This window comes from Halichoerus grypus, chromosome X, assembly GCF_964656455.1.
Source record: "Halichoerus grypus chromosome X, mHalGry1.hap1.1, whole genome shotgun sequence".
NCBI lineage: Eukaryota > Metazoa > Chordata > Mammalia > Carnivora > Phocidae > Halichoerus > Halichoerus grypus.
The window spans coordinates 91,481,071-91,553,159 of record NC_135727.1 but is presented as its reverse complement, the minus strand read 5'-3'; the positions used below and the strand labels follow the sequence as shown (position 1 = coordinate 91,553,159).

General features: G+C 41.6%; 1 protein-coding gene, 1 non-coding gene and 2 pseudogenes across 9 annotated transcripts; all 4 read left to right on the top strand.

The window, feature by feature from the left end:
• The first annotated feature begins 15,641 nt into the window (after nucleotides 1-15,641).
• Nucleotides 15,642-55,533, top strand: ZNF157 (zinc finger protein 157). Of its 8 annotated transcripts, none has more exons than XM_078065403.1 (5): nucleotides 15,642-16,016; nucleotides 17,806-18,012; nucleotides 52,155-52,281; nucleotides 52,488-52,667; nucleotides 53,626-55,532. In XM_078065403.1, exons 2-5 carry the CDS (start codon nucleotides 17,941-17,943, stop codon nucleotides 54,846-54,848), a joined length of 1,602 nt encoding a protein of 533 aa, XP_077921529.1. In that variant the 5' UTR covers nucleotides 15,642-16,016; nucleotides 17,806-17,940; the 3' UTR covers nucleotides 54,849-55,532. The 8 variants fall into 8 exon arrangements, with proteins under 8 accessions (XP_077921529.1, XP_077921527.1, XP_077921526.1 ...); XM_078065404.1 differs by lacking the exon at nucleotides 15,642-16,016 and adding an exon at nucleotides 16,023-16,200 and having other exon boundaries at nucleotides 52,572-52,667; XM_078065402.1 differs by lacking the exon at nucleotides 15,642-16,016 and adding an exon at nucleotides 16,023-16,200.
• Nucleotides 39,249-40,085, top strand: LOC118533903 (large ribosomal subunit protein uL23 pseudogene; annotated as a pseudogene).
• Nucleotides 55,534-61,528: 5,995 nt separating the features above from the next.
• LOC118533905 (U6 spliceosomal RNA) lies at nucleotides 61,529-61,635 on the top strand. Its single transcript, XR_004916419.1, has one exon. It is a non-coding gene; the product is annotated as a U6 spliceosomal RNA (small nuclear RNA).
• Nucleotides 61,636-68,275: 6,640 nt separating this feature from the next.
• Nucleotides 68,276-68,700, top strand: LOC118533904 (large ribosomal subunit protein eL37-like; annotated as a pseudogene).
• The last annotated feature ends 3,389 nt before the right edge of the window (nucleotides 68,701-72,089 follow it).

The window sequence follows — 72,089 nt, the reverse complement described above, 5'->3', positions numbered from 1 at the left end:
TTAGGTTGTTTATTTGAGATTTTTCTTCCTTCTTGAGGTAAGTCTTTATTGCTATAAACTTCACCCTTAGAACTACTTTTGTTGCATCCCAAAGGTTTTGGACAATTGTGTTTTCTTTTTTTTTTTTTAAAGATTTTATTCATTTATTTGCTAGAGAGAGAGAGAGAGACAGAGCACAAGCACGGGGAGCGGCAGGAAGAGGGAGAAGCAGGCTCCCTGCTGAGCAAGGAGCCCGATGTGGGACTCGATCCCAGGACCCTGGAATCATGACCCGAGCCGAAGGCAGCTACTTAACCGACTGAGCCACCTAGGTGTCCCTGGACAACTGTGTTTTCATTTTTGTTTGTTTCCATGTACTTTTTAAATTTCTTCTTTGATTTCTTGGTTGACCCATTCATTGTTTAGTAGTATGTTCCTTAACCTCCATGTATTTGTGGTCTTTCCAGATTTTTTTCTTGTGGTTGATTTCAAGTTTCATAGCTTTGTGGTCAGAAAAGATGCATGATATGACTTTGATCTTTTTGAATTTGCTGAGACTAGTGCTCGCCTTGGCAGCACATACACTAAAATTGAATTTGCTGAGACTTGTTGTGGGCTAATATGTGATCTGTTCTGGAGAATGTTCCATGTGCACTTGAAAGGAATGTGTATTCTGCTGTTTTAGGATGGAATGTTTTGAATATATCTGTGAAATCCATCTGGTCCAGTGTGTCATTCAAAACCATTGTTTCCTTGTCGATTTTGTTTGGATGACCTGTCCATCAATGTAAGTGGTATGTTAAAGTCATTTACTATTGTATTACTATAGATTAGTTTCTTTATGTTTGTTATTAACTATTTTATATATGTGGGTGCTCTCATGTTGGGTGTATAAGTATTTATAATTGTCATATCTTTTTGTTGGAATTTCCCCTTTATTATTATATAGGATCCTTCTTTGTCTCTCTCTCTTTTTTTTTAAAAGATTTTATTTATTTATTTGACAGAGAGAGACACAGCAAGAGAGGGAACACAAGCAGGGGGAGTGGGGGAGGGAGAAGCAGGCTTCCTGTGGAGCAGGGAGCCCAATGTGGGTCTCCATCCCAGGACCCGGGGACCATGACCTGAGCAGAAGGCGACTGAGCCACCCAGGAGCCCCTCCTTCTTTGTCTCTTGTTACAGTCTTTGTTTTTTTTTAACATTCTTTCTCCTGATTCACTTTTATTCTTTTTTTAAAAAGATTTTATTTTATTTATTTATTTATTTATTTATTTATTTATTTATTTATTTTAGAGAGAAGGAGAGACAGACAGAGTGGGTGAGTGTGAGCAGCAGTTGGAGCAGAGAGGGAGGGAGGGGAAAGAATCTTGAGCAGACTCTGCACTGAGCATGGAGCCTGACAAGGGGCTCAGTCTCATGACCCTGAGATCATGACCTGAGCCAAAACCAAGAATCAGATGCTTAACCGACTGAGCTACCCAGGTGCCCCCAGTCTTTGTTTTAAAGTCTATTTTATCTGAAATAAGTATTGCTACTCCAGCTTTCTTTTCACATCCATTTGCAAGATTGCTGTTTCTCCACCCTCTCACTTTCAATCTGCAGGTGTCTTTAGGTCTAAAATGAGTCTCTTGTAGGCAGCATATAGATAGATCTTTCTTTTTTCATTCATTCTGTGACCCAATTTTTTTTTAAGTATGCTCCATGCCCCAGAATGGAGCCCAATGCAGGGCTTGAACTCATGACCCTGAGATCAAGACCTGAGCTGAGATCAAGAGTTGGATGCTTGGGGCGCCTGGATGGCTCAGTCGGTTAAGCGTCTATCTTAGGCTCAGGTCATGATTTCAGGGTCCTGGGATCGAGCCCTAAGTTGCGTCAGGCTCCCTGCTCAGCAGGGAGTCTGCTTCTCCCTCTCCCTTTGCCCCTCCCCCTGCTCATGTTCTCTCTCTTTCTCTCAAATAAATAAAATCTTTAGGGAAAAAAAAGAGTTGGATGCTTAACTGACTGAGCCACCCAGGCACCCCACACCCTATGTCTTTTGATTGGAATGTTTAGTCCATTTACATTCAAAGTAATTATTATTATTATTTTTTAAAGATTTTATTTATTTATTTGACAGAGAGAGCACAAGCAGGAGGAGCGGCAGGCAGAGGGAAAGGGATAAGCAGGTTCCCTGCTCAGCCTGATGTGGGGCTCAATCCCAGGACCCTAGGATCATGATCTGAGCCAAAGGCAGACGCTTAACCAACTACGCCACCCAGGGCTCTCAAAGTAATTGTTAGATACGTATTTATTATTATTTTGTTACTTGTTTTGTGGTTGTTTGTCTCTGATACTTTCTTCTCTTTCTGTTTCATGGTTTGCTGGTTTTCTTTAGTAATACACTTGGATGCCTTTCTCTTTTTTCTTTCCATATCTGTTAGTGATTTTTGATATGTGGTTACCATCAGGTTTGTATATAACATATTCTGCGTATAGCAGTCTATATTTAGTTGACGGTTGCTTAAGTTTGAGCTCTATATTTTGAAACCAGTTTAGTAAGTCCTTTACTAAGGAGGTCCTGAAGGGCTGCTCTGGCCTGGGAACCTCGAATCTTCACTCTTTCAGGACAACAGCTGGGGTTATAAGCTTGTAGTTGGGAACTTTCTTACGGAGTTTGTCATATGTTGTTTTGTCAAACAAGATTAGGTTACCGAGCTTGCTCTGAACTTTGCCTTTGGACCATTTTTTTGGGCCCAGATTTGTTCACTGGATCTTTGTCTTTCTTGGCCTACTTTCTGGCATTAAGATCACTTTATGTCTTTCAGTCATAGAGGTTGCTTCAATTAATAATGTCCAATAGCAGGGTATTAAGTATCGTTCCGGTGGAAATTCTCTAGTTCAAGGTCCTAGTAGTAGTCACTGGGTTTTTGCCATAAGGCCCAAACTAAGTTCCATGTGGGTTATTGCATAATTTGTCCCTATCAGCACTTGTCAACTAAGAAAGAATTCACTGAAAATTTAAACAAACAGGCATTTATTTGAGCAATTAGAATTGTAATTTGGGAGACACAGATTCAGGTAGAAACCTAAATTATGTTCTGAGGAAAACAAAGAGAGGGCAGATTTATATAGGCAAAAGCCTACAGTGTAGTTCTCTTTCAGGTCCTCTAGGCAAAACAGGGATTGAAACTAGGTTAACTGGGATTCTTTGGGTTCATATGCACATGAGGGATTGAAACTTGTTAAATCACATTGGCTCCTTTCAAAGTGAAGTTGGGGATGATTGGGGTGTACATGGTGAGGAGAAGTTAAGTCCAGGCTGAGGGCTTGCAGCCCGCTGAAAAGTTCAAACAAAGTTCATGGTTTCTTCAATGAGTATGTGCATAAATTCCTCCTCCCCGATGGCCTCCTGACCCTATTTTTAAAAGAGACTCTTATCTAGGCTGGCTTGCTCTGTTTTGAAATCTTTTACACGCTCCAGCAACTGTTCTGCACTGTGGGCTCAGGCAATCTTACTGATTCTCGTTGAGCATGTCCAATTAACATTGCTTTGCTTTGAAGGGCAGATTTAAGATGCCTTCTGGGTTACCGTGTTGGGCAGGGGAAACATTCCCCAGTCAGATACGGTGTCCATCCCCATAATACAATTAGATAAAAAAAGATGCAACCACTTCACATAAAGCCTCTTCAAACATACCAATTCCTCTAAAAACTCTGACCTTAATTTTATCAACCCTTAGGTAGGGGTGGAAAAGCTTTCCCTTCTTCCCTTCTAGCTTCTTTGGCTGGTCTAATAAGTAAATTAATAGAAGACCAATCAAGAGGAGAAAAACATGAGTTTAATCACATGTATACCTCCCTTCTACATGGAAAAGACCCAGGAAAACTGAGTAACTCCCCCCAAAAGGTCAAAGCCATCCCCTTAAATAACTACCTTCAGCTAAAGACAAAAGAAGCAAAGCACAGTATACCAGGATAGGGTTCTTATGCAGATTTAAGTCACATTGTCTTCATTGATAAGAGTTTCTAGGGATTGAGTCATACCCTCCTCCCGGTACAGGAAGGAAGACGCTTTTGCAAATGGAGATTTCCCTTATACATGCAAATGTCTGTTACCAAATGTAACTTATATTCAATTTTCAGAGCTTCACCCGTGTCTGCTGTTTCTTGAAAATAAGCAGCTTAAAATAATCCTCATGCCAAAGAAGCACATTTTGGGGTGGCAAAGTGTGCTCCCCTTCACTTCCATTTCTAACTGTAGCCTGCATTAAGACTTCATCAACAGGTTTTGGTATTACAGTTCATGGGGCTTCCGTATCAAGGAGTCCTGGAAACTTCTCCACCCCCTGACCATTTTATCTACCCTGGTGCAAAGGCTTTTGGCTCCTCAGAGAGGGATCGAGCCAAGGGACTCTGGCCCTTTTGTTAACTTTTTTTTTTTAAGATGTTATTTTTAAGTAATCTCTATGCCCAACGTAGGGTTTGAACCCCAGATCAAGAGTCGCGGGCTCCAATGACCGAGCCAGCCAGACATTTCCCCCTGGCCCCCAGGGCTTTTGTCAACTTTTAACTTGATTAATCTGCCTAACCATTGATCCATGGGATTGCTGGTCAGGTTTCTTATAGTAATCTCTACCTCCTGACTTTTAAAATTGCTTCCAACTGGGGTAAATAAAGCAGAATTGTTTGGGGCCCTTTAATATTGGGGCACCTGCGGGGGGGGGGGTCCCTTCGACCCACCCAACCTTTGGTAGCGCTGTATTGAAACCTTTGTTTTCACCCCCTCAATGTCTGTTTTATTCATCCCATTTCTTAATAACCATCTAAAGATTTCCACCCTGCTGGGTCAAGTCCCGTGACTCTCCCCTGTTTTGCTCCTAAATTATTTGCTTTATTCACCTTACTTCTAAACAACTGTTAAAAAATTTTCCACCTGGTCGGGGAAGAGTCCTTCGATTCTGCCCTCAGAATCTCCCCATTCACTTGTTAATGAACCTAATGTTTCCATTAGCATCTGTAAGACCCAGGAGGGGAAGCTGGGACTGCAAATTCAATAAGGCTTCCGGAGGTGTTTTTCAGTTTTGCAACAATGAGGTTGTCTGGGGTGCCCTGTGAAAGGGGGCCCCTTAATCACAGCATTTATCTTGACCTGGGTAGTGAGCTGCGAGTCCTTTATCAACCCAAACATGCTCTTCCACTCAGCAACCCTCACAAACCACCGACACAGCTCCTAATTAAATTATTCTCCTAATCCATTTTGGTAAAAGCTTTTCAGGAAACTGATGAGACGATCTACAAAATGAAACAACCCCCTCCCCCCAGTTTCAATTGTTTCCTGGCTTTGCCCTTCCCCCACCTTGATTTTTACCTTGGGGGGTGTTTTGAGGCCCGTGGCTGAAGCTTAGACTCTGAAATCTGAGCTTGGACTAGCATCCAAGTCTGACCTGGCGTTCTCTTTTACTTTTTGTTTAGCTATTACAGATTACAATAACCAAGGGATTGAGTATTTTGCCTTTTTAAATTCACTTTCTTAGTTTCTCATTCTTTCCGTAATGCATTCAGTGAACCAACTGCCCAGGAGTTGGATGCATTTCTAAATTTCATTGGTAATTTTTATCTTGAGTAACTGAGCACCACACAGGGGCTGCTCCAAACCTTAGGTGACCACGTGGCCACCCAGGAATCAAAAGTTCCTCGTCCCCCGCCCTTTTATCCTTCCCTTTCCAAACCACTTGTTTCCATGAGCCAAGGGCCATTCTTAGCAAATCTCACTTATCTGACACTAACTATGTTGGGTTCCTGGACCCAGTTCCAGTGTGCGTGGGGGAGGGGGGCTTCTGACACAACAACAAGCAATTCTGATTCTATTTACCCAGAGACAGCCCCAGACTCTACTGATTAAGGGTTCAGTCCTACAAGACTACCCCCCACCCCGACACACACACACTTCAGAAGGCAGTCACAAGCTCAGATTTCCTGTACTTATGACCACCTGGCTATAAACCAGAGGTTCCCACGACCCCTCCTTAGGCTCCATTAATTTGCTAGAGCAGGTCACATAACTCAGAGGAACACTTTCCTTACAACCGGTGTTAAAAAGAAAACCATCGGCCCCAAATTGTATCCCATAGGGTTAAGGCCCCAAGTCAGTAAACCAAGACTTAATACCTAACCTAACTGCAGTTTCAACCCCCTAGTAATGTAACCTTTAACCAGTCAACATGGGAATTTCCTGGTCAGTAATAGGAAATTTACTGATAGACCCCTTCCATTCCCCTCAGGAGGGTGACCTTGCTTAAAACAATGGATTCTTTGCTAATAATTTCCTTCTTCCCACTCCCTCTCTACCTTTAAAGACTTTTCCCTTTCTGTAGCCCCTTTGGAGCTCCCCTCTACTTGCTAGATGGGATACTGCCCAATTCATGAATCAACTAATAAAGCCAATCAGATCTTTAAAATGTACTCGGTTGAAATTTTTTTTTTATTTTTGCTATGTTTTTTTAAAGATTTTATTTATTTGAGAGAGAAAACGAGCTGGGAGAGGGCAGAGGGAGAGGGAGAAGCATGACCCTGGGATCATGACCTGAGCTGAAGGCAGACGCTTAACCCACAGAGCCACCCAAGCGTCCCCATGCTGTCATTTTTACTGAAAGTTTTTTTTTTTTAATTAAAAAAATTGGGATATAGTTGACATATAACACTTTGTAAGTTTAAGGTGTATCATGTGTTGACTTGATACATTTATATATTGCAGTGTGATTACCACCATAGCATTAGCTAATACCTCCATCCCGTCACACAGTTACCATTTCTTTTTTGTGGTGAGAACATTTAAGATCTACTCTCTTAGCAGTATTCAAGGATATTGATGTGGGGAACAAAGGCAAAAGAAAAAAAAATAAATTTCTTTACTACTTACAGCCCACTGACAAGTCCTTAAGACAGGTAGAGTGACCTTCCTCTAGGAACTCAGCTGCCTCCATGTTAATACTTTAATGAGGGCGAAAGCAACCTTAGCTTAACATTATCCCGACCCCCCAGGATCCTGTAAGTCTCCTTTAACATAAAAATTCCTTTGGAAACTTCCTTTATCTCTACCCCCTAAGATATATCTTAGCAATCATCCTCCAAGCAGATGGCCCACTGATACACATCTGAAGGGTCTCATGACTAAGGTTTTACTAGACAGTAGCAAATGACCTTTTCCTAACAACAGCTAGCCCCTCAAGGTCCTGGTAACCTTGCTTCCAAATTCCTTAGAGACTTATGCTATCCCTAATGCCCTCCCAACCTGAAAGTATATAATCAGCCACCCCTCACAACCCCACTGCAGCTCCTTCTGCCCACGGGTCCTGTCCCTGTGCTTTAATAAAACCACCTTTTTGCACCAAAGACATTTCAAGAATTCTTTCTTGACCATTCGCTCCTGAACCCCCAAATTTTCACATCAGATACGAGATAGTACCCTTAGCTATATTCATCATGCTGTGCATTAGATCTCCAGAACTCATTTATCTACTAGTTGCAAGTTTGTACCCTTAAACAAAATTTCCCCAATTTCCTCACCCAATCTGCTGTCATTTGAATTGGTGTTCCCCTAGAGGTAATGCTTTGTTTCTCTCTGGTTGCTTTCAAGGTATTTTCATTGTCTTTAGTTTTCAAAAGCTTAATTATGATATATCTTGATGTGCATTTTGGGGGGGTTTATCCTGTTGAGATTACCTCAACTGCTTGGATCTGTAGGTTTGTGTCTTTTGACAGATTTGGAACATTTCAGTATTTATTCAAGTACTCTTTTGGCCTTGCTGTCTTTGTCACCCTTCTGGAACTTCTATGATATGAATGCTAGGTCTTTTGTTACTGTCTCTCACTTCAATATATATTTTTAAGATTTTATTTATTTATTTGACAGAGAGAGACACAGCAAGAGAGGGAACACAAGCAGGGGGAGTGGGAGAAGGAGAAGCAGGCTTCCTGCTGAGCAGGGAGACCGATGCGGGGCTTGATCCCAGGACTCTGGGATCATGACCGAGCCGAAGGCGGAAGCTTAACGACTGAGCCAAGCAGGCACCCAGTCAGTTCAATATTCAATCCGTTTTCCTTTTGTTGTTCAGATTGGGTTAATGCTATTGATCAGTTTTCAGATTTATTGATTCTATCTTCTGTCATCTCCACTCTACTATTGAGCCTATGGCGGGGGGGGGGGGAGACAACAGGCCCCAAAATGGAGTCAATTGTGCTAACCTCATATCACCAAATAGAGACTTAATACCTAACCTAATTGCAGTTTCAGTCTCTCCCAGGAACGTAATATAGACCGGTCAGTCTGGAATTTCCTGGTCAGCACTAATGAGGTAATTACTTGTAGACCTCCACCACCCCCCAAAGGAAGGTGACCTTGCCTGAAACAATTCACTCGTTGCTAGTAACTTCCTTGTCCTGCCTCCATGTACCTATAAAAATCTGTTTTGTACAGCTTCTTGGAGCTGCTTTGTATTTGGTAGATGGGATACTGCTAGATTCGTTAATAATTGAATAAAGCCAGTAGAGCTTTAAATGTACTCAGTTGACTTTTGTTTTTCGAAAGCCCATCCAGTGAGGTTTTTATTTCCTTTATTGTATTTCTGAGTTCTATAATTTCCATTGGGTTTAAGACAATAACTTCTATTTCTTTGCTGAGATTTTTCTTGTTTTTCATTTGTTCCACGAGAATTTGTAGAATTTATAACTGTTGAAACGTTTTGATGATGGCCGCTTTAAAATCCTCGTGAGATAATTTGAACATTTGAGTCATCTCTGTGTTGACATCAGGTTTTCTTTTCTCCTTCAAGTTGTGATTTTCTTGATTCTTGGAATGATGGATATGTATCCCAGGCATTTGTCTATGATGTTAGGAGACTCGGGGTCCTATTAAAATCTTTCATTTCAGTGGCCCATTACCCTGGTTAGGTTTAGCGTGTGGGCTTTGACCTAGTTTTTGTGCTGTAGTTCCAATGGAAGGTTTGTTTGTTTTTTTAAAGATTTTTATTTATTTATTTGTCAGAGAGAGAGAGCACAAGCAGGGGGAGTCGCAGGCAGAGGCAGAGGGAGAAGCAGCCTTCCAGCTGAGCACGGAGCCTGATTCGGGGCTCGATGGCAGGACCCTGGGATCATGACCCGAGCCGAAGGCAGACGCTTAATGACTGAGCCACCCAGGCGCCCCCCAATGGAAGTTTACTTTTCAGAAACCTTGTGGTGTTATTTTCATCTGCTTGGTCTATCTGGTGTCTCTGGGGCTCCCCTTTGTCTCTGCTGGTTCTGCCTGAGGGGATGGAAAAGATTCCTACAAGGCAGACCTCTGGGTGTCCCTCAGTGGTAGAGGGATGTGATGGGGCTCCCCTGACCAGTGCCTCGTGGCTGCCCAGGTGTCTCTGTGCAGGGAAGGGGAATCTTAGGCCTGCAAGTTCAAAGTGGGATCCTGGGGGCATGATGCTTGTTGTGGCTGAGCCCCTTTTGCTGCTTCCGCCTGCCTGCCCCAGTACTTCTGGTCACGTGAAAGGGTTTTCCAAGTCTGGGGGCCTGGTTGGGTTCTTCCTGCTGATTTCACCCACTCGCCTTGTGCCTCCTGTTGGGAGAAGGGAATCTCAGGTCTTGGGGGCTTTCAAGGGAAGGGAAGTTTTCCAGGCCCGGTCTCTTGCTGTGGCTGCATCCCTCTTACAGGTCCCCCCTGCCTGGTGCAGTGCTCGTGGGGGAGGGCAGGATCAGGCCCAATGGAGGAAGAGAGAGCTTGCCATGGCCATTTATTGTAAGCAGGCTCCCAATCCATCCCCTTGTGGTTATTGGGCTTGCCTCATGCTGTCAGAGGGACTTCCATTTGATCCAGGGGAGAAATGAACCTCTTTAAGCTGCCTCATATTCCTAGGTTGGGTGTCAGGAAATGCCGGGTCTGAGTTGCCTTCTGTTGGGTTGGGGGGGTGGGCAGAATATAAGATGCCCTGCAGTTGTACTGTTCCTCCAGTCCTGGGATCCTAAATGAATTCACCTTCTTGGGGTGCCTGGGTGGCTCAGTCAATTAAGTGTTTGCCTTCAGCTCAGGCCCTGATCCCAGTGTCCTGGGATCGAGCCCCGCATCGGACTTCCTGCTCAGTGGAGAGCCTGCTTCTCCCTCTGCCTGTGCTCTTTCTCTGACAAATAAATAAAATCTTTAAAAAAAAATGAATTCACCTTCTTTTTACCACCCTTCATAGTTTTCTCTTGATGCTCTCTTGTTGTATTTCTAGGGTTGATAGTTGTGCTTAGCAGGAGGGAACAGGGAGAATTGTTGGGACTAGGAAACTCTATTTTAAACCATCAACATCTCTAAGGGCTGACTTCAATCCCAAGCTTCTGTTAACTCTTCCACCATCTATGCTACTTTGGTCTGCCCTTGAATGTGGGCCTTCTGTCAACAATTCATCACCCTTTCCCATCTCTTATGTATCTGCAACCCTGGCCTCTGTGAACTCTTCTACCTTCCATGCCTACCTGGTCCACAGCTCAAACCCATGCCTCTTTAACTCGACCACCATCAGTGTCATATTGTCTAGAATTATGCCATTTGATATGGCAGACACCAGCCACATGTGGTTACGGAGTACTTGAAATGAAGCTAGTAAGACTGAGAATTGAATTTTAAATCTTGTTTATTTTAATTAACTAAACATTTAAAATAGATACTCAATTCAGTTATTGGCAAACTTTTCAAGTTTGGATGAATTTGTGAATATTAACCTATGTCTTCAAATTTAAATTTTATGAAATCTAAATACAAATCAAGTATTTCCGGTGGAAATTTATTTTATTTATTTATTTTTTTAAAGAATTTTTAAAAAAATTTATTCATTTGAGACAGAGATACAGAGTGAGAGAGAGAGCATAAGCTGAGGAGAGGCAGAGGAAGAGGGAGAAGCAGATTCCCTGCGGAGCAGGGAGCCCCTTGTGGGACTCCATCCCAGGACCCTGGGATCATGACCTGAGCCGAAGGCAGACGCTTAACAATCTGAGTCACCCAGGCGCCCCTCTGGTGGAAATTTAGTATTCAAACCCAGACATATTGTAAGTGTAAAATACACATCTGATTTCGCAGACTTATATACAACAAAAAGAATGCCAAATATCTCATTGGTAATTTAAAAATTGATTACAAGTCGAAATGATGTTTTGGATACGTAGTTTAAACAAAATACATTATGACATTTCGTTTGTTTCTTTTTCTTCCGAATGTGTCACCTGTCTGCAGCCCCTCATGCTAAGTTTCCTCCTCTTCTTCCACTTGAGTTGGACATAGAAGCTGCTGTTTTGCATCAAAGTGATTTAGATTCTCCAGGCAACAGCGAGAGGCTTCATTCTTATCGATATAATTTGGAGCAGCAAAGTTATTTCGGCATAGTAACAGGGATGTTCCCATTTCATTGGCCATGGAAACTAAAGCCTGCCTCCCGCTCGGAGCCATTGGCCAGCTGCATCCTCCGTCCAAAGCAACCTCAGGCCTTGCCCCCACCCACTTCCACTTCCCTCACACAGCATCCGGTATCTATACCCCCTCCGACGATGCCCTACCCCCTTCCCTGCACTGGGCAATAGGGACTTTTGCTGGTTTACAGACCTAGCAGCCTTATTTGAGTGGGGAGGCCAGAGCCTGATTCTTCTGCTCAGCCATTCGATAACTGCACCTTCTGTCTACAGCTTCTCAGGTGCCACTTTGGCGGGCTCATTTCACATGGCATTGGGGGTTACTACATAGTAACGGTTCACCATAAGCTGAAGAGGCTGAAGTCCAACTTCTCCTGCAGTCATTGGCTACCTATTTGTCTGTAGCTACGCAGGTTAGACCCTGCCTCTCCTACTCAGCACATAGCAACAGGGGCTTCACCTTAGTAACAGGCTGCTGCCTCATCTCATTGGCCACCAGGAAGTAGACCCCACCTCTCTTACACAGCCATTGGTCCGCTATACCATTTATCTACAACCCACAGACTTGGTCTAGAGCTCAAATTGCTGGCTTCTGTTAACTCTTCCACCACCAGTGCTCATCGAGCTGGCCCTTGAACTTGGTCATTTGTTATCTAATCCACCATTAATGACTCTCTTGTCAAAATCTAAACTCTGGGCCCCTTTTAACATTTCCACCACCTCTGACCAATCTCTAACCCCGTCGAATATTGTTCTAGTCTGACTTAGAGCTCTGATCACTCTTCTACCATCAGTGCTTTTCTGGCATGGTTTAGTATTCAACCTTCAATTAATCATTCCTCCTCCATCAATGCCCCTTTGATCTGGAGCTTCAACTCAGGTCTGTTAAATTTTCCACCATCAGTGTATACTAGGACTGATCTCAAACGTGACCTCTGTGAACCCTTCCAACATTAATGACCTTGATAAAGCCTACCTGATAAAGACCACCAGGGTCACATCCATAGTCTGACATTAATGGGCTTATTAACTTGCTGCAGCAAGGGAGACCATACACCCTGACTGTGGGGGATCTCACAAAAGTCAAGTTGGGGTGGCCAACTTACTCAAGTTTGTGACTTTCCTGGTTTCAGCAATGATTGTCCCTTGTCCCAGTAAATCCCTCAGTCTTGGGCAAGCAGGGATGGTCGATCACTTTAGTCTTGGCAAACAAAGGAGGAAATGGGATTACTATAGGGTTTTGGGGAAGAGTTGAGTTTAGTTAAAATTTAAATAAGGGTTTGGGGCCTGGGTGGCTCAGTCAGCTAAGCTACTGCCTTTGGCTCAGGTCATGATCCCAGGGTCGTGGGATCGAGCCCTGCATCGGGCTTCCTGCTGGGCGGGGGTCTTGCTTCTCCCGCTCCCTCTGCCACTCACACTGCTTGCGCTCTCCTGCTCTCTCTCTGTCTAAATAAATAAAATCTTTAAATAGAAAATAAATTTAAATGAGGGACGCCTGGGTGTCTCAGTCGGTCAAGTGTCTGCCTTCAGCTCAGGTCATGATCCCAGGGTCCTGGGATCAAGCCCCATGTCAGGCTCTCCGCTCAGCAGGGAGCCTGCTTCTCTCTCCGCCTGCCACTCCCTCTGCTTGTGCGCGCTCTCTCTCTCTCTGACAATTAAATAAATAAAACCTTAAAAAAATAAAATTTAAATGAAGCAGGGTTTTGATTAGCCCAAAGCAAAGCAAGTTGGTATATAAAAGAGTCAATGTTAAGTCTGGACTATAAAGTGGATTCAGGGGCCTTTTTATTTAGAAACACTAAAGTAAAAATGGATGGAACATGTTCACTCCGGATGCCCCTTATCTGAGCCTCCGAACCTGGGCTGGAAATTGAGACTGCTCCTCTATGTCAAAGTGACTTGGATCCTCCAGGCAGAGTAGGATGTTTTATTATTGATATAATTTCAAATAGCAAAGTTTCTGATAGTCTATGATTTTAGAGAAGAAGTTTTCTTAGCAGGGCTGGCACTAGGGTGAGGCACCTCGAAGTGTAAAATTTAAGGGGGCACCAAAAACACGCAGTAATCAAGATAAATAACATTTAGTGTAATAAAAATATTTTATTTTATTTTAAAAAATACTTTATTTATTTATTTGACTGAGAGAGAGAGAGAGAGAGCACAAGCAGGGGGAGCGGCAGGCAGAGGGAGAGGAAGAAGCAGCCTCCCCTCTGAGCAGGACTCAATCCCAGACCCTGGGATCACGACCTGAGTCAAAGGCAGACACTTAACAACTGAGCCAGCCAGGTGCCCCAGGGCAATGTTTTCAAAAGTCAAAATTAATGCCAAAATCCATGATGAACAAAATACCGAAACTTTAAATGCTCGTATTGTTAATCTATTGCTGCACAGCCAATTACTCTTAAACGTAAAGGTTAAAACAACAAACATTTATTATCTCACAGTGTCTGTGGGGTTAAGAACTTGGGAGAGGCTTGGCTTAAAGATTCCGTTTCAGGGTCTCTAACTGATGCTATAGTTAAGTTGTTGCCTGGGGCTGTAGTCAGCTGAGGCTGGAGGTTGGCTCATTCATATGGCTACAGGCTAGAGGCCTCAGTTCCTCATTGGCTATTGGCAGGTGTGCTTGGCAGATGGGCCTCTCCAAAGGCTGCCTGCCTGAGTGTCATTATGACATAGCAGCTGGCTTCTCCCAAAGTGAGTGATATGAGGGATGAAGAGAGACAGAGAGAGAGAGAGAATAAGATGGAAGCCTCTGTCTTTTATAATCTGTTCTTTGAAGTGACAGACCATCACTTCTGACCTGGAACCCTGGGCCCCCATTTACTATTCCATGTCTATATCTTAAGAAAATATGAACTTTTCAACATCATCAATCTCCCTGGTTTGATCTAAAAACATCTGTTAATGATTTTGCCAGAAATCACCATCTTGTTTTACTGACCATAAGCCGAGCCTTGTGAGCAATCTTCTGCCATGAATGAACTTGTACCTTTGATGGTCCTCAGGTCCAGTTCTTGATCTTGGGCCTCTGTTATTCTTCAGACATCATTTCCCCTCTGGTTTGAACTGGAACCCAGTCATCTGCAACATATGTCTGTTTTGGAAGTCTAATCCAAAGGACATTGATGGTAGAAAAGTTAACCATGGTCCAATAGTTGAGATCTAGACCAGAGAGGCCATTGATAGTGGAAAATCAACAAATGCCTACTCTCTCAGTCTATAAAGAAAAGGGTACGTATGGTAAAAGAGTTAGCAGCATCTTGGATTCATGGTTAAAATACAGAGGCACTGATGATGAAATCATTAATAGAGCACATGAATTCAGATCAGAAGAGTGCAACGAAGTGTTGGTAGAGTTAAGAAAGACCCAGGTTTGAGATCAGCCCAAGAGGCATTGATGGTAGAAGTTAGCACAGTCCAGGATTTGAGATGTTGCCCAAAAGTCATGACAAGAATGTTCTGGAAATTTCTGTAGAAGTGTGTGTGCTACAATAGTGTTCTCACATTTGCCACTTTTCCACTCAATTCACAAATACTGAGAGGGTGACACTCTAACTCTCCAGATTGTTGTGCTGAGACCCAGAGAGAGGGTCTGAATGTTCTCAGGGGACCCAGCAATCTATGCCCAAGCTTAGCTAGGGTCTACCTGTTGTGTTTGAAATGCCGTCAGCGGGGAAAAAAGCCCTCTACCTCTTGTCAGAGAAGGCCTGCAGGAGGGATATATGTAGGAGTAGGTTTTGAAGGATGTTTAGGTTAGGAGTTCAGAGGTGAAGAACACCTAGAATTCTCTCTTCTCTCCCAAGAGTACGCAGTAGCTCCTAAATTCCCATAAAAGAGTGGTCAAGTGGCTGCAAACTGGTTGACAGGAGGAGTTAGGGGCGTATCTCGGAGATGTATTTTCAGCGAAAGTATGTTTACAATGTTTTCTAAATATTTTTCTATTGGCAGTTTGCTTAAAAATATTAGTTGTCCATATCAAAGGTTATTATTATTATTGTTTCTAGCCACTATCATTTTAGTGGGGTAATGGAGATTGAGGGGGTTTCAGTTCCCCTCTCTACCAATTCCAGCACATCAAAACAATGTATCACTATGACTCCTCCCCACTCCTCTCTAGTGGTATCACCCAGGAGGGGATCAACAATAACCTGACTTTCCCCACCTCCTCCCAATGGTATCTCCAAAGAGAGGACTGTACCACACTGACTCCTTCCCCCTCTTGCCCAGTGGTATCGGCCAGGAGAGGGACTGTACCATTCTAATTTCTCCTTTCCTCCGAGTGACATCTCGAGGAAACTAATCCTGGTTTTTCCCCTTCTCCCCAGTGGTATCTCCTTTAAAGATCTGGACACATCTCCCCTGCCCCCGGCACCTCTGCTTCTGTAAACTTTGCACAGAGCTATAGAACCCAGTTCCAAAGACCAACTCCTCCCGGAATGCTTGCCCTCAGGTTTCTACCCCTGAACGACGCCCCCCGCCCCCGCCTTCGGTGGAACAGCCCACTGTACGGAACGGGCGCTAAGATGGCGGCCTCCATGGAGGAAAGCCTCGGCACAGCCATGCTCGTCGCCCAACAACGCCACTCATGGACAAAGTCTCTGCAGATCCATAACTGCACCTTGCTCAGAGTGAGTAGACCACAGCATCACAGCCCTTACGATGTGTGCGAGACCAACACCCCCAGAAGGGGCACTGTCGCGGTGAGGACAGGAAACGGAAGTGGTCCTCAGAGGACGTTTAAGTCTTGTTGGCGCGGGGCGGTAAAGCGAGTGCACGCGGTTTTGTGGCGTGACAGTCATCAGTGATTTTGAGGTGATGGCTTTGTTGGCTTTTGGGAATGACGAATTGTCAGTTTGTAAGGTCCATTGGTGGGGAGTTGAAGAATCTGGTGAATGGGAATCTGTGGAGGTCAGGGATGGGGGCTTCTGGGGTAGTCAGTTTTTAGATTCCTTGCTGCGTCTTGTTTTCAAATCTTAATAGAGTGTGTTTAGATTTTTTCCTTATCAGTCTCCCCAGAGGTATGCTAATCTTACTAGTCTTTCCAAAGAACCAACTTTTGGCCTTGTTGATCCTCTCTGATGTACCTTTGTTTTCTATTTCCTTGATTTCTGCTCTTACCTGTACCATTTTCTCTTTAACTTTTTAAATGGGATGTTAATTCATTAATGTTCAGCCTTTCTTCTTTGTTAAAAACCATTTAGAACATAAATTTCTCTTTAAGAATCTCTTTAGCTGCATTCCACAAAATTTTACATACACCATCTTATTATTATTGAGCTTTGTGTTTCTTTTTTTATTATTTATATTACTTTAATGTGATGCTTTTTGGGAGAGTTGACATTTTTATCACATCTTATCCAAGGATATGGTATATCTGTGTGACTATTTTATATTTGTCAATTTTTTAAATTGTAGAAGTCCAACTCCTTAAATATATTTTATGTATTTCTTGCTGTCATTAGTAATGGGTTTTTCCCCGTTTTCATATGATCATTGCTATTATGGAGGAAAAACTATCTGCTCTTATAATTTTATCTGGTATCCAGCCCCTTTTCAAATTGCCCTATGAATGCTAGTAGTGTCTGTTTTTTCTATGTATAAAATCATATCACTGGCAAAGAAAGCCATATTGCCAATTTCCTTGCAATATCCATTCTGATTGTTTCATCTTCCATAGTGTGAGCTAGAGCCAGCAAAACAATTTTGAGTTATATTAGACATCCCTATCTTGTTGGTAATTTTAATGGCAATAGCTTCATCGTTTTACTTTTTAGCATAGTAGTTCAGGGCTATGTTTTGTAAATGATTTTTGTGATATTTAAGTGATTTACATCTTCCCTAATTTTAGTTGGAGTTGTATTTGTAATGTCTCCTGAATTGTGTCAAATGCTTTTCTGGTGTAAGTTAATAGCAGCACCCACCCCCATTTGTTGATTAATAAATATTATTAATGTTGAACCATCTTCTGGAAAGAAGAGGCTAAGAGCTTCCTGTAGAAGAATTCAAGAGGGATTTTTCACCCTAAAATGGCAAAATAATTAAAGAGGGCAGAAGAGATACCTTTCATTCAGATTACCAGGTTTCCAGGTTTCCTGCCTCCACAGTCACCCGGCAGGTCCCCATGGACAGGTCCTTCCTCTGTCCACCCCATAGGGCTTTAGCACCATTCGTTGCCCCAATTCTGCCGTCCCTGCAAACCCAGATCCACCTTGAACCTAGAATTGAGGACTAGGCTGGCTAGGTAAGGTGTGAAGCTCCCTGTGGAGCCACCCCGGAGTAAAACACTCTGAGGTCATTAATTTGACTTCAGATATCATGATTGTTTCCATAATCCACCCTAACACTCAGAGTGGGGGTTGCTGAACTTTGTGGTGTAAATGTGGAATGACACTGATGACATGGATACTGTCCTTTTAGGATTTCTTGGTGTCTCTGTGGAGCTGTTGAGGTTTCTCCTTACTGGAGGCTGTGGGATCTTCCATTCATTCTGACCGCAGCCCATATACCGACTCCCCTCCAGCTTTGGAAGGTGGGCTGAGACCCAGGGTGAACATGCCAGCTAATAGGAAATCACCCCAGAGGTTCCCTGCCCTGGTTCCAGGACAGCCTGGCAGATCATTTGAGGTAAGGAGGAGGAGCCTACTTTAAAAGTTTTTTCTTTTATTTCTTTTATTTATTTATTTATTTATTTTTTAAAAGATTTTATTTATTTATTTGACAGAGAGAGATAGCGAGAGCAGGAACACAAGCAGGGGGAGTGGGAGAGGGAGAAACAGGCCTCCCGCCGAGCAGGGAGCCCGATGCGGGGCTCGATCCCCGGATCCTGGGATCATGACCCGAGCCGAAGGCAGACGCTTAACGACTGAGCCACCCAGGCGCCCCTCTTTTATTTTTTTAAGATAAATTTTAATTTGGAGATAATTGTAGATTCAAATGCAATGTACCATTTACCTAGTTTCCTCCAACGGGAACATCATGCAAAACCTTGGTACAGTATCACAACCAGGATATTGACATAGGGAACATTTCCAACATGACAAGGACCCCTCATCTTGCCTTTTAATGGACGCAACCACTTCCCTCCTCCCCTGCTCCCTCCTTAACTCCTGGCCATCACTAATCTATAATTTTGTCATTTCAAGCATGACATATAAACAGAATAATACAGTGTGTAACCTTTTGGGACTGGCTTTTTTTTACGCAGCATAATTCTCTGGAGATTCATGCAGATTGTTGAGTATATGACTAGCTTGTTCCTTTTTATTGCTGAACAGTATTCCATGGTATCAATGTACCACAGTTTGCTTAACCAGCCTCTTGTTGAAGGACATCTTGGCTGTTTCCAGTTTTTGGCTATTATGAATAAAGATGCTATGATTGTGTAAGGATTTTGTATGAGATGAATGCACATGAATGCAATTGCTGGTTTGTATGTTAAGTGCATTTCAAACATTAATTAATTTTTTTAGTACAGCTTTAGATTTATAGAATAATTGAGAAAATGGTACATATAGTTCCATATACCACTCTATACCCCCCCATAGTTTCCCCATGATTAATGTCTTGCATTAGTGTAGTACATTTGTTACAATTAACCAATACGGATACCCTATTATTAATTATAGTCTACAGTTTATAGTAAGGTTCATTCTTTGTGTTGCACCTTCTTAGGTTTTGACAAATGCATAATGACACCTATCTGCCATTACGGTTTCATACAGAACAGTTTCATCTGTGCCTTGGCTATTCATCCTTTCTCTCCCTATGCTTGAACCTCTGGCAACCACGGTTTTTTTTCAGTTGTCTCTATAGTTTTACCTCTCAAGATGTCATATGGTTGGAATCATAGTCTGTAGCCTTTTCAGATTAGCTTCTTTCACTTAGCAATTTGCATTTCAGCTTCCTCCATGTCTTTTCATGGCTTTATAGCTCATCTGTCTTTATCACTGAATAATATTCCATTGTATGGATGTACCACAATTTGCTTATCCATTCACCTATTGAAGGACATCTTAGTTGTTCCCACTTTTTGGCAATTATGAATAAAGCTGCTGTGAACATTTATATATAGGTTTTTGTGTGGACATATGTTTTCAGTTCACGTGGGTAGATAAGTAGGAGTGCAATTGTGGGTCATGTGGTAAGACTGGCTTTGCAAGAAACCGCCAAACTGTCTTCCACAGTTCTTCACCATTTTGCATTCAAACCAGCAATGAATGGGAACATCCTGTTGCTCCCTATCCTCGTCAGCATTTGGTATTGTCGGGTTTTTGGATTTTAACCATTCTAATAGGTGTATAATGGTATCTCGTTGTTTTGATTTATAATTCCCTAATGAAAAATGATGTTGAACATAGTTGTACATGTTCATTTGCCGTCTGTGTATTTTCTTTGGTCAGCTGTCTATTCAGATCTTTTGTCCTTTTTTTTAAGATTTATTTATTTATTTGAGAGGGGCGTCTGGGTGGCTTAATTGGTTGGGTGTCTGCCTTTGGCTCAGGTCATGATCTCAGGGTTCTGGGATCACGCCCTGTGTCAGGCTCCCTGGTCAGTGGGGAGTCTGCTTCTCCCTCTCCCTCTGCCCCTCCACCCTGCTTATGTGCTCTCTCTCAAATAAATAAATAAATAAAATCTTCAAAAAATAAGATTTTTTCTTTGAGAGAGAGAGTGCGTGCGCGTGTGCATACATGCACGCAAGTGAGCAAGTGGCGGGGGTGGGGAGGAGAGGAACAAGCAGACTCACACTGAGCATGGAGTCTGACTTGGGGCTTGATCTCACGACCCTGAGAATATGACCTGAGCTGAAAGCAAGAGTCAGATACTTAACTGACTGAGCTACCCAGGCGCCCCGGGTGTATTTCCTTTCTGTTTGTTCCACTGATATATTTGTCTATTCTTTCACCAATACCATGCTTTTTTTTTTTTTTTTTTAAGATTTTACTTATTTATTTGTCAGAGAGAGAGCACAAGCAGGGGGAGCCACAGGCGAGGGAGAAGCAGACTCCCTGCCGAGCAGGGAGCCCGATGCGGGACTCCATCCCAGGACCCTGGGATCATGATCTGAGCTGAAGGTAGACGCTTAACGACTGAGCCACCCAGGCGCCCCCTCCATGACTTACTTTATAACTGGAAGTTTGTATCTTTTGACTCCCTTCACCCATTTTGCCTAACTCTTACCCCCACATCTGGCAACCACCAATCTATTCTCTGTACTGTGAGCTTGGTTTTTTGTTGTTGTTGTTGTTGTTGTTGTCGTCGTCGTCATTGTTTTTTATTTATTTATTTATTTTTTAAAGATTTTATTTATTTCTTTGTCAGAGAGAGACACAGCGAGAGAGGGAATACAAGCAGGGGGAATGGGAGAGGGAGAAGCAGGCTTCCCGTGGAGCAGGGAGCCCGATGCAGGGCTCAATCCCAGGACCCTGGGATCATGACCTGAGCTGAAGGCAGATGCTTAATGACTGAGCCACCCAGGCGCCCCGTCGTTGTTGTTTTTAGATCCCACATATAAGTGAGATCATATAGTATTTGTCTTTCTCTGACTTATTTCCCTTAGCATAATGCCTTCAAGGTCCATCCATATTCTTGCAAATAGCAAGATTTCCCCATTCTTTTATGGTTGAAAAATATTCTATTGTGTGTACACACACACACACACACACACACACACACACACCATATTTTCTTTATCCATTCATCTGTTGATGGACACTTAGGTTGTTTCCACATCTTGGCTATTGTAAATAATGTGGCAATGAACATGGGGTGCATATATTTCTTTGTTAGTGTTTTTTTTCCTTTGGATAAATACTCAGAAGTGGAATTGCTGGATGAGATGATAGTTCTATACTTAATTTTTTGAGGAACCTTCATACTGTTTTCCATAGTGCCTGTACCAGTTGCTATTCCCATCAACAGTGCACAAGGGTTCCCTTTTCTTTACATCCTCACTAACTTGTCTTTTTGATACTAGGCATTCTAACAGGTGTGGGGTGATACCTTACTGTGGTTTTGCTTTGCATTTCTCCAATGATTAGGTTAGTGATTTTTTTTTTTAAGTAGGCTCCATGCTCAATGTGGGGCTTGAACTCACAGCCCTGAGATCAAGAGTCGCATGCTCTACTGACTGAGCCAGCCAGGTACCCCTAAATTAGTGATGCTGAGGATCTTTTCATGTACCTGTTGGCCATCTGCATGTCTTCTTTGAAAAGCTGTCTATTCAGATCCTCTGCCCATTTTTTTTAAAAAAGATTTTATTTATTTATTTGAGAGAGCGAGAGAGAGAGCATGAACGGTGGGGAAGGGCAGAGGGAGAGGAAGAAGCAGGCTCCCTACTGAGCAGGGAGCCCAACACGGAACTCAATCCCAGGATCCTGGGATCATGACCTGAGCCAAAGGCAGACGCTTAACCAACTGAGCCACTCAGATTGTTTTTTGCTATTGAGTTATATGGATTTTTTAAAATATATTTTGGATATTAGCCTCTTATCAGATACATGATTTACAAATATTTTCTACCCTTCTGTAGGTTGTCTTTTCATTGATGGTTGATGGTTTCCTTTGCTGTGCAGAAGCTTTTTAGTTTGATGTAGTTCTACTTGTTTATTTTTGCTTTTGTTGCCTTTGCTTTTGGTGTCAAATGCAAAAAATCATCACCAAGACTAATGTCAGAGAGCTTACTGCCTATATTTTCTTGGAGTTTTATGGTTTCAGGTCTTAGGTTCAAGTCTTTAATCCATTTTGAGTTAATTTTCGTGTATGGTGTAAGATAGTGGTCCCCAGTTTCATTTTTCTGCACGTGGCTGTCCAATTTTTCCAACACCATTTATTGAAGAGACTGTCCTTTCTTTATTGAATATTCTTAGGTCCTTTGTCATAAATTAATTGGCCATATATGCATGGGTTTATTTCTGAGCTCTCTGTTTTGTTCCATTGATCTATGTGTCTGTTTTTATGCCAATACCATACTGTTTTGATTACTATAGCTTTGTATGATAGTTTAAAATCAGAGAGCATGATGCCTCCAGCATTGTTCTTTTTTCTCAAGATTGCTCGTGTGTTGTAGTTATTAATTTACAAGTTTTGTACATGTTTTGTTAGATTTATACTTAAGTATTTCATATTTCCAAGTGATTATGAATGATTTTATATTTTTTATTTTGGAATCCACATTTTCATTGCTAACATAGAAATACAGTGGGTTTTTGTATTGGATCTTGTTTTTTTTTTTTTTTTTTAAAGATTTTATTTATTTGACAGAGAGAGACACAGTGAGAGAGGGAACACAAGCAGGGGGAGTGGGAGAGGGAGAAGCAGGCTTCCTGCTGAGCGGGGAGCCCAACGTGGGACTCGATCCCAGGACCCTGGGATCATGACCTGAGCCGAAGGCAGACGCTTAACGACTGAGCCACCCAGGCGCCCCGTGGATCTTGTTTCCCATGACTTTCAATTATTAGTTCTAGGAGGTTTTTCGTTTTTTGGATATTTTTTTGTGATTTTCTCCATAGACAATCAGGTCATCTATAAATAGGGACATTTTTATTTTTTCTTCTTTGTTCTGTATACCTTTCATTTCCATTTCTTGCCTTATTGCACATTATTAGAACTTCTAGCACTATGTTGAATAAAGATTGTGAGAATGGACATTCTTGCCTTGCTGTTAATCTTGTCATTCACCATTAAGTATAATGTCAGCTGTAGTTTTGGTTTAGATGCTTTTTATCAAACTGAAGAAGTTCCTGTCTATTCCTATTTCTATTCATATTTTTTGCAGAATGAGTGTTGAGTTTTGTCAAATTTTTTTTTTTTACATTGGTTGATATGATCATGTGATTTTAAAAATCCTTTTAATGTGGTGAATCACATGGATTGATTTTTTAATATAGAACCTGTCTTGCATTCCTGGAATAAACCCCAGTTGGTCATGGTGTATAATTCTTTTAATATCTTGCTGAATTACATTTGCTAATATTTTGTCAAGAATTTTTGCCTATATATTCATGAGTGATATTGGTGTGTAGTTTTCTGTTTTATACTGTGTTTGTCTGATTTTGTAATCAGGGAATGAATTAGTTTCATGTGGCAGTGGCAACAAATGACCACAAACTTGGTGACTTAAAACAACAGAAATTTATTCTCTCATAGTTCTGGAGTAAGTCCAAAAAGAAGTATCACTGGACCAAAATCAAGGTTTCGGTGGGGCTGTACTCCCTCCAGAGCCTTCAGGGGAGAACCTGTTCCTTGCCTCTTCTAGCTCCTGGGGGCTGCAGTTATTCCTTGGCTTCATCATTCCATTCTTACGGCGAGCATCTTCACATCTGTTCTGTCTTCACGTACTGCCTTCTGAGTGTGTGTGTGTCAAATTTTCTTTTACCTCCCTCTTACTGGGATACATGTGATTGCATTGAGGACCCACCTGGATCATTCAGGATACTCCTCTCATCTCAAGATCCTTAACCCCATCTGCAAAGACCATTTTGTTCTTGCCATATAAAGGTGATATTCACAGGTTGCCAAGATTAGGATGTGGATATCTTTGGGGGGCCCTTTTTAGCCTATCACAGGCAAATACTAGCTTTATAGAATGAATTAGAGTTACCTCCTCTTCTTTTTCCTGTAAGAGGTTTTGTAATTGGTGTTAATTCTTTGAAAGAATTTGGTAAAATTCTGGGGCGCCTGGGTGGCTCAGTCATTAAGTGTCTGCCTTCGCCTCAGGTCATGATCTCAGGGTCCTGGGATTGAGCCCCGCATAGGGCTCCCTGCTCTGCGGGAAGCCTGCTTCTCCCTCTCCCACTCCCCCTGCTTGCTTTCCTGCTCTCGCTGTCTCTCTCTCTGTCAAATGAATAAATAAAATCTTAAAAAAAAAGAAGGATTTGGTAAAATTCTCCAGGAAAACCATCTGGGCCAGAGCTTGATTGATTGATTGATTTCTTTCTTTTTTGGTGAGTTTTAAATTATGTGGTAGTTGGTGTTTTTTTTTTTTTTTTAACGATTTTATTTATTTATTTGACACAGAGAGAGAGAGATCACAAGTAGGCAGACAGGCAAGCAGAGGGAGAGGGAGAAGCAGGCTCCCTGCTGAGCACAGAGCCCGATGTGGGGCTCGATCCCAGGACCCTGGGATCATGACCTGAGCCGAAGGCAGATGCTTAACCATCTGAGCCACCCAGGCGTCCCGTAGTTGGTGTTTTTTTTAAGAATTAGTCTAGGGCTCCTGGGTGGCTCAGTTGGTTGAGTGACTGCCTTTGGCTCAGGTCATGATCCTGGAGTCCTGGGATGGGGTCTGCATCGGGCTCTCTGCTCAGCAGGGAGTCTGCTTCTCCCTCTGACCTCCCCTCTCTCACGCTCTCTTTTTCAAATAAATAAATAAAATCTTAAAAAAAAAAAAGAATTAGTCTATTTCGGGGCACCTGGGTGGCTCAGTCCATTAAGCGTCTGCCTTCAGCTCAGTTCATGATCCCAGGGTCCTGGGATCGAGCCCCGCATCGGGCTCCCTGCTCAGCGGGAAGCCTGCTTCTCCCTCTCCAGCTTCCCCCTCTTGTGCACACTCTCTCTCTGTCAAAAAAAAAAAAATCTTAAAAAAAAAAGAATTAGTCCATTTCATGGGGCGCTTGGGTTAAGCATCTGCCTTCATTCGGGTCATGATCCTGGGGTCCTGGGATCAAGCCCCGAGTCGGGCTCCCTGCTCAGCGGGGAGCCTGCTTCTCCCTCTCCCTCTGCCGTTCCCCCTGTGCTTGTGCTCTCTCACTCTCGCTCTCTCCTAAATAAATAAATAATTAAATAAAATCTTTAAAAAAATTAGTCCATTTCATCTAAGTTATCAAATGGATATATGAAGAATTGTTTATATTTGCTTTAGTATCCTTTTGGTGTCTGCAGGGGCTGTAGTGATATCCTTTGTTTCATTCCTGATATGGGTAATTTGTGTGTTCTCTTTTTTTCAGTCTTGCCAAAAGTTTGTCAATTTTATTGATCTTTTCGAAGAACCACCTCTTTGTTTCTTTGATTTTTATCTATTATTTTTCTGTTTTCAACTTCATTGATTTCTGCTCTTTTCTGTTTCCTTCCTTCTGCTTGCTCTGGGTTTATTTTGGTTCTTTTAAAAATTTAAAATATAGGGGCGCCTGGGTGGCTCAGTCGGTTAAGCGTCTGCCTTCCACTTGGGTCGTGATCCCAGGGTCCCCGGGATCGAGCCCCACGTCCGGCTCCTTGCTCAGTGGGGAGTCTGCTTCTCCCTCTTCCTCTGCCCGTCCCCTTGCTCATGCTTGCTCTCTCTCGTTCTCTCTCTCTCTGTCAAATAAATAAATAAATTCTTTAAAAATATTAAAATATAATTGATATATAACATTGTGCAAGTTTAAGGTGTACACCGTGTTGGTTTGATACCTTTATATATCGCAATATGATTACCACTGTAGTGTTTGCTCACATCTTTATCACATCATATAATTATCATTTCTTTTTTGTGGTCGGAACAGTTTAGGTCTAGTTTATTAACAGCTTTGAAGTTTATAATATTGTATCCCATAATCAACTTGCTGTGCATTAGCTCTCCAGTACTTATTTATCTACTACTTCGAAGTTTGTACCCTTAAATAACATTATCTTCAATATGGTCTTTTTTTCCCTAGGTTTTTGAGGTGGGACCTTAGATTTTTTATTTGAGACCTTCCTCTTCCAAGCGTATGCATTTAGTGCTATATACTTTTCTCTCAGCACTGCTTTAGATGTGTTCCACGAATTGTAAATGTTGTATTTTCATTTTCATTCAGTTCGTTGTATTTTTTTATTTCCTTTGAGACTTCCTCTTTGAACCATAGATTATTAGAAATGTGTTATTTAGTTTCCAAGTGTTTGGAGATTCTCTTATTATTGTTCTGTTATTGATTTCTTTTTTTTTTAAGATCTTATTTATTTATTTGTCAGAGAGAGAGTGCAAGAGAGCACAAGCAGGGGGAGTGGCAGACAGAAGGAGAAGCAGGCTCCCTGCTGAGCAAGGAGCCTGATGTGGGATTCGATTCCAGGACCCTGGGATGACGAGCTGAGCTGAAGGCAGATGCTTAACTGACTGAGCCACCCAGGCGCCCCTTGATTTATTTATTTATTTTAAAGATTTTATTTATTTATTTGACAGAGAGAGACACAGCGAGAGAGGGAACACAAGCAGGGGGAGTGGGAGAGGGAGAAGCAGGCTTCCCACGAAGCAGGGAGCCCGATGCGGGGCTCTATCCCAGGACCCTGGGATCATGACCTAAGCTGAAGGCAGATGCTTAATGACTGAGCCACCCAGGCGCCCCCCCCTTGATTTCTTTTCTTAATAAAGATTTTATTTATTTATTTGAGAGAGAGAGAGTACGAATGGGGAGAGGGGCAGAGGGAGAAGGAGAAGGAAAAGCAGACTCCCCGCTGAGTGCGGAGCCCAATGCAGCTCGATCCCAGAACCCTGAGATCATGACCTGAGCCGAAGTCAGACGGTTAATGGACTGAGTCACCCAGGCACCCCCCTGTTATTGATTTCTAGTTTCATTCCAGGGGGGTCATGGAAAATTGCTCATTTTCTATTTAGTTGTTCTGTGAATTGAAAGAAGGGGCATTGAAGTTTCCAACTATAATTTGCCTTTTTAAAAAAAGATTTATTTAATTTTAGCCAGAGAAAGCGTGTACATGCACCAGTGGGCTGAGGGGCAGAGGGGGAGGGAGAGGGAGAGAAGCAGACTCCCTGCTGAGCACGGAGCCCACCAACAACGTGGGGCTCGATCTCATAACCCTGTAATCATGACCTGAGCCAAAATCAAGAGTCGGTCCCTCAACTCACTGAGCCACCCATGGGCCCCTAATTTGTCTTTTTTTCCCCCCAGTTTTATTAGCTTTTTCTTTTATGTTTGCTGCATACACATTTAGGATTGATTTGTCTTCTTTTTTTTTTTTTTATCATTAGATGTCTTCTCTCTATCTCTGGTAATTTTTTTCTCTGAAGTCTACTTTATCTGATATTAATATAGCTACTTTTGCTTTCTTTTTTTTCCAGCTTTATTGAGGTATAATTAACAACATTTCTGCTTTCTTTTGATGAATGTTTGCATGATCTGTCTTTTTCCATACTTTTACCTTCAACCTGCCTATATTGCTGTATTTGAAGTGACTTCCTTTTAGATACCATACACTTGGGTGATGTTTTTAATTTTTTCTACCAATTTCTGTCTTTTTTTAAAAAAAGATTTTATTTATTTATTTGACTGAAGGACAGCGAGAGAGGGAACACAAGCAGGGGGAGTGGGTGAGGGAGAAGCAGGCTCTCTGCTGAGCAGGGAGCCTCATGCAGGGCTGGATCCCAGGACCCTGGGATCATGACCTGAGCCGAAGGCAGACACTTAATGACTGAGCCACCCAAGCGCCCCTACCAATTTCTGTCTTTTAATTGGTGCAGTTAGACCATTTACATTTATTTTACTTTTTATTTTGTTATTTTTTAAAAGATTTATTTCTCTGAGACAGAGAGAAAGCATGTTCGAGCATGCATGTGCACACAAGCAGGGGAGGGGCAGAGGGAGTGGGAGAGAATCTCAAGCAGACTCCCCACTGAGCACGTAGCCTGATGCAGGGCTCGATCCCACCACCCCGAGATCATGACCTGAGCTGAAACCAAGAGTCGGAGGCTCAACCGACTGAGCCACGCAATCACCCCTAGACCATTTACATTTAATGTAATTAATGATCTATTAGGCCCTATGTCTACATTTTATTTTTTCTTCTCTGTTTGTTCTCTCTTTCATTTTCTGTTTTATTTTTCCCTATCTTCCTGTCAGTCACTTGAACATTTTTTAGAATTACATTTTGATTTACCTATCGTGTTTATGAGTGTATCTCTTTGTATAGCTATTTATTTATTTACATTTTTTTATTAAGTAAGTCTACCCCCAATGTGGGGTCAAACTCACGACCCTGAGATCAAGGGTCGTATGCTCCACTGACTGAGCCAGCCTGGTTACTCTGTATAGTTTTCATATATTATTTTTTTATTTTCTATTTTTAAAAAAATTTTATTTTTAAGTAATCTCCACACCCAACATGGGGCTCAAACTCAGAACCCCGAGATCAAGAATCGTATGCTCCACTGACTGAGCCAGCCAGCTGCCCCCTGTAAAGCTTTTTAAATGGTTGCTCTGGGTATTGCATCATTTTACATAACTTGTATATGTCTGTTACTGTCATCATTTTGCCACTTGGAGTGAAATGTAGAAACCTTGCCACCCTTTAATCCTCTTTGCTGTCCCCTGTTTATAATTGTCTTAAATATTTCTTTTATTTTTTAAAAAAGATTTTATTTATTTATTTGTCAGAGAGAGTGCGCACAAGCAGGGGGTGCAGAGGGGACAGAGGGAGAGGGAGAAGCAGACTCTCCGCCAAGGAGGAAGCCCGACGTGGGGCTCGATCCCAGGACCCTGGGATCATGACCTGAGCGGAAAGCAGACGCTTAACCAACTGAGCCACCCAGGCGCCCCTTGTCTTAACTATTTCATCTACATATATTTAGGACCTCTTCAAATAGTGTTACCATTTTGCTTCAACAGTCAAACAATTTGGAAACCTCAAGAAGAGAAGGAAAGTCTATTGTATTTACCCATATTTTTGTTTCCCGTGTTCTTTCTTCCTTTGTGGTGTTCCAAGATTCCTTCTTTTAGCTTTCATTTTCTGTTTAGGGAACTTCCTTTAGCCATTCTTTAGGGTAGTTTTGCTGGGCACAAATTCTGTTAGTTTTTTTTTTTTTTTTTTCATCTGAGAATGTCTTGATTTCTCCTTCATTCCTGAAGGATATTTTCATTGTTGACAGTTCTTTTCTTTCAGCTGAAAAATGTTGTGCTACCTCCTATGGCCTCTATGGTTTCTTTCTTCCTTTCTTTTTTTTTTAAAGATTTTATTTATTCATTTGAGACACAGAGAGAGAGAAAGCGCATAAGCAGGGAGAGAGGCAGAGGGAGAGGGAGAAGCAGGCTCCTCGCTGAGCAGGGAGCCTGAAGCAGGGCTCGATCCCAGGACTCTGGGATCATGACCTGAGCCGAAGGCAGACCCTTCACCATCTGAGCCACCCAGGCGCCCCGGCCTCTATGGTTTCTGATGTGAAATCTGCTTCACTCAAATTGTTTCTGTAGGTAAGGTGTCATTTCTCTCGCATGGCTTTCCATGTATATATTTTTAATCTTTAGTTTTCAAAAGCTTAACAATACGTGTTGGTGTGGATTTCTTTGGTTTTATCCTGTTTGTGGTTTGTTCTGCTTCTAAAGTCTGTAAATATATTTTTATTTACTTATTATTATTTTTTAAGATTTCATTTTTAAGTAATTTCTACACCCAACATGGGGCTCGAACTCACAACCCCGAGATCAAGAGTTGCATGCTCTTCTGACTAAGCCAGCCAGGTGCCCCTGTAAATTTATGTTTTGCCACATTGGGACATTTTTAGCCATTATTTCTTCATGTACTTTTTTTCCCCCCTCTTTTAAAAAAAATTAAAGTTAGTTAACATATAGTGTATTATTAGGTTCAGGGTAAAGTTAAGTAATTAATCAGTTCCGTATAACACCCAGTGTTCATTTCATCAGTTGCCCTCCTTAATGCCTACTACCTAATTACCCAATCCCCCTACCCACCTCCTCTCCAGCAACCCTCAATTTGTTCCCTCTAGTTAAGAGTCTCTTACAATTTGTCTCTCTCTATATTTTTATCTTACTTTTCTTTTCCTTTCCTTATGTTCATCTGTTTTGTTTCTTAAATTCCACATATGAGTGAAATCATATGGTACTTGTCTTTCGCTGACTTATTTTGCTTAGCATAATACACTCTAGCTCCATCTAGGTCATTGCAAATGGCAAGATTTCATTCTTTTTGATGCCTGAGTAATATTCTATTGTGTGTGTGTGTGTATACACACACACACACACACACACACACACACACACACACACCACATTTTCTTTATCCATTCATCCATCAGTGGATATCTGGGCTCTTTCCATATTTTGGCAATTGTGGATATTGCTGCTATAAACATTGGGGTGCATGTGCCCCTTCAAATCACTATTTTTGTATCCTTTGGATAAATACCTGGTAGTGCAATTGCTGGGTCATAGGATAGTTCTATTTTTAACTTTTTGGGGAGCCTCCATATTGTTTTCCAGAGTGGCTGCACCAGCTTGCATTCCCACCAACAGTGTAAGAGGGTTCCCCTTTCTCCACATCCTCGCCAACATCTGTTGTTTCCTGAGTAGTTAATTTAAGGCCTGTCTATTTCTTTTCTCCTTCCTGTTTTTTTGACGGCATGATATTGGTTCTTTTGTTGTAGATCCTTGAGGCACTCCCCCCTGCCCCCAGGTCAGTTTTGTCTCTGCTGTTTGGATTGAGTAATTTCTCTTCCCTCTGTTCTGTTTTTGGGGCCATCCCTTGAGTTTTTTTAATTTTAGTTATTGCATTTTTCAGGTCTAAAATTTCCATTTGGGTCTTCCTTATGTCTTCTGTTTTCTTCCTGAGACATGCTCATTGAAGCATTTTTGTGATGGCTGATTCAAAGTTTTTGTTGGGTAATTTTGTTATCTCAGTCTTGATACCAATTGACTTTTTTTCATTCAGTTTGAGATTTTTCTGGTTTTTGATATGAGTGATTATCTATTGAAACCTAGACATTTTTTGATACTATGTTAGGAGAATCTTGTTCTTATTTAAAGTGTTGTAGCTGGCTTCCTCTAATTTCAATACAGCTGGAGAAGAAAGGGTATCATCTCATTACTGCCATGTCAGGGAATAAGTCCAGGTTTTGCATTTGGCTTCCCTTGAACCCAAGATGGAGAGCTTGTTACTTCTGGCGGGGGGTGGAGTTCTAACTTTCCGTTGTGTCTTCCCTGAAAGCTTCCTGGGTGGGAGAGTGTTCACCTCCTTAGCAGTGGTGAGAGTCCTGACTCTCCACTAGACCTTCTCTGATACTACTCCAGCAGGATGGAGGAAGGATGCCTCATTACTGCTGAAGTCTAGTCTCCGCATGGTTTCTCCCCTGATAGCACTGAGTGAGGAGGCTCATAACTGCCCAAGAGAGATGAGCCTTAGCTCCCTACTTTGTCTTTTTTGATACCACCCCAGTGTTGTAGGGGGTATAGCACTTTGTTAGAGCCAGACAGAAGTGGAGGTATATGCTCCCCACTTGGCTTTTGCTGGTGGGATGGAGTTGAGACCCACAGGTTTTTGTTTTTTTTGTTTTTTTTGTTTTTCATGATACTTGGCTGGAATAAGGTGGTTATCATTTTTAAGTTTTCTTGCTAGGTTGTCCCTTTTCTGGTCCTTTGACCAGTTAAAGCAGACTTTCTTAGAGCCGTTTTCGTCTGTACCCATTAGCATTTTTGGTTTGCTAGCTTCTCCAGCACCTAGTCTTGGATATATGAGGTAAAGAGAAAACTCAAGGGAATCACTGCTCTGTATGTTTTTAAGTCCCCTGCTGATCTGCCTTATCTCCAAGTGGCACAGTCTTCTCTTCTTCATTTTACTTTATTTTTTAAATTAAATGTATTTTATTATGACCCAGATATGGAGCATCACAGGTAGGAAAGAATATTGTTTTTGACTACTAAAATATATTTTATTTGTTTAACTTTTTAATTTGACTATAGTTGCATACAATGTTACATAAGTTTTAGGTGTACAACATAGTGGTTTGAGAAGCTTACACATTATGTTATGTTCACCACAAGTGTAGCTGCCATTATGCTGTGCCTTTTACTCCCATGACTTACTCATTTCATAACTGGAGGCCTGTATCTCCCACTCCCCTTCACCCATTTTGCCCATCCCCCATCCCCTCCCTTTGGCAACCATCCGTTTGTTTTCTGTATGTGTAAGTGTGATTCTGCTCTCTTTTTTTTATTCACTTGCTTTTGTTTGTTTTGTTTTTTTTTTAGATTCCACATATGAGTGAAATCATACAATATTTGTCTTTCTCAACCTGACTTATTTCACTTAGCCTAATACCTTCTAGGTCCATCCACGTCACAAATGGCACAATATCATCCTTTTTATGACTGTGTAATATTTCATTATGTATATACCACATCTTCTTCATCCATTCATCTATCAGTGATCACTTGGGTTACTTCCATATCTTCGCTAGTGTAAATAATGCTGCAGTAAACATAAGGGTGCATGTATCTTTTCAAATTAGTGTTTTCATTTTCTTCGGGTAAATACCCAGTAGTGGAATTACTGGATCCTATGGCATTTCTATTTCAAAAAATTTTTTTCTAGGGGCGCCTAGGTGGCTCAGTTGGTTAAGCGCCTGCCTTCGGCTCGGGTCATGATCCTGGGGTCCTGGGATCAAGCCCTGCATTGGGCTACCTGCTCAGTGGGGAGCCTGCTTCTCCCTCTCCCACTCCCCCTGCTTGTGTGCTCTCTTCCAAATAAATAAATAAGATCTTTAAAAAAAAATTTTTTTTTTTTCTAATTAGGCTCCATGCTCAATGTGGGGGTTGAACTCATGACCCTGAGGTCAAGAGTTACATGCTTGGGGTGCCTGGGTGGCTCAGTCGGTTAAGTGTCTGCCTTCAGCTCAGGTAATGACCCCGGGGTTTTGGGATCAAGTCCCTCATCGGGCTCCCTGCTCAGTGGGGAGCCTGCTTCTCCCTCTCCCGCTCCCCCTGCTTGTGCTCTCTCTCTCTGTCAAATAAATAAATAAAAAATCTTAAAAAAATACAGAGCTCATTTTCATTTCAGATTAAAATTACAGAACTTTTACTTCTTCGACATTTATTTATGTATCTGTTTTGGTGGAGGGGTCATAATGACATTAACATAATTTATTGGTGTATCCTATAATACGGACAATAATGGGAGGATAAAGTAAAACTTTAATAAGAGTGGTTGCCTTTTCTAAAAAAAAAAAAAAAAGAAACTTTGGGAGTGTTACATAAATATTTTTCCGTGTCCAGAGATAATTTTCTACATAATTTTAATGGTTACATAGCATTTTATCCTTTGAGCGTTTGCAGTAGCAGTAAGTTTTCATTAAAATTGACCCTGTGGTGGTGAAATTCTCAATTTATGTCTTTATGCACATCCATGATTATTTGTTAAAGACATTTTTCTAGAAATGGAATTTTTGTGTCACAGGAGAAGGATCATTAAGTTGTAAGGAATTCAGTGGATGTCAGTGAAATGTCTTCCTCTTGATACTCTACATGCTCATACTATTTGGAGGCTGATGATTTTGGGTCATGCATGGCAACTTTTTCCTTATTAGCACTCCACCCCACCCCAACTCTTCCTTCCCAGATCTCCCAAAGAAGAGTTAGAAATGACCACATCCTCAGTCGGTTTTTATTTGTTCATTTATTTACTTGTTGCTTTTGTTTTCCTGTGGTTTTTAGGAAGCTTCTAAGTATAAGTAGATAAGTATTAGGATAAAGAAGGGAGTAAAAAGAAGAAAATATCAACATAAGTTTTAGAATGTAGGCATGCTGGTAGACAGTACTACACAGCTAGATACTTTGAAGTCCAGATTGATCTCTGATATTTTGGGAAGACATTAACAGAGTAAGAAGTGCAATGAGACACATGAATTACAATATCTCCATAAAGAAATCAATAACTCCTCTATAGTAAAGATTTCCTGATACTTGAGGGTCAAGAAATCTTTTGATAGATCTTCGTATGGATGATGGAAATGATACCTTCAATTACAACCTTGCCATCAATGCTATCACAGTCCTTCTGTAGCTGTTTTTCTTTTTGAAAAAAATTTTCATTCAGTGTTTATGATTAAAAACTACAAGATTTTGCTTGTAGTTGTTGAGTGATAAGAGAAAGGCTAAAACATAGATTATCATCTGATTGGTTAATTAAAATGCATCTGATCCAGAGTCAGGTTACTCAGCAATATACCAGTTACTTTTTTTTTTTAATAAGATTTTATTTATTTGACAGAGAGAGAGACAGCGAGAGAGGGAACACAAGCAGGGGGAGTGGGAGAGGGAGAAGCAGGCTTCCCGCAGAGCAGGGAGCCCGACGCGGGGCTCAATCCCAGGATCACGACCTGAGCCGAAGGCAGACACCCAACGACTGAGCCACCCAAGCACCCCAATATACCAGTTACTTTGTGTGGGCTTAAGAGTTTTAGAAGAAAATACTTCTAAGCAAAACATGCCGTCTAACAGCATACTGATACTGGGTGTATGAAATACTACATAAGAAAGCTGATGGGGGGAACCTGAGTGGCTCAGTCGTTAAGCATCTGCCTTCAGCTCAGGTCATGATCTCAGGGTCCTGGGATCGAGCCCTGCATTGGGCTCCCTGCTCAGCGGGGAGCCTGCTTCTTCCTTTCCCTCTGCAGTTCCCCTTGCTTGTGCTCTCTCACACACTTTCTCTCAAATAAATAAATAAAATGAAATAAAAATTAAAAAAAAAAAAAAGAAAGCTGATGGAAGGGGTGGCTCCTGGGTGGCTCAGTCGGTTAAGTGGCTGCCTTTGGCTCAGGTCATGATCTCAGGGTCCTAGGATCGGTCCCCCTTGTCGAACTCCCTGCTCAGTGGGGAGTCTGCTTCTCCCTTTCCCTCTGCCTCTCCCCGCCCCCCCCCCCCCCCGCCTTATGCGCACTCTCTCTCTCTGTCTTGCTCATTCACTCTCTCTTTCTCAAATAAATAGATAATAAAATCTTAAAAAAAAAGAAAGCTGATGGAAGTTACTTGTGCCAGACCTTTAGACTCTTTAGGCTTCTGACAGTTGGTTACCATATGCAGGGACTTCCCAACCAGTTAGTTATTTATCTTTTGACTTTTCCAAGTTAGAATGTTCCCCCACCCCAGGCGAATATATAGATTATAGGTTATAGATTCTTTTTTTTTAATTAAAGCATAATTAACATACAATGTTATATTATTTTCAGGTGTACAACATATTGATTCAGCAATTCTATATATTACTCAGTGTTCACCACATAAGTGTAGTCGCTACCTGTCACCATATGTTATTACAGTATTATTAACTATGTTCCCTATGCTGTACTTCCCTTTTTTTTTTTAAGATTTATTTATTTATTTGAGAGAGAGTGAGTGTGCATGCGAACAGGGGGAGGGGCAGAGGGAGAGGGACAGAAAGAATCTCAAGCAGACTCCCCGCTGAGTGCAGAGCCCGACACAGGGCTCTATCTCATGACCCTGAGATCATGACCTGAGCTGAAATCAAGAGTCGGACACTTAACCGACTGAACCACCCAGGCGCCCCCCTATGCTATACTTCTCATTTGTGTGACTTACTTATTTTATAATTGGAAGTTTCTACCTCTTAATCCCCTTTATCTATTTTGCTCATTCCCGCATCCACCTACACTCTGGCAACCACCAGTTTGTTCTCTGTGTTTGTGAGTCTGTTTGTTTTGTTTTTTAGATTCCATGTATAAATGAAATCATATGGTACTTGTCTTTCTCTGTCTGACTTATTTCACTTAGCATAATACCTTCTAGGTCCATCTGTGTTGTCATAGATGGAAAGATCTCATTTTTTCTTATGGCCAAGCAATATTCCATTGTGTATATATATCTTCTTTATCCATTCGTCTATGGATGGACGCTTGGGTTGCTTCCATATCTTAGCTAGTGTAAATAATGCTGCAATAAACATAAGGGTGCAGATATCTTTTCAAATTAGTGTTTTCATTTTCTTCGGGTAAATACCCAGTAGCGGAATTACTAGATCATATGGTATTTCTATTTCTAATTTTTTAAAGTATCTCCATACTGTTTTCCACAGTGTGTGGTTGTACCAATTTACATTCCCATTAATGGTGCACTAGGGTTTCTTTTTCCGCATCCTTGCCAACACTTGTTATTTCTTTTCTTTTTGATACTAGCCATTCTCACTGTTGTGAGGTGATATCTCATTGTGGTTTTGATTTGCATTTCCCTGATGATGAGTGATGTTGAGCATCTTTTCATGTGTCTGTTGGCTATTTGTCTGTTTTCTTTGGAAAAATGTCTATTTAGATTCTCTGCCCATTTTTTATTTTTATTTTTTAAAGATTTATTTGAGGGGCGCCTGGGTGACTCAGTTGGTTAGGTGACTGCCTTCAGCTCAGGTCATGATTCTGGAGTCCCAGGATCGAGTCCCGCATCAGGCTCCCTGCTCAGCAGGGAGTCTGCTTCTCCCTCTGACCCTCCCCCCCTCATGCTCTCTCTATCTCATTCTCTCTCTCAAATAAATAAATAAAATCTTTAAAAAAAAAAAAAGATTTATTTGAGAGAGAGAGAGCACAAGAAGGAAGGGAGAGGGAGACGCAGGCTCCCTGCTGAGCAAGGAGCCCAATTGGGGGCTCGATCCCAGGACCCTGGGATCATGACCTGAGCCGAAGGCAGTTGCTTTAACCAACTGAGCCACCCAGGCGCCCCATAACGTCCATATTTCTTCTAACAGTCTCTTCAGGGCAGTCTGGGTTTTTTCTGTCACTTGCCTCAAAATTCTTCTAGCTGCTACACATTAGCCCAAGCCAAAGCCACTTGCACATTTTAGGTATTTATTACAGCAGTACCCGACTTCCCAGTAGGAAAAATTTGTGTTAGTTTCCTTGTTCTGCCATAACTACTGACCATAAACTTGGTGGCTTAAACAACAAAAATTTCTTCTCTCACAGTTCTGGAGGCCAGAAGTCTGAAATCAGGGTGTTGGCAGAGCCATGCTCCCTCTGAAGGCTGTAAGGGAGGACCCTTCCTTGCTTCTTCCACCTTCTTATGGGCATAGGCATTCCTTGGTCTGTGGCTATATCACTATAATCTCTGCTTCTGTCTTTACATGACCCTCTCCTTTGTGTCTGCCTTCTCCTCCTCTGTGTCTTATAAGGATTAAAGGCCCACCTGGGTACTCTGTATCAGTCAGAGTTTTACCCAAGAAATAGAGCCAGTAGGGGATATATATGTGCATGTACTTTATGAGATTTATTGCAAGGAATTGGATTAAGTGATTGTGTGAGTTGGCTAGACAAGTCCAAAATCCATAGAGTAGGCCAGCAGGAAACTGGCAGGAGCTGACATTGCCATCCGCAGGTAGAATTTCTTCCTCAGGGAAACCAGTTTTGCTCTTAAGGCCTTTCAACTGATTGGATAAAACCCACTCCAGATTATCAAGGATTAGTGTTTGATTGAGTAACTGGGAATGATAGCTATAGCCCACTTGACACATAAAACTGACCATCACAGTCCACCCCCTGTCAACTTGGCACCCACACGCATCACCTTAAATCATACTCAGTCCCCAAATAAAGAGAATAACAGGGTTGTCCTTCTGCCCAACGTGATACAACTATCATGTGTATAACCGAAAACAGGCTAATTATTTCCTCAGAAGAAGATACAAAGTCATTGAGTGATGTTTACTCTTCTCCTTGATATACTGTAACTTAAATACTGTGATGTAAAGCTAACCATTATTAATAGATTTTATGTTGGATGATAAGAGAGGGCACAAAGCAAAAATGATTATCTTACACACACATTTATAACAAAATGAGGAAGAAATACTCATAAAAATTATAGTCCTCAGGGCACCTGCGTGGCTCAGTCGGTTAAGCGTCTGCCTTCAGCTCAGGTTGTGATCCCGGTATCCTGGGATCGAGCCCCTGCATCGGGCTCCTTGCTCAGTGGGGAGTCTGCTTCTCCCTCTGCCCTTCACCCAGCTAGTGCTCTCTCTCTCTCACTCTCTCTCTCAAATAAAATTTTTTTTAAGATTTAATTTATTTATTTGACAGAGCACTGGTGTTTATAAATACATTCTACCACCCATTGCATATTCCCTTTGCCCTCAGTAAGCACCTCAGTTGGTCATGGTTCTTTACTTAGTGCAGTGACCCAAACCTTCATTCCTGCAGGGTCCAGTTATTAATAGTCTTGCCTGAATGGGGTTGTATAGTTTTCCATTGACTTTAAGCACAGAGCATGATAGTATGCCTTAAGGGGACCCCCCCCTTTTTTTTTAAAGTCAGCTCCAAGCCCAGGATGGAGCCCAACATGGGGCGTGAACTCACAACTGTGAGATCAAGACCTGAGCTGAGATCAAGGGTCTGACACTTAACCAACTGAGCCACCACCCAGGTGCCCAAGGGGCCTTCTGTACTTCAGGCATATACTTCCTTACCTCCATTGTGTAGCAGCAGCCCAATTTCTCTTTGGTAGTCAGAATCAGTCACCCTAGCCAACACTGCAACTTCCTTCCTTGCCTGTTGTTGATTCAGAGGCACGAGGAGCCCAGAGCTGCTGGGTGGCAGTCTTAGGTTCCAGTGAAAGAGAATCACTGTTGTGTCTCCTGGTGGAAGTATCCATCCCTTTGTAACTAAGAGCTCTATACCAGCTGAGCATAAGGTCACATGGATGAGAAGGGACATTTTCGCTAGTTGATCATTGTGGGTAATAGTGGGTGGAGCCATTCCCATTTCCACCTCTTGAGTTCTGGATCCATGACTCCTGTCTATGGGAGAAACAGTGCCATATATTAGACTGCTGATTCAGAGGCTGTAGAGCCTCCTGGAGGACATTGCCTCAGCTCTGCGAGGTATTACCACCTAGTTGGCACTGCAACTGGGTCCTCAAAAGGCCATTCCACCGTTCTATCAAGCCAGCTGCTTTGGGATGGTGGGGAACCTGGTAAGACAAGTGAATTCCATGAGCGCAGACCCATTGCTGCACTTCGTTTGCTGTGAAGTAAATTTCTTCCTCAGAAACAATGTGGTGTTGAGTACCACAATAGTGCATAAGGCATCATGTAAGTCTATAGATGGTAGTTTTGGGAGAAGCATGGTGTGCAGGAAAGGCAAATCCATATCCAGAGTAACTGTCTGTTCCAGTAACAAGAATGTGCTCCCCTTTCCATGATGGAAGCAGTCCAGTGTAATCAACCTGCCACCAGGTAGCTGGCTGATAACCCCAGAGAATGGTGCCATAACGGAGACTCAGTGTTGATCTCTGTTGCTGGCACCTTGGGCATGCTGCTGTGGTTGTAGCCAGATCAGCCTTGGTGAGTGGAAGTCCATGTTGCTGGGTCTGTACATAACCTCCATCCCTGTCACCATGATCATTTTGCTCATGAGCCTACTGGGCTCCTGTCTTTATTAGTACAAGTTGCAGATGGTTCCAAAATTGTATCCGAGTGTGGATCATAATGGCCAAAGGCATCAAGAGAGCTACAGTTCCCTTTTACAAAGATGGCACTGAAGGCGAGTAAGGAAGCCCCTGCCCCTTCCAAAGCTGAAGCCAAAGCGAAGGCTTTGAAGGCCAAGAAAATAGTGCTGAAAGGCATCCAGTCACAAAAAAAAAAGATCTGCCTGTCACCTACCTTCGGATGGCCCAAGACACTGCATCTCTGAAGGCGGCCTAGATATCCTCAGAAGAGCACCCCCAGGAGAAACAAGCTTGACCACTATGCCATCATCAAGTTCCCCCCGACCACCAAGTCAGCCATGAAGAAAACAGAAGACAACAGCACACGTGTGTTCATTGTGGATATCAAGGCCAATAAGCACCAGATCACACAGGCTGTGAAGAAGCTCTGTGACATTGATGTGGCCAAGATCAACATCCTGATCAGGCCCAATGCAGAGAAGAAGGCATATGTTTGACTGGCTCCTGACTATGATGCTTTGGATGTTGCCAACAAAAACGGGATCATCTAAACTGAGTCCAGCTGGCTAAATCTAAATATAAGTTTTTTCACCATAAAAGAAAAAGAGAGAGCTACTGCTTTTTGCAATTGAGACAGCTTACTTTTTTTCAGGATCTTATTCAAATATGACCATCTTTGGGTAATTTTATAGATAGGAGCTAGCAATATCCACAGATGTGAAACATGCATCCTGCAAAAATCCAAGTAAACTGATCAGGTGCTGTGTTTTTTGCTTAGTACCAGGGGTTGGCAACAATAGTTTGGGTTTGTTTTGTTTTTTTTTAGATGTTCACTTACTTCGGTAATGCTCCATGTACCACGTTATCACCATGGAATGGAAATTTAGGTTAGACAAGAGAATTTCACAAGTGCAGTACCGTATTCTGGAGTATACCGAAGTTAGTGTATATAGTGTGTGACCAAGCCAGCTTGCTCATGAGGCATTCATCATTTCCATTATAGATAATTTGTTAACATTTATGATTCTTACGGGAAAAATAAACATACTTCTTGCATTTAAAAAGTGTTTTTCATTTACCTTTGCATTAGCACTTAAAATACGTATTTCTTTTTTTTTTTTTTTTTTTTTAAGATTTTATTTATTTGCGAGAAAGAGAATGAGAGACAGAGAGCATGAGAGGGAGGAGGGTCAGAGGGAGAAGCAGACTCCCCGCTGAGCAGGGAGCCCGATGTGGGACTCGATCCAGGGACTCCAGGATCATGACCTGAGCCGAAGGCAGTCGCTTAACCAACTGAGCCACCCAGGCGCCCAGTATTTCTTTTTTTATTATGGTCAGTTAGCCACTGTATAGTACATCATTAGTTTTTGATGTAGTGTTCAGTGATTCAGTAGTCACGTATAACACCCGGTGCTCATCACAACACGAGCCCCCCTTAATACCCATCACCCTGTTACCCCCTCCCCTCTGAAACCCTCAGTTTATTTCCCGGGGTCCATAGTCTCTCATGGTTCATCTCCCTCTCTGATTTCTCCCTCTTCAGATTTCCCTCCCTTGCCCTATGGTCCTCCGTGCTATTCCTTATGTCCCACGAATGAGTGAAACCATATGATAATTGTCTTTCTCTGCTTGACTTACTTCACTTAGCGTAATCCCCTCCAGTTCCATCCATGTCGATGCAAATGGTGGGTATTTATCCTTTCTGATGGTTGAATAATATTCCATTGTATATATGGACCACATCTTCTTTATCCATTCATCCGTTGAAGGGCATCTTGGCTCCTTCCACAGTTTGGCTGTTGTGGACATTGCTGCTATGAACATTGGGGTGCATGTGCCCCTTCTTTTCACTACATCTGTATCTTTAGGGTAAATACCTAGTAGTGCAACTGTTGGGTCGTAGGGTAGCTCTATTTTTAACATCTTGAGGACCCTCCATACTGTTTTCCAGAGTGGCTGTACCAGCTTGCATTCCTACCAACAGTGTAAGAGGGTTCCCCTTTCTCCACATCCTCGCCAACATTTGTTGTTTCCTGTTTTGTTAATTTTTGCCATTCTAATTGGTGTAAGGTGGTATCTCATTGTGGTTTTGATTTGTATTTCCCTGATGGCTATTTCTATTTCAAGGTGACATTTAAAAATTATTCTAATATAAGAGCAGCATAAATATAATTCTGCAGGGACGCCTGGGTGGCTGTCAGTTAAGCGTCTGCCTTTGGCTTGGGTCATGATCCTGGGGTCCTGGGATCAAGCCCCACATCGGGCTCCCTGCTCAGCGGAGAGCCTGCTTCTCCCTCTTCTCCCTGCCTGTGCTCTCTCTCACTATCTCTGTTTCTCTCTCTCAAATAAATAGATAAAAAATCTTAAAAAAAAAAAAAAATATATATATATATATATAATTCTGCAGTTACAAAAGAGCTAGACTGGGATCCATAATTGAGTTATTCTCATGTTTGCAGGTATGATCCTGGAATAAATACTACTACTTCTAAGCAGTTCTTTTATCAGCTTTTTAGGTTTGGTTTAAACATACACACACACATTTTCAGTTGTGGGGAGGCTTATAATGTTATATTCCATGCAGTGTTCTGAAAGGATTCTTCAATAGCTAACCAGCCCTAAAAAGTGAAGTACTCAATCAGTCCACAAAACAGGCAGAAAAAAGTTAAATTAACTGGAATAAATAGGATTCCTACATAACATCAAATGCATGTGATTTTCTGCAGCAACTGGAAGTACGTCAGGACTGGAACGTTGTCCCCTTTAGAACTTATTTCATCAGGGGCACCTGGGTGGCTCAGATGGTTAAGCATCTGCCTTCGGCTCAGGTCATGATCCCAGGGTCCTGGGATCGAGCCCCACATTGGGCTCCCGGCTCAGCGGGGAGCCTGCTTCTCCTTCTCCCTCTGCCTCTCTCCCTGCTCATGCTCTCTCTCTCTGTATCTCTTTGTCTCAAATGAATAAATAAAATTAAAAAAAAAAAAAAAAAGAACTTATTTCATCAGAAGAGTTTAAGAAGGTAAACATTTTACCACTATCAAGTGCATTTAAAAGTGACGTTTTTGGGTGCTAATTTGACTCCCCGAATGACCTGGTTAGTGAACTCGTCACTAGTAATTTGGTCACCAGGCAGATGAAGCCTGCAAGAAAGGAAGCCGGCATTCAAATCACCATGTTATTGTCTGACCCACTCTAATGACTTATCTTCAACGTGAACATATAACGTCAGAATGAGATTTCTAGCTAAAGCAACTACCACCAACACGACCAAGACAGCATCTCTTCTAAGGTTTAGGCTTTGCCCAGAATTCCTTATACATGAGATAGCCCATAGCAAGAGTCATTGCTCCCACGGCAAAGCCTTGGGCTGCCACACACATGTGGATCAGGTGAACAGACAACATTTTAGTATTTGCCCTGCTCTTCAATTTATATAATCCACACACAATGATTGCCGCAAACCCCGCCATCCCAATGGGAACACATGGTGCCTCTCTAGCTTTTCGGGTAAGTATAGATCCCTGATCTTCATCATATGAAGGGAAATATCTGTGCCGGTTGACATGGTGACCGCAGAATCCTCCTTTCAGGAAGAAGTGTAAATTCCATCACTCATGCTTTATACAGGACCTGAGGACTTCTTACCTTCTGAGAATGACAGGACCTCTCAAGCTCCAGCCAGTTCCTGGCTCTCGCCCATGGTCGCGGTCCAACAGGAGTTCATTTTTTGTTGCCTGTGCAATGTCCTGGTTCGCTCCTGCCTAGGGTATTCTGATGAGTTTCACCATGTGAGGAGGCCCTTGGATTTTAATTGGATTTTTCAACTCACTCTGTTCATCATGTGTCACTATTGCATGTCAGTCAGTCCTGGCTTGATTTTTAGTTTCTGATCTTATGATATCATCAGTGTAGTGTATTATTAGCCTTGGGACCTGCATCAAGTCCAAATCCTTTCTAACCAAATTATGATAGTTGATTTACGACAGCTGGTGAATTCAGAGAATACCATGGCAGTACCGTACATGTAAATTAGGATCTTGCCCATGTGAAAGCAAAGTGCTGTTTACTCTTTTCCTATATTGAGATAGAGGAACAAGCATTTGCAGGATCAGTCACTGAGAACCAATCTCCTCAGCTTTCTTTATTTTTCCACCATATCAGGAGCTACTGGTGCTATCAGGCTTTACTAATTTATTTAAGCCTTGATAGTCTGCTGTTAGTCTTCCTGTGCCATCCACCTTTTTCACAGGTCACACAGGGCTGTTCTAGGAGAATTTGTTGGACTAGCACTCCAGCTTCTAACATGCCATTAATTAAAGCAGCAATCTCTTTTTGTCCACCACGTATTCTGTACTGCTTCAGAATAACAACTTACATAGGCTTGGGCAATTCTGAAGATTCTCATTTATCATGTACAATTAATACTGCCCAAAGGGTGAACTTCCATTCCTTCTGTGTTACCATACTAGACCGAAGAAGTATTCCCTAGTCAGACATAATGTCCAGCTCAGGAATACATTTAGACAGAGATGCAACCACTTCACATAAGGTCCATTCAAACATTCCCATTTTCATCCAACCTTCCACCTTAATTCCATCAACTGTTGTATCCCTATATCCTCCTAATCTAACTATGGCCCCTGTTAGGACTTCACCAGCAGACTTTGGAATCACAGTTCATTATTCTTCCATGACAGAGTCCCAGAGAAGTTTCTTCTCTGCCCTTCTGGCCATTTTACCCACACGTGTGCCTATGGCCTTGGGTGCCCAGCTAGGTGTTCAGTCTGGTTGGAGACCAAGATAAACTGTGAGTCCATACTGATAATAAATGAATGAACAAGGGAAAGGGAAAGTTCTTCCTTAATGTCTAATGCCAATTAATAATGTGGAAAGAGGGGCGCCTGGGTGGCTCAGTTGGTTAAGCCACTGCCTTCGGCTCAGGTCATGATCCTGGAGTCCCGGGATCGAGTCCCGCATCGGGCTCCCTGCTCGGCGGGGAGTCTGCTTCTCCCTCTGACCCTCCCCCTTCTCATGCTCTCTATCTCATTCTCTCTCTCAAATAAATAAATAAAATCTTTAAAAAAAAAAAAAAAAAAAAAAATAATGTGGAAAGAATGAGAGTTAGAAAAATAACCATTTTGAAACCATTGAAGTGGTAACTGAGCCAAGCAAGAATCACTGATGGATGCCAAAGCTATTGGATAAAAGTTGAATGACGAACAAAATATTTGCATAGTCTCAAGTTATATCCCCACAGATTACTCGTTAATTACATAGGGAAAATTGGTAACTTTATAATGGAGAAACCTGATAGACACCACCTTAACTAAATGACCAGAAATATAAAAATTTTAATTTGAAAATTCCTCATAATCTCACCTTCTGGAGATAATCAGTCTTAACATTTGAATAAGATCCTTCAGGAACTCTGAAGTTTTTTGGCTATGACTATCCAGTTGTTCCAGAGCCATTTGTTGAGAAGAGTATTCTTTCTCCACTGAATATCCTTGCCACCTTAGACATCAATTGACCATTCATGTGTGGGTCTATTTCTAAATCTTATTTTGTCTCATGTATATCTTTACAAAAATACCATACTGTCTTGAGAACTGTAGCTTTATAAGTCCTTTTTTTTTTTTTAAGATTGTATTTATTTATTTGACAGAGAGACACAGCGAGAGAGGGAACACAAGCAGGGGGAGTGGGAGAGGGAGAAGCAGGCTTCCCGCCGAGCAGGGAGCCCGATGCGGGGCTCGATCCCAGGACCCCGGGATCATGACCTGAGCCAAAGGCAGATGCTTAACGACTGAGCCACCCAGGCGCCCCGCTTTATAAGTCTTAAAATGAAGTAATGTAAGCCCTTTAACTTTTTTCTTCTTTTTCAAAATTGCTTTGGCTATCTAGGTCCTTTCTTTTTTTAAATATGAATTTTAGAATCAGCTTGTCAATTTCTAACTCTTAAATTTCTTTACTGATTGTAATTGGTGTTTGTAATATTGCTATTTTAAGGAACCTACTGAGATTATCTTCTTTGTGCCCTACTATATGGTCAGTTTTTGTGAATGTCCTATGTGTGCTTGAGAAAGAGTATATTTTGTATGATCTGTGTGTAATGTTCAATACATATAGATCCAAAAGTTTCATCTTATTGATTATGTTGCTTGGGTCCTTTGTATCATTGCTTATTTTTTGTCCACTTAATCTGTCTCATTTTGTGAGTGGTGTATCAAAGTCTCCCATCAGAGAATGCTTCTGTTTCTTGTATTCCTATAGTTTTTGGTTTATATAGGCTTTTGCTGTGTAACTTTGTGCATAGGTATTTTCACATATCTTTGTTGTTAAATCTTCATTTTGGACAGGGCTTTTAACATTACAAAGTATCTTCCTTTGGCTCATATAATTGCTTTTGGAATTCTCCTTTGGCATCAGGATTTCTATCCCTGCTTTTATATTGTTTTCATTTGGTAAATCTTTGTCCATCTCTTTAATTTTAGCCTTTTTGAGTGACTGTGTTTTAAACATGTCTCTTGTGCATGGCATTGTTGGGCTCTGCCTTATGAGGCAATGTGAAAACCTTTTTTGGTTAATAGGTGAGGTAAGCCCATTTACAGTTATTTGTGTTACTGTTTGATGATACAAACAATACAAATATGTTTGGTCTCAATTCTTTCATTTTATCTTCTGATGTAATTACTGTGGGTATATGTTATATTCACTGTGTTTCTTTTTTTATTGAGTGTTTCCTCTAAATTTTTTTGGTAATTAAGAAGGTTGTATTTTTTTTTTTTTTAAGATTTTATTTATTTATTTGAGAGAGAGAGAATGAGAGAGAGCACATGAGAGGGGGGAGGGTCAGAGGGAGAAGCAGACTCCCTGCCGAGCAGGGAGCCCGATGCGGGACTCAATCCAGGGACTCCAGGATCATGACCTGAGCCGAAGGCAGTCGCTTAACCAACTGAGCCACCCAGGCGCCCAAGAAGGTTGTATTTTTATGCTGGTAATTCCCTTTGTGTTAATACTTCCTTTTTTTTTCTTTTAGAGAGGGAGCAAGTGCAAGCGGGGTGGGGGGAGGGGCCGAGGGAGAGAATCTTTTTTAAAAAGATTATTTATTTATTTATTTTAGAAAGAGAGAGAGCATGAGTGGGGGGAGGAGCAGAGGGGGAGAGAGAGGTAAGGGGAAAAAAATCTCAAGAAGTCTCTGCACACTGAGTGCAGAGCCCAAGGTGGAGCTCAGTCTCATGACCCTGAGATCATGACCCGATCCAAAACCAAGAGTAGGATGCTTACCCAGGCACCCCATGGGAGAGAGAGAGTCTTAAGCAGGCTCCAGGCTCACTGTGGAGCCCGTCGCAGGGCTGGATCTCACGACCCTGAGATCATGACCTGAGCCCAAATCAAGAGCCAAAGCTTAACCGACTGAACCACCCAGATACCCCTTTGTGTTAATACTTCTTATAGTACCCTTAGTCAACCCTTCTTTCTTTCTGTTTACTTATTTATTCATAAAAGTTGTATATGTTTAAGGTATACAACATGATGATTTGATATACATATACATATTGAAATGATTACTACAATTAAGCTAATTAGCATATTATCTCCATACATAGTTACCATTTCTCAAAAAGTTGTATTTATTTAAGTAATCTCTACACCCCACATGGGGCTTGAATTCACGACCCTGAGATCAAGAGTCTCACACTCCTCCAACTGAGCCAGCCAGGCGCCCCCATAGTTACTGTTTTTCGTGTGTGGTGAGTACACCTGTAATTTACTTTCTTAGCATTTTCCATCATTCAATATAGGATTATTAAGTATAGTCTTCATGCCTATACATTAGATCTCTAGACTTTTGTTTTAAAGATTTTATTTTTAAGTAATCTCCATACCCAACGTGGGGCTTGAACTCATAGCCCTGAGATCAAGAATCCCATGCACCACTGACTAAGCCAGCCAGGTGCCCCATAGATCTCTAGACTTCATTCATCTACATAACTGACTTTGTATTCTTTGACCAACATCTCCTCATTTCCCCCATACCCCTGGTAACATTCTACTCTACTTCTATTGAGTTTGACCTTTTTTAAAAAGATTTCCCATATAAGTGAAATCATACAGTATTTGTCTTTCTCTGATTCATTTCCTTTTTTTTTTTTTTAAGATTTTATTTATTTATTTGTCAGAGAGGGGCACCTGGGTGGCTCAGTTGGTTAAGCAACTGCCTTCGGCTCAGGTTGTGATCCCAGGGCTCTGGGATTGAGCCCCACATCGGGCTCCTTGCTCAGTGGGGAGCCTGCTTTCTCCCTCTGCCTGCCGCTCCCCCTCTTGTGCTCTCTCTCTCTCTGTCAAGTAAATAAAAAAAATAATAGAAAATATTTATTTGTCAGAGAGAGAGCATAAACGGGGGGGCGGCAGGCAGAGGGAGAAGCAGGCTTCCTGCTGAGGAAGGAGCCCCATGCGGGACTTGATCCCAGGATCTTGGGATCATGACCTGAGCCAAAGGTGGATGCTTAACCAACTGAGCCACCCAGGCATCCCTCATTTCTTCTTCTTTTTTTTTTAAGATTTATTTATTTATTTATTTATTTATTTATTTATTTATTTGAGATAGAGTGAACGAGTGTGAGCACAGAGGGAGAGGGAGAAGCAGACTCTCTGCTGAGAAGGGAGCCCAATATGGAGCTCAATCCCAGGACCCTGAGATAAGGACCTGAGCCGAAGGCAGATGCTAACCAACTGAACCACCCAGGTGCCCCTGTCTGATTCATTTCACTTAGCATTATGTCCTCCAGTTTCATCCAAGCTGTTGCAGGTGGTAGGATATCCTTCCTTCTCATGACTGAATAATATTTGGTTGTTATATATATACCACATCTTTTTTATCGATGGACACTAAGGTTGTTTTCCATATCTTGGTTATTGTGAATAATGCTGCAATGAACATGGGAGTACAGATATCTCTTTGGGATAGTGATTTCATTTCCTTCAGATACATACCCAGAAGTGGGACTGCTGGATTATATAGTTCTGTTTTTAATTTTTTAGTTTTTGTTTTGTTTTTTTTTAAAGATTTTATTTATTTGAGAGAGAGAGAGGGAGAGGGAGAAGCACGCTCCCCACTGAGCAGAGAGCCCGATGTAGGGCCCAATCCCAGGAGCCTGGGATCATGACCTGAGCCGAAGGCAGATGCTTAACCAGTTGAGCCACCCAGATGCTCCTATTTTTAATTTTTTGAACAATCTCCATACTGTTTTCCATAATGGCTGTACCAATTTACCTTTTTTTTTAAGATTTTATTTTTGAGTAATCTCTACACCCAAGGTGAGGCTCGAACTTACAACCCCTAGATCAAGAGTCACACACTCCACTGACCAAGCCAACCAGGTGCCCCTACCTTTTTTTCTTTATTAATCTTTTATAACATCTAATTTGTCTCTCACCTTTACCTATATAGCAGTCAATGATCTTATTCATCTTTTCTCTTTTTCTTTCTATTCTCCTTCCATTTTTAGTTGTTTTTCTACTTTGTCAGAACAACTTGATATTTATACATTATCCTTCAACCCATGACCTCAGCCTTGTTTTAGTCTTAGCTTTACAATAAGTATATGAAATGCTCACTGTTAGGCTTTTGCCAAAATTTTCCTATTCATTGGTTTTGGTTGGATGAAGCTCATCATTTGGTATAGTGCTGGCCAATAGAATTTCCTACAGTGATGAGCATGTTCTGTATCTCTGCTGTCTAGGACTGTAACTAGGCCCATGTGGCTATTGAACACTGGAAATATGCCTGATGTGACTGAGAAACTGAATTTTCTGTGTTATTCTATTTTAATTAAACAAAACTTAAATTTAACTAGCCACATGTGTCTAGTGGCTACCAAATTGGACAGTGCAGCTCTATTAAATTCCTTAGGAAGGGCACAAGTGTTTTGGCACACTCCGCTGTTCTTCTAATAGCCTTGATGCTTGAAGAGTATCAAGTATAAAGCATAGACTCTCCTTTGTTTGTACTTTTTTCCCATAACTTTCTTGAAAATACTGTATTACTATTGCTTTGTTTTTGAGAAATTGATGCCAGTTTAATTCTCTTGTCTTGGAAGTTATTTCATCTTTTTGCTTAGAGGCCCTGATGAAAATTTTCTTTGTCTTTAAATTCTAATTGTTTTATTAAGATATATCTCAGAGTTGGTTGTTCCAGGTCAATTTTCCTTGGTACCCAACGGGCCTTTGATTATGTTGAGGTTTGTTTTATGATGCCGGCTTTGTTCTAGCATGGTGAATGTTCCATGTGTACTTGAAGAAACTTAATTTCTGTATTTTTGAGTGGAATGCTCTGCAAAGTCATTTGGTTGGTTGGTGGTGTTCAGTTTTTCTATATTCCTGTTGATTTTCTGTCTACTAGTTACTTTTATTAGTAAGAGAAGTGTTGAAAGCAGCCATAAGTGTGGATTTGCCCATTTCTCCTTTTAGTTCTTTCAGTTTTGTTCATGTATTCTTTTTTTTTAAAAGATTTTATTTATTTATTTGACAGAGAGAGAGAGACAGTGAGAGAGGGAACACAAGCAGGGGGAGAGGGAGAAGCAGGCTCCCCGCTGAGCAGGGAGCCCAATGCGGGGCTTGATCCCAGGACCCTGGGATCATGACCTGAGCCGAAGGCAGACACTTAACGACTGAGCCACCCAGGCGGCCGAGTTTTGTTCATGTATTCTGAGGCTATTTTATTAGGGCAGTCTCCCCCGCAGTCCTGATCCCCCATGATCCCCTCCATGGTCTTTTGGCTGGACAGTTAGGGCTTTAGTCTCTCCACTTTGGCACTCACTTTCTATAACTGCATTTGCCCTTGGGGCCAAGTGGTGGGAGGTTAGAGAAAAGGCAATGGGGATCCTTTCTACATGCTTCAGACCACTATTCTCCTTGCCAAAGAAAAGGATTTCTCTTCCTTAGAGTGTGAGGTGTCTGCTGCTACAAGGTTGCAGCTTTGGCTCTGGGGCTCACTTTGGGGCAGGAGTGCATGAAAAAAAAACAACAGGATTTCACCCATTTTCTCTGTCCCACAGTACCCTCCTCCTTCAAGCTTCATGTAATTCTGGTGTCCCTGCTGACTCAGTACTTACTTGGTGCTTCTCTCAAGCTCTTTGTTTTTTCTTAACCATCCAGTTTATTCTGGTGGCTTCAGCTAGTACTGAAGTGTTATTGCCTCCCAATCCTTGGCCTATCCTAGCCTTCTCTTCTGAGCTTCAGAATCATATATACACCTGCCAGCTGGATGTCTATCAGTATGTGTCATAAACACTCCAGCTGAGGTCCAAGATCTATTTTAATTTCCCCTTCTGCCAACCTAGTATCTCTCTTGTTTTGCTGATCTCAATATACGGCACCAGCCTCAACCCATCTGCTCACACCATTTTTGGGGGAGTTAATAGTCTGTGCTTTTCCCCCACTTGACAGTACTTCTGTATAATTTATAAATATAAATATATTGTGGGAAGGTCAGAAAATATTCTGATGGTGTAAGGAGTCAGTCTTAGAGACTGATGATCTGGAGAAAAAAAGAGTCGAAAATCCCTCCACTCTCCGGCCCCTGAATGTCTCTACAGCCCTTTATTTTGTCGTAGCCTGAAGTGCTGTTTTTCTGTCATCCTGTCATCTGTGGTTCCATAACTCACCGTGTGTATTTCATGTTTTCCTGCCTTTTCTTATGCTATTGCCCCATATTTTTTGAGGGCAATTATATTCTTGTTTAAGGATTCAAAGCTCTATCTCCCCAAGTGAAGTTGAACCTGATAACACAAAGTGGAGTCCCATTGCATCCCTTGTGAAAGCCCATTGCACCTTGCACACACGTCTGGCACAGCTCCCGTAACACCTCATTGCAAGAATGTGTTTATATACAGGTCTCTTTATTGGGGCATGAGCTCTTTGAGAACAGGCACTCCATCTTTTATTTTTTTTTAAAGATTTTATTTATTTGTCAGAGAGAGAGAGAGCAAGCACAGGCAGGGGGAGTGGCAGGCAGAGGGAGAAGCAGGCTCCCCGCTGAGCAGGGAGCCCGATGCGGTACTCGATCCCAGGACCCCGGGCTCATGACCTGAGCCGAAGGCAGACGCTTCACCGACTGAGCCACCCACGCGTCCCCAAGCACTCCATCTTACTCCTTTTTGTTTTCTTGTTTTGTTTTTTTTTTAAGATTTTATTTATTTATTTGAGAGAGAGCACGAGCTGGGGGAGGGGCAGAGGGAGAGGGAGAAGCAGACTCCCCACTGAGCAGGGAGCCCGATATGGGGCTTGATCCCAGGACCCCGGGATCATGGCCCAAGCTGAAGGCAGATGCCCAATGGACTGAGCCACCCAGGTGCCTCTTATTCCTTTTTGTTTAACCAACAACTGAGACAGGTCCAGGTACATAGTGTTAACTCAGTAGTCAATAGTCTTTTCTTCATGGATTGATAAATTAACACAAAGCAGGGCTGTTTTGGATTTTCCCCCCAACAAAGTATAATATCAAGCAAGACACAGAGTCAGGTCACCAGTGTGGCTCCTGGTTAACTCTTAATAGTGCTCTGTGGAGAAAAATTAGTTTCCACACATCTTCTCCGTGTGTCCCATTCTGATCATTGCAGATTGTTGTTGCAGGGATCTGTGTCATTTGAGGACGTGGCTGTGGATTTTACCCGACAGGAATGGCACAGACTGGACCCTGCCCAGAGGACCATGCACAAGGATGTGATGTTGGAGAACTACAGCAACCTGGCATCTGTGGGTGAGGATTATTGTCCATGTAACTCCTGGTAGCATGTGTTTCCTTTCTTGGTTACTGTAATGTGTGCAGCCTTTGTAGACTTTAATGATACTTTAGTTCTAGATTCAAGGGTCACAGGTGATTGATCAGTTTGGGGCACCAGGAAGAGTGTGTGTGTTGTCACTTCCCCCAATGAAAGGTTTAAATGGGCCCCCTTCCTTGTGCAGCTCATGAAGATGCACCTTCTCCTCCATCAGAGGCCCTAAGCTCAGACAACTTGGCCCATGTCCTGTGCCATTTCCCATTAACAGGCCTCTGCGTGGCCAAACCAGAGATGATCTTCAAGTTGGAGCGAGGAGAAGAGCTGTGGATATTAGAGGAGGAATCCTCAGGCCATGGATACCCAGGTGAGTGTGCAATAACCAGACATACAGAAACGGGAAATAAGAGCCCAGAAATTCAGGTCAAAACACTTTGGGCAGTGTTCTTCAGTAATCTCTTTATAGAGGCCCTTGCTCTTTGAAAATGACTGGAGGTTACATAAGGTCTGCACACTTCATACCTAAATCACACATGCCATTATTTTGCTCACACTTAAGTACTCTGTCCTATTTTATTTTGATTTCTGTAGTTATCTACCACTCTTATCTATCCCTGCCTGCCTCATCTAAGTAAGACAGTCTTAGCTGGTCTGTCTCTCTTTAGTATTCTAAATTGCCTTCCTTCCCTCCATTGCCTTGGATGCCTTCTGTTGTCAGGCATTCACTCATTCATTCATTCAGTGTTCCACCAAATCTTAAATGAGTATCAGCTCTAATCTGGTCATATTCGAAGTGTAGGGGTCCAGCAGTGAATAAACTAGTATCTCTGTTCTCCTGGAGCTTGCAGTCTGATGAGGGAAAGAGACCAGAAACAAATACACAATGTTTGGTGGTAAAAAGGAAATCAGTGCAAGATAAGTAAGATAGATAATGATGGTTGTGTGCTTGTAGAGAATGTGCTCAGGGAAGACTTTTTGGTGAGGTTAACATTAGTGCTCCAACATCAGTGATGTGAGAGAGACAGAACCATGTAGATTTTGAATATTCTGGGTAGAGAGAATAGTACGTGTCAGGCCTGGCCTGAGTGATATATCCTAAAAATAGCAAAGAGGCCAGTGTAGCTTAATGGTGGGTGGTGAGAGTGGTAAGAGGCAATATCAAGAGAGTTAGCTAGGGGCCAAATTATGTAGAGTTTTTTAGGCTATGTTAAGTGCTTTTTTATAGACTATGGTTTATAGGCTTTGTTAAGCACTTTAATTTGACACTGTAACAAGGGAAGCCATTGTTGAGTTTTAAGTGAAAGTGATCTGGTTTGTTTTTAAAGGATCTCTCTCAATGCTGTGTGGCAACAGTTCTGTTGGGGGTAATGCCGTCAGGCATGATAATGACCTTCGGCATCAGAGGATTCAAACTTTGGATCAAGCTGTTGAATATAATGGATATGGGAAAGTCTTCTACAAGAAAACAGGCTTTGTTGGACATAAAAGAACACACACGGGAGTAAAAAACTTTGGATGTCATGAATGTGGGAAAACTTACTGCAGGAAATCAAATCTTATTGAACATCTGAGAATACACACAGGGGAGAGACCTTATAAATGTGGTGAATGTGCAAAGACCTTTAGTGCAAGATCATACCTCATTGCTCATCAGAAAACTCACACAGGGGAGAAACCCTTTGAATGTAATGAATGTAGGAAATCTTTTGGCAGGAAGTCACAACTCATTCTGCATCAGAGAACACACACAGGAGAGAGACCCTATGAATGTACTGAATGTGGGAAAACCTTTTCTGAGAAGGCAACCCTCATGATTCATCAGAGAACTCACACAGGAGAGAAGCCCTATGAATGTAGTGAATGTGGAAAAACATTTCGAGTTAAGATATCCCTTACCCAACACCAGAGAACTCACACAGGGGAGAAACCATATGAATGTGGTGACTGTGGGAAAAACTTCCGTGCAAAGAAATCCCTAAATCAACATCAAAGAATTCACACAGGTGAGAAACCCTATAAATGTGATGAATGTGGGAAGTTCTTCAGAATGAAAATGACTCTCAATAATCATCAGAGAACTCACACAGGTGAAAAACCCTATCAATGCAATGAATGTGGGAAATCTTTCAGGGTACACTCATCTCTTGGGATACATCAGCGAATTCACACAGGAGAGAAACCTTACGAATGTAATAAATGCGGTAATGCCTTTTATGTGAAAGCACGCCTCATTGAACATCAGAGAATGCATTCCGGAGAGAAACCCTATGAATGTGGTGAATGTGGAAAAATCTTCAGTATGAAGAAATCCCTTTGTCAACACCAGAGAACTCACACAGGAGAGAAACCCTATGAATGTAGTGAATGCGGAAATGCCTTCTACGTCAAAGTACGCCTCATTGAACATCAGCGAATTCACACAGGAGAGAGACCCTTTGAATGTCAAGAATGTGGGAAAGCCTTTTGCCGGAAAGCACACCTCACAGAACATCAGAGAACTCACATAGGCCGGCCCTTGCCTTGTACTGTGGAGAAAGCTTCTTTGTGAAGACTTCCATCACCATTTGATCAAGCCCTCTGGGTCATCTGGTCACCACGCACACAGAGTACACCTGTAACAATTTGGCTCCTACACTGGTGTGAAAATACATCCTGATTCCCGTTAGGGGATAAGCTCATTGTTGTTTTCATTTCATTTGGATTTCCCTAATTAATGGTGAGGTGGAGTAGCTTCTTACCTGTTGGTTGCCATTTGGGTTTTTTCTTCTCTTCACTGACTGTTCTATATCCTTTGCTCATTGTTTATAATGGGCTGCTTATTTTTTACTTCTTGGTTTAAGTGTCATGTTTGTTTTTTAATATATGAGAATTTAAAAATCTTTTTCAGTCGTGTGTGTTACAGATATCTCCTCATGGACTGTGCCTGGTTATTTAATTTTGTTAAGTCTTCTGCTGAGGTTTTATGTTTGAATATTATCAGGTTCAAGGTGATAATGTTCTCCTATTCTTTCCTGTAAAGTTAAGGTTTTCCTTTCAACATTGAGAATTTTTCATCTATCCTGAAAGTCTTTGTGTGTATAGTGTGAATTGTACAGTATATAATACTCTGTTGCTTTTAAAAACTTTACATAAATGGTATTACATGGTGTTGAAAGTTCTGCAGCTTGCTTTTTTCATGCAATGTTACCTTTCCAAGGTCTATCCATGTTGACAAATATAGGTCTGGTTCATTCATTTCTCTCTCCATTCCCCTGGTGCAAGACATTTGTATCGTTTCTGTGTTTGGTGTCTAAATCTCCAAGTGGAACTGATGGGTCATAGAGTGTAGGCAGTGTTTAAGTTGTTAAGCTGTTGTACCCTAGCTCCAACGCGCCCCTTCTACACTGTGCTTTGTCATGCTCGGGCTGTGACTCTACAAAACATGTTTCTGTCTTGCCACCTGCTTCCTGTTGGGCCTTGCCAATAAGAAACACTAAATATAAACTTTGGGGGTAAGGAAGGTAGAAGGGACCTGCTCCTTTTTTTCCCTTCCTGTTAGCTCCCTGTTCATCTGAGTGTCAGCCCGGTGTTGCTTCTTCCCTTGGCCAGCAGCACTTCCTCAGGGTGGTAGTAGTTTGATCCAGGTTACAGATTTCCAGCACTCACAGAACAGCCTACGGTACCCCACCCACCCCCTCAGAGACACTAGCAGCGGCTGGCGGTGCCACCTCCTTAGAGGTATGAGTCCCACCCACATGACACTACTCCTCCACCTTTTCAATGTTTAATAATTCCAGTTTCTTCCCTGGTTAACCTTAGCCCAGCTGCTTCTTGCAGTTGCTACCTCCATGATAATTTTAATGTTCTCTTTCTGTCTTTTCAGTTACATGGTTAATAATTCTGTGACTAGTTAAAAATTCTTTATAATAAGTTCTTTTCACTAAAATAACTGGTAACGTTTCTGTCCCCTAGCTGGGTTCTTCAGATTGATACAGAAGTTTTTCAACTTTGTTAAATAATTGGATTTCTTCCCTCTAGGTTGTACTAATTTATACTCTCATGAGCAGTTTGAGATGAAGTTTACATTTTCCCATGTATTCGCCAGGACTTATTATCAGTCTTTCAAATTGTTGCCAGTCTGAAAGGTGTAAAATGGCTTTAAGCCATTGTATCCATGAATATGGTTTGTCTATATTTTATTTTTTAACTCACCTTTTTGACCTTCAATAGTATTTTATGGTTTTCTCCAAAAAAGCTAATTTTAAAGCTAATTTTTAATAGAAACTTCGCTCATATACCTATATGTACATATATATTTCAAAATATAATGATGTATTATGGGGTTTATATAAATATTTATATGTAATATATATATGTGTATATATATAATAATATATATACATACATGCGCATACACACACAGATACACACTTATATATCCCCCGAAAACATTTTTTATATGTTCATTTCATTTTACACACGTTTACCACCTTGGTTGCTCTTCATTCCTTTCTGCATTCCATCCAGGATCATTTTCTTCTTTGCCTGAAAAATACCCTTTAAAAGGTTTAGTGACAAACTTCTCAACTTTGAGAATGTTTTATTTTTAAAGCTCTTTTTATTTATTTATTTTTTTAAGTAAGCTCTAGGCCCACCATCGGGCTTGAACTCATGACCTCAAGGTCAAGAGTCACATGCTCTACTGACTGAACCAGCCAGGCACCCTGAGAATGTTTTCTAATGCACCATTTTGATCCTCAAAAGTGAATCCTTTACCGTTAGTATTTGGTAGCATCATGCTATAGTAAATTGATGCTAAATTAAATACATGTTTTTGTTTTGTTTTCTGGATGTTTCATAATAAATAGAAGACCCAGGATATTTGAATTAATCATCAGATGCCCCCAAATACAGCATACACTTGAATGTATATATTACACTTTATGCATTTTTTAAACAGCATGCCCTCACCCTCATTTACTGAGTATTAATTACATTTATCAAGGTGTTATCTTACTGATTCTTTTAATCTTCAGCTCATCCATTTAAAAATTTTCAATTTTATGTTTTAATGTTATTATTATTATTATTATTATTATTATGGAAAATGTCAAACATAAAAAGAAGTAATCTGTAGTGACAGAAAGCAGATTGGTGGTTGTTAATCAATGGGGATTAACTCCTAAGGGTAGGAGGGAACTTCCTGGGCTGATAGAACGATTCTGTATCTTGTTTGAAATGCATATTAAGTTATCAAATGGGTAAATTTCAGATTTGTGCACTTTATTGCTATAAATTATATCTCAATTAAAATTTAAAAACAACAATAAAAAAGTTACCTGTTCCCACACCAGGAGCCAGATGTGGGCTTCCAGGGAGAAAACCAGGAATCTTGACCACTAGATCAGATAAAAGACACTGGCAATGGGAGACTTAGTCCTCCCAAGGCTTTAGAAATGGCCTTGCTGCATGAAGATGACCTTCACTGAGGCCCCGTGATGGGTTGGACTCACCCTCAGTTAGTAACCATTACTTGTGTAGTGATCCCTCACTGCCAACACTACTGTGTGTATTTGACTCCTAATACCTTAAGCACAATCCCTCTTGATCCTCCATTAGCCACCACCACAGTAGTTTTTACCCCCAGGATATGTCAGCATGGTGTCTACTAATACCCCGTTAATTTACAGCACTTCTTTTCACTTCTATTAGCCTAGAGCACAGTGTCTGTACAATGACCTGCCATCAGCTCAAAATATCTTGTCTTATCACAACCTTTTGCTCCAGCAAAGTCTGCTGACTCCCCATTAGCTCATAGCATCATGTCTCACCATCCCTTTTAGCTGCCATTACAATTTTTGCTGACCTGTTTGCTCACAGCAGAGTGTCTTTTCACCCCTTTAGCCTCTAGCTTCGTCACTGATGATCTTCCATTAACTCAATATGGTTTTTTTTTTTTGTCTTCCTTTATATTCAGCATGGTGACTGCTGACCTCCCATTAACTCACAGTAATGTGTCTTGTCACCTTCCTTTAGACCTAATGTAGTGTCTGTTGACCTTGGCTACCATATAATATATTCAACCCAATGTGTTCTAATCACAGTGTCTGCTAATCCTACATTGGATGCTATCATTATGGTGGTGTTTATTACCATCAATAGTCAGTGTCTGACCCCCCCCCCCCATGAACCTACAGCATAGTGCAATTGCACCAGTATCCATCTGCTGTTCCCTAGTTATCCACCAGTGTGGTGAATTTGATCCTTCTGAGCCCCAATACAATATCTGCAGAACTCAGATGACCTTGTCACTCTGTCTTTTGATCCCCTGTTTACCAAGCTTCAAGATTTTTAACCTTGAGACCCGGTGGTGTCTGCTTAAAATAGCCCCCATCCCTGTGTCCTCTGACCCTACACTATAGCCTATCAGTGTATCTGCTGACCATACACCAGTGTCTTTTGATTGATTGATTGATTGATTTTTAAAAAATATTTTATTCATTTATTTGACAAAGAGAGCACACAAGCAGGGGGAACGGCAGGCAGAAGGACAGGGAGAAGCAGGCTCCCTGCTGAGCAAAGAGCCTGACATGGAGCTCTATCCCAGGGTCCTGGGATCATGACCGGAGCAGAAGACAGACGCTTAACCAACTGAGCCACCTAGGTGTCCCTTATTGATTGATTTTTAAAGGTCTATTTATTTATTAGAGAGGGAGAGCGTGAGCTCAGTGGGGAGAGGGGAGGGAGAGAGAATCTTAAGCAGACTGTGCTGAGCATGGAGCCTGACACGGGGCTCGATCTCATGACCCTGAGATCACTAGCTGAGCCAAAACTGAGTCAGAAGCTTAACCAACTGTGCCACCCAGGCACCCCAAAGTGTCTTTTGATTTATTAGCCACTGGCAGAGTATGAACTCCTTGAGGATGCATCACCATGTTTTTTGTCTTTACAGTAGCCGAATCATTGTTTCTGCTAAATCTCCTCCCTTTAACCACTAATATTGTGTCTTTGACCAGTTGAAGCCTCAGTAGAGTCTGCCGACTCCACATTAGCCCCTATCGTGGTGTCTGTTGATCCTCCATTAGCCAATAGTAGTTTCTTTGACACCCATGAGGCCCCAGCAATGTATTTGCGGATCCTCCTTAGCTACCATCCTGCTGTCTGCTGATCCCCAGCTAGCCACAAAAGCTGAGACTAACGTCCATGAGCTTCCAGTACAGTATCTGCTGTTTCCACATTAGCCCCACTTTGCTGATCACCCTTTAGCCATAACTACAGTGTCTTTGACCCTCCTAAGTTCCAATCAGGGTGCTTGTGACTGCATGAAGCCTCATCACTGTTCCTGCTGATCCCTCATTAGCCACTAATAGAGCGTCAGAATGCAATGATGCCCTGGCAGAATGCATGTTGACCATACATTAGAGTTCATCACTGTGTATGCTAATACCATATTAGCCTCAACACTGACTGTTCATTAATCTTTGCCTCATGCTTCTCAGTCATGGCATCTGTTGCTGACCCTGTATTAGTGTCATCACTGTCTACCAATATTGGTCACAAATACAGTGTTTTTGATCATAAAAAAAATCAGCCCTTAGCCCTTAGTCACTCTGCTGATTAGCCATTAACCACCACTAAAGTGGTTTTGTCTCTATCTCAGCATCAGTTCATTTACTACCCCCATCCCTGTGGATGCTGGATGCTGGTCCCTCATTATTCCCTAGTACTGTGTATTGGTATGGACCTCATCATAATGCCTGGAACTCATTAGAGCCTACCCTACATTAGAGCCCTTCATGGTTCAGATGATCCTGTATTAGCCACCAGTACAGTGTCTTTGACTCCCAGTAGTCCCCCCTAGCTATGCCTGCTGGCATTATATTAGTTCCCGTGACTGTCTGTTGAATTCCCACTAGTCATAAGTATAGTGTCTTTGATCGCTGTGATTACTCCCCATAGTTTCTGATGACCCTATATTAGGACCAGCCATTATTCCCTGATCTCCATATGTTGGTTTGTTGGCTATTGTTTCAGTCCTTGCAATTTTTCCTTGGGCTCTGGTGGTTCCCCAGTCCCTCAGACTGCTATTTTATTTTCCTGTTCCTTGTACTTCAGAGCTTATTCCTTGGTCTTTTTTTTTTTTTTTGCTGTGGTCTGATCCTTAGGGTCTATCCCCTGTTGCCCTGGCTGTTCTGCAGTTCCTTTGATTATCTTCCAAATACAAGGACTATTTTGTGGTGTCTCCAGATGTTTGATGATCCTGCTGTTCCTCAGGTCCAGACACTGTCCCCTTGTCCCTCCAGCTGTTTCCTTGTTTCTCTGGCTATTCCTTCAGCCGGAGCCTGTTCCCTTATCTCTCTGGCTGTCTCCTAGGTATTTCTGGCTATTGCATAACATTTAGGAATGACTTCCATTTGGCCGTTCTAGAGTTTCTATGGCTATCCTCTAACTCTAAGGACTGTTCTGTCCCTTTGGCTGTTTGATAGTCTCTGACTGTTTCACATCACTGCAGTGACTGTTTCCTGTCCCTATAGCTGTTTTCTAGTGTCCTGGAATATTTCCTCAGCCCTGGCTATTGTCTGGAACCACAGACTGTTCCTGCTGCTTCTGGTTTTTCCCTAGTGCCTAGAATAATTTACCTTACTCTCCCAGTTGTTACCTCAATCCTAGGTATGTTCACACCTGCTTATTTTCTTGTTTATCCAACTGTTTCTCAACACAAGGACTTTTGTATACACTGGATGTGGCTGGGGGTATTAAACAGCAAGGAGTTTCAGGCTGTAGAGGGAGCACCTGCCTTCCAGGTAGTTCCCTTTAGTTGTGGCTGCCTGGAGAAGCATACCTTACAGAGAGGCTTCCTACTTCAGAGTCCTTGTGTGGCTCCTGGCAGGCTATCTGTAGTCCTGGGGTCACTACATTTCCTCCCGTTACCCTTCTAGAAAATCCACCAAAGTGAGTAAAGTGAGTTACCCTCCACCCCAGCATTCCATGTGTCTGGGTGTGAATCTGCTTGGGAGAGACTGATGGCTGAGAGGAAGCAGGTGGGGGTGACAGCCCTGTGAAGTGTACAGCAAGGGGGGGGTCCAGTTCAATGGGTGGCCTGGGGGCCGGCCCTTCCCTCCACTGAGTCCCAATACTTCTCCCTAAAAAATGGGCCTCGCAGTCCCTACCCAGAATCCTTCTGAAGTCTGTGCTAGGGTTGGAGGATGATTGATGGATGTATTTTTTCAGGTCAAAACACAAAACACGGTGCTCGCTTCAGCAGCACATATACTAAAATTGGAATGATACAGAGAAGATTAGCATGGCCCCTGCGCAAGGATGACACGCAAATTCGTGAAGCATTCCATATTTTTCACTTACTGCATGGAGAACTGGGTGTTATACGCAAACAATGAATCATAGAACACTACATCAAAAACTAATGATGTATGGTGATTAACATAATAAAAAAAACATAAAACACATAATAATAACTTCATGTGTAATATTAGTAACAGTGATTTAATTTCTAGACAGGTAATGTAGTGTAATGGAGAACACAAATGCTGGAGCCAAATCTGTATTAAAATCTTGTCCCTTAATGGTTTCTTAGATACAACATCAAAAGCACACACTACAAAACAAACAGATAAATTGGATTTCATCAAAATTAACAACTTTTGTTCTACAAATAATACTGTCAAGAAAGTAAAAAGTTAACCCACAGAGTGGGAGAAAGCATTTACAAATCACATATCCTTTATCTAGAATATATAAAGAACTCTTATGACTCAATAATAAAAACATAAATAACCCAACTTAAAAATGGGCAAAGGATCTGAATAGACATTTCTCCAAATGAGATATAGAAATGGCCTAAGCACATGAAAAACTGCTCAACATCATTAGGCATCAGGGAAATGGAGATCAAAACCACAATGAAAAAAAATACCACAATGAGATAGCACTTCACACCTACTAGTATGGCTGGAAAAAAAAAGTATAGACAACAAGTGTTGGTGAGGATGTGGAAAAATTGAACCCATTTTACATTGCTGGTGGAACATAATATGGTGCAGCCATTTTGGAAAACAGTTTGAAAGTTTCTCAAAAATGTTAAACAGAGTTACCATATGATTCAGGAATTTCAATCCTGGGTATCCACGCAAGAGAAATGAAAACCTGTCCATATAAAAACTTATACACAAATGTTCACGGCAGCATTATTCATAATCACCCCAAAGTGGAAACAACATAAATGTCCTTTGATGGATGAATGGATAATCAAAATATGGTATATCCATACAACGGAATATTCTTCATTAATCAAACTGAATGATGTACTGATACTGCTACAACATGCATGAAGTTTGAAAATATTACTTGAAAGAAGCCAGTCACAAAAGACCACATATTGTATGACTCCATTTATATGAAATGTCCAGAATAGGCAAAACTGTGGAGACAGAAAGTAGATTAGTGGTTGTCTATGGCTGGGGTGGGAGGAGGTGGGAGCAATGGAGAGTAGACTGCTAATGGGTACAGGGTATCTTCTTTGGGATGATGAAGATATTCTAAAATTCTATTGTGATGGTTGTGCAACTTTGTGAATATACTAAATTTAATTGTCACATTAAATGGATAAATTTTATTGTATGTGAATTACACCTCAATAATGTTTTAAAAGAAAAAATATTATAAAAATAAAAAAGATTTTAACTAGGTCAGTATTTTAAAATTTCAGTCCTTGTAATTTTTTTAAAGAAAAAAATTTTAATTAGTGTCTGCTTACAATTTTGACTAAAAAAGCCTACCTTTTCCTTGTCCTAGCTGTGTGTCCTTGGGGAAATCATATTATCTCTCTATGCCTTAGTTTTTACATCTGTAAAATGGGTATTAAAAATAATGCCTAACTCATAGGAACAGTGTGAATATTAAATGAAGTCATATATATAAAGTGCTTAAAACAATGCCAGGCACCTAGTCAGCTCTCTGTATTACTAATTTTTTTTTAAGATTTTATCTATTTATTTGACAGAGAAAGACACAGCGAGAGCAGGAACACAAGCAGGGGGAGTGGGAGAGGGAGAAGCAGGCTTCCCGCTGAGCAGGGAGCCCGATGTGGGGCTCGATCCCAGGACCCTGAGATCATGACCTGAGCCGAAGGCAGACGCCCAACCACTGAGCCACCCAGGCGCCCCAAGTATTACTTATTATTATGAGTAGTAACAGTAAACATAATTTATAACTTAGTAGTGATGAATCCTAGTAAATTACTTATAATATTGCAAATAATGTTTTATTAGGAATGATAATTTATAATATTAGAAATAATGTATAATACTGGGAAGAATAATTTCAAGCACGCTGGCACTTTTAATTTAACTCATGATTTTGATTGGTCTTTCCCCAAAACATTACGAATATTAAAATGCTCATTTGTAATGTCTTTTTTCTGATAATGATGCTCATACACTAATTTCTAGTGTGTAAATACCCACACTGGCAGATACCAATGTTTTCAAAGACTTCTGAGGACAACCATCCCCCCAAGTGATAATGTTCCTGTTACTATTTCCAAGTAAGGCCACATTCTAAGGTACTGGGGAGTTAGGGCTTCACTGTACCTTTTTGGAGGACACAATTCAACCCATAACAGTTAGTTCCCCTTTATGCAGTCCCCATTGTAGACAAATCCTCATGTTTATAAATCTCAACTATTGGCAAGATTACAGAAGACAAATCCCTAAGCCGTTGGCAAATAATTACCTTGAAAAGTCCCCTCTCTTGGGGCGCCTGGGTGGCTCAGTCGTTAAGCGTCTGCCTTCGGCTCAGGTCGTGATCCCAGGACCCTGGGATCGAGCCCCACATCGGGCTCCCTGCTCCGCGGGGAAGCCTGCTTCTCCCTCTCCTACTCCTCCTGCTTGTGTTCCCTCTCTCGCTATGTCTCTCTCTGTCAAATAAATAAATAAAATCTTTTAAAAAAAAAAAAAAGAAAAGTCCCCTCTCTTTATGGCATATCCCCTCTTTCATAAATACCCAACTGGCAAATACTTTATTAGTTTCCTATTGCTGTGTAACAAATTTCCACAAACTTAGCAGCAAAACAACATCCATGTATTACCTCACAGTTCTGTAGGTCCAAAGTTCACGAGAGCTTGGCTGAATTCTCTGTTTAACGGTCTCACAAAACCAAAATTGACCACACTGAACTCTTACCTGGAGGCTCACAGGAAAAATCCATTTCCAACCTTACTCAGGTTATTGGCAGAATTCAATTTCTTGCAGTTGTAATACTGAGGTTCCCATTTCTTTGCTCAGCCAGGGGTTGTTCCCTGCTTTTATTTATTTTTTAATATATTTTTTAAAGATTTTATTTATTTATTTATTTGAGAGAGCGAGAATGAGAGAGAGAGAGAGAGCACATGAGAGGGGGAAGGTCAGAGGGAGAAGCAGACTCCCTGCTGAGCAGGGAGCCCGACGTGGGACTCGATCCCGGGACTCCAGGATCATGACCTGAGCTGAAGGCAGTCGCTTAACCAACTGAGCCACCCAGGCGCCCTGTTCCCTGCTTTTAGAGGCCACTTGCATGCCTCACCACATGGGCCTGTTTGTCTTCAAAGCCAATTAGGATGTGCCAAATGTTTCTCATACTTTCAGTTTCTCTGATGTCCTCTTATGCCACCAACAGGAGCAAATTGCATTTTTGAAGGGTGCCTGTGCTTAATTAGATTAGGCTCACCTGGATAATCTCCTTATTTTACGGTCAGCTGATTAACCTTAATTTCATTTGCAAGATCCCTTTTGCTACCTAATGTAATACAATCATGGAGTTATATGTCTTCATATTCCACCCACATTCAAGGGGAGGAGTTTATGTAAGGGTGATAGGAATATTGGGGGTCATTCTCAGAATTCTGCCTACTGCAGCCACTTTTGTGCTATCTACTTATTCATGAATATCCTACTGGCATATCTCCATTTATGATTCCCATTGGTAAACCCCCCCTTTCATAAATACCTACCCATTGGCAAATCTTTCATCCATTAACCTCTTGGGAAAAAAAACCACTCCATTCAAAAATACCCGTTAAAATATCTCTATTCACAAACCCTCTTGACAAATCTCCCCAATGAGAAATAAAAACCATTGACATATCACCATAGCTGTCTGACATTAAGAAATCTTATTCATAAACACCCATTGGCATATTTCTTTTCCTTTTCTTTTTTTTTTAGAGAGAGAGAAAGAGAGAAGGGGAGGAGGGGCAGAGGGAGAGGGAGAGAGAGAATCTAAAGCAGGCTCCATGCCCAGTGCAGAGCCCAACATGGGGCTCGATCTCATGACCCCGAGATCATGACCTGAGCTGAAATCAAGAGTTGGATGCTTAACCACTGAGCCACCCAGAAGCCTGCTTTTTTTTTTTGGTTTTATTTTTATTTAAGTAATCTCTATACCCAACATGGGGCTCAAACTCATGACCCTGAGATCAAGAGTTCCATGCTCTTCCCACCGAGCCAGCCAGCCACCCCCATTGGAGTATTTCTTATTATAACCCCTATTTATTTATTTATTTTTGAAACACATAGGTTTTATTTTTTTTTGATTTGTTAGTACATTTATTAAAATTGAAATTATAGAAAAAACTAAAGAATACATAAACACCAATGATACTTTGCACATAACAAACTAGTAAAATAAATCTGTATATAACCCCTGTTTAAAAATTTCTATTGGGGTGCCTGGGTGGCTTAGTTGGTTATGGATCTGACTCCTGATTTCAGCTCAGGTCATGATCTCGGGGTCATGAGATTGAGCCCCATGTTGGGCTCTGCCTGGGCATGGAGCCTGCTTAAGATTCTCTCTCTCCCTCTCCCTCTGCCCCTCCCCTCCCCTTGCACACACGCACTCTCTCAAAAAAATCTCTCTTTATTGATAACCCTCACAATACATACTCCATTGTTGCTTGCCTTTGAAAAAAAATCTATATTCTTAAATATCCACCTGATTGTATAACTCGTTTATGATCTTTAATGACAAATTGCCTTATTTTTTAAACACCTGCCTATTGGCATATGCTGTATTGCTCAGCTGGTTTTACAACTATACCGATCATAATACTCCTGTTGATACATACTACATTCGCCTATACAATACCTATTGTATAGGGATGCCTGGGTGGCTCAGCCGGTTAAGTGTCTGCCTTTGGCTCTGGTCATGATCCCAGGATCCTGGGATCAAGCCCCGCATCAGGCTCCTTGCTTAGCAGGGAGTCTGCTTCTCCCTCTGCCCCTCCCCCTGCTTGTGCGCTCATGTGCTCTCTCTCTCTGTCAAATAAATAAATAGAAATCTTTAAAAACAAACAAACAAAAAAACACAATAACTATTGTATATCTCCCCATTCATGTACACCTATCCATGTACCCCTGATTGGTAGCTCCACATTTATCAGGATCAATATTCATAAATACTGCCCCCAACCCATATAACTCCATTGATGATCACTGGTGAAAAATCTCTTTGTTCTTAAATACTCATCAAGCATATCTCTCATTGGCAACCCAATTTACAGATCTGATTTGTAAAGGCCTGCCCACTGGAATTTTTTACATTGAAAATCTCAGTTGAACACACTCATAAATATTCACATACTGGAGAATATTTCTTATTGACAGCCTACATTAACATATCTCCTCTTAAATACTTCCCAATATATCCCACACTGATGAGCACTTAATAGATACAAATTCCCCATTCATTGATATAGGTTCATTGGCATACTTGTCTCAAACCCAGGTTACAGTATTCCCTATTGATAACAATCACACTAACTCAAGTATATCTCATATTGGTGACCTCTACTGACAAATCTTCACATTTATAGATTTTCTTCTGTGACTCATTCCAGCCAAGATGGAGTCACAGGGACCAGATTTCCCTGAGGCCTGGAACAAACAAAGAAAAAAAAAAAAAACAGACAAAATACATTTAAAAAGCCCCCACAGTTTTCAAGGCCCTGGATATCTGGCAATGAACAACAGTGATCCCTGAGGAAAGAGAAACAAATGAAGTGAACCTTGTGATTGGTCTAGCATACTTCCTTGAGAGACTTGCCAGGGCATTGCATAGAGAAGGGTAACTGAGGAAAAGTCTGGTGAATTCCCTGACTTGAGAAGGAACTGAGAGTCTAAGGAGAAGAAGGCAGCTAGAATTCATAGGACAAACCACCAGAATGGAGAAAACTGCACAGAGAGAAAATCCAAGTGATCTCTCTAGGGTCCTCCGTGAGTGTTTAATAGAGTACTGATCAGCACATGTGTGTGAGGAAACTAAGGTCAGTGAGAACCATCCATGGGGTCTGATGCTCATACATGGCTGGTAATAGTGCCTGTGATCACCAACCAGACTGGAAAAATAAGGCATTGCATAAAAAATTCCAGAAGCTATTGCCCCAATAGTGGGGAATAATTAGCCCTAGGTTGAGTGCTGCTCCAGATACACCTAAAAATTATATAAGGAAGACCTGACCTGTAAGGGTAAAACTTTCCAAGGAACTTACTTGTGTCCCAAAACAAAACTCAAAATAATTTATAAAAATGCGTAAATATCCAGTATCCAACAAAGTAAAATCCACAATGGCATTCAATCAAATATCAATAGGTATGCAAAGAGGTAGGAAAATAGCACACATAATGAGAATAATCAAGCAATCAACTAACCTAGAACTGACACACATGTTAGAATTAGCAAATAAAGGGCGCCTGGGTGGCTCAGTCGTTAAGCGTCTGCCTTCGGCTCAGGTCATGATCTCAGGGTCCTGGGATCGAGCCCTGCATCGGGCTCCTGTTCAGCGGGAAGCCTGCTTCTCCCTCTCCCACTCCCCCGCTTGTGTTCCCTCTCTCGCTATGCCTCTCTGTCAAATAAATAAATAAAATCTTTAAAAAAAAAAGAATTACCAAATAAGGATATTAAAAAAGTTATTATAAATTTATTGCACAGTGGCTTCTCTCCCCACCTCTTTGGTCTTGGCCACCTAAACGAGATGATGAAGGGGACTTCATCATTTGGAAAGCATTGTAATAAGAGGCACACATTGTTCTGCACTATGACTCTAAGGCCTACCACCTTCAGAAGTTGATCTGTGGCAAATGCGGCTATCCTGTCAAGCAGAAGAGAAAGTATAACTGGAGGGCCAAGGCTAAAAGATGAAATACCACTGGGACCGGTCAGTCAAATGAGGCACCTAAAAATTGTATGCCGCAGATTCAGGCATGGATTCCATGATGGAACAATGTCTAAACCCAAGAGGGCAGCTGTGCAGCAACCAGTTCATCTTAAGGATTTCAATGATCAGTCACACAGTAAGTGTTCTGGTTGATTTAATAAATGAATAAATGAATGAATGAACAAAGGTATTGCACATCCTCAGAAAGCTAGTCGAGACATGGAAGAAATATATATAAAGACCCAATATAGGATTTCCACTTCTGGAAAAATGGAGTAGATGCCCTTTTCCCTATCTCTCCCACTGAGTACAGAAAAAAAACCTTGGAAATAATATTTATAAAACCAAACATAAGATGATTCTGAAAGGTGGAGGGAAGAATGCAGACTGGCTAGGGACCTCAGAACCCAAAAAAGAGCACACTGGTGAGTTCCATGGATTTTTTTTCTTCATGTATTTGAGACTGTGCTGGGGACCCTGGCAACCTAGAAATGCCAATGGACCCAAACAAGACAAATGATCTTACCAAAGACCACTTTCTTTTGTCAAAGAACCAGGAAATGGGCAGCCTAATGAGATAGTAAACTTTCAGAAAATAGTAACTTTACTGAATCAAAACAATGTAGAAAAAATGTGGCCTAATTCCCACTCACACCAACAGATGCCAAGTGAGGAGCTTATAGTTTCACCCTCTACAGGCTGTAAAATTCATGCCAAACCCCTGCCAAGGTGGTCTCAGAAAAGATTGATTATAGAACTAGGACTTTTGTCTTGACCGGGTTGTAACAAGCCTTCCCCTATGTGGTGTCAGTGGAGACCATGTGGGGAGGCTGGACTTGCTCTCTTTTTTTTTTTTTTTAATTTTATTATGTTATGTTAGTCACCATACAATACATCATTAGTTTTTGATGTGGTGATCCACGATCCATTGTTTTCGTATAACACCCAGTGCTCCATGCAGTACATGCCCTCCTTAATACCCATCACCGGGCTAACCAATCCCCCCTCCCCCCTCCTCTCTAAAACCCTGTTTGTTTCTCAGAGTCCATAGTCTCTCATGGTTCATCTCTCCCTCCAATTCCCCCCGCCCATTTTTCCCTTCCTTCTCTTAATGTCCTCCATGTTATTCCAGTCAGGTGCCCCTCTCTTCCTCTTTCTATAAGGCCACCAGTCCTATTGGATTAGGCTCTACCTTTATGAACTCATTTAACTTTATCTCCACAAAGGACCTATCTTTAAATACAATCACATTGAGAGTTATAACATATAAATTTTGGGGGGTATACACTTCAGTCCATAAGAACAACCCATAATGTCCAACAATGGGCAAAGAGATACCCTCAGAGTAGTGGTTTTATTTATTTATTTTTATTATGTTCAGTTAGCCAACATATAGTACATCATTAGTTTTTGATGTAGTGTTCAACGATTCATTAGTTGTGTATAACAACCAGTGCTCATCACCACACGTGCCCTCCTTAATCCCCATCACCCCATGCCCCCACCTACCTCCTTTCTGTAACCCTCAGTTTCCCAGAGTCCAGAGTCTCTTATGGTTTGTCTCCCTTTCTGATTTCTTCCCATTTAGTTTTCCCTCCCTTCCCCTATGGTCCTCCGTGTTATTCCTTATGTTCCACATATGAGTGAAAACCTATGATAATTGTCTTTCTCTGCTTGACTTATTTCACTTAGCATAATCCCCTCCAGTTCCATCCATGTCGATGCAAATGATGGGCACTCATCCTTTCTGATGGCTGAGTAATATTCCGTTGTATATAGGAACCACATCTTCTTTATCCATTCATCCATTGAAGGGCATCACAGCTCCTTCCACAGTTTAGCTATTACGGACATTGCTGCTATGAACATTGGGGTGCATGTGCCCCTTCTTTTCACTACATCTGTATCAGAGTAGTGGTTTGAGAAATGAAACAGGCAATTGAAACATTTGTTGTCTAAAACTAGGGGAGATAAAGGCAGGAGAGGCTGGCTTACACACCTTTGCTAGTGTGCTCACACTCAATATGGGGTGGGGGCAAAGGAGGGTCTCCAATAGATAGATTCCTTCACTTCTCAGAAGGATCTGGGGTAAAAGGGGTGGGACAGAATGTTGATATGATTATAGTTTCCTTTGACATCACCTCAACTTTTTTTCCCCCCTACCTGATTCAGTGGTCCCAGGACCAGGGCTGTAACTGCAGGTGTCAGAAGAGTGATGATCCCTGAGCAAGCAATTTTAACTGTACTTTTACATGTTTATTTTTTTTAAGATTTTATTTATTTATTTGACAGAGAGAGACACAGCAAGAGAGGGAACACAAGCAGGGGGAGTGGGAGAGGGAGAAGCAGGCTTCCCGCAGAGCAGGGAGCCTGATGTGGGGCTTGATCTCGGGGCCCTGGGATCATGACCTGAGCCGAAGGCAGACGCTTAACGACTGAGCCACCCAGGCGCCCCATGTACCTTTAAATGTTTATGTCAGAATTCCTAAGGGCCTAATGTGATAGATTCTGCCTTCACCTCATCTGGCAAAATTGGGGTTGACAAAATGTAGCTGTATTACTTAGTGGTTGAGATACTCCAGTAGTTCCGAACCTATATAATGATGATACTCTATATGAATGGGAGTAGACTGAAGGGAAAGCATTTGCTAGACTGGCATTGCTGTTGACAATCTGGACTAGGACAGTGGCCAAACCTACTGTTTCTTCTAAAGGTGAAAAATTTTGGATTAAATTCAATGATAAATGGAGAGGAGGAATAGTAGCTGAGAGTAAAAGAATGAATAAATAGGTTATGCAACAAGGGAAATCCATTAAATTGGTACCCTGAGAGGTTCAGAGCAAGAGATAATATTGTCTCTTTACTCAGTTATATCAGATGCCTGAAAGAATGAAGCCATATGTTGCCAAGAGTACTACTACTTTTGGAACCTGACAAGGTGGAATGGGAGCCTGCAAACTGAGTGGTGTTGCTTTGGGAGATGAGCTGGACCAATTGTTGATGACTGAGTGGGACTCTAGTAATGTGCCAGTATCTTTTGAGTATTTTATTTTATTTTGGAAAGAAGACAGGAGATACGCAAAAATTTAAATGTACAATACCTTATTGTTGACTATAGGTATAGTGTTGTATGCAGGTTACATCTACTACCATACTATGATATGGTGTAACACTGGCATTGTTGTTAAGATTATATTTATATTGATGGTCAAATATATTGAGTAATTGAGCTAAAGGCTTTTCAGGATATAATACTGATGGAAAATGGCTTGAAGAACTGGATTTAAGTAACCATTAGCTAATTTCTATGATAAATAGTTCATCACAAGTTCATAATAAGGTACAACTAGAAAGGGGAAGAGTAATCAAATAAGCATAAAAACATGAAAATGTATATAATGGCCTTATAGGATGGATTTGTTTTTTACTATTGCTGATGTCATATAAATGCTATACTGAAAGGAAATGCCCAGGTAAATATATTTTGCTGTGAAAGAGCATTGGCCAAAGGTCAGGGCGTGGCCTGGATAGTAAATAATTTAACCTTGCTTTTGCCCTCAGCTTCTGGAAAATAATCTCTAGGCCCTTGGAATGTCATGCC

Excerpts from the sequence above, each read along its gene's own strand:
- ZNF157 (XM_078065400.1), top strand. The coding sequence starts at position 15,825 with ATGCTTGCCCTCAGGTTTCTACCCCTGAACGACGCCCCCCGCCCCCGC. Across the intron at positions 52,282-52,487 it reads CAGCAACCTGGCATCTGTGG|CTCATGAAGATGCACCTTCT; the intron begins GTGAGGATTATT and ends TTCCTTGTGCAG. Across the intron at positions 52,668-53,625 it reads CTCAGGCCATGGATACCCAG|GATCTCTCTCAATGCTGTGT; the intron begins GTGAGTGTGCAA and ends TTGTTTTTAAAG.